Source organism: Eutrema salsugineum, unplaced genomic scaffold (genome assembly GCF_000478725.1).
Source record: "Eutrema salsugineum unplaced genomic scaffold, Eutsalg1_0 scaffold_4, whole genome shotgun sequence".
Taxonomy (NCBI): domain Eukaryota; kingdom Viridiplantae; phylum Streptophyta; class Magnoliopsida; order Brassicales; family Brassicaceae; genus Eutrema; species Eutrema salsugineum.
In genome coordinates this window covers 7,938,568-8,010,189 of record NW_006256686.1, presented here as the reverse complement: position 1 = coordinate 8,010,189, position 71,622 = coordinate 7,938,568, and the positions used below count along the sequence as shown (strand labels likewise).

The 71,622-nt window shown below is 37.1% G+C and overlaps 5 protein-coding genes, 1 long non-coding RNA gene and 1 pseudogene across 10 annotated transcripts in view; 5 read left to right on the top strand and 2 right to left on the bottom strand.

Annotated features, from left to right (window-relative positions):
• LOC18013988 (protein TOC75-3, chloroplastic) overlaps positions 1-1,199 on the bottom strand; it is a 3,483-nt gene extending 2,284 nt beyond the window's left edge. Inside the window, exon 1 of the mRNA XM_006418803.2 lies at positions 1-1,199. This exon is cut by the window's left edge and continues 34 nt beyond it. Coding sequence (XP_006418866.1) covers positions 1-1,157 — 1,157 coding nt within the window. The 5' untranslated portion in view covers positions 1,158-1,199.
• Positions 1,200-3,151: 1,952 nt separating this feature from the next.
• Positions 3,152-4,718, top strand: LOC18013987 (low-temperature-induced 65 kDa protein). 2 transcript variants are annotated; one of them, XM_024153933.1, is made up of 5 exons: positions 3,152-3,284; positions 3,387-3,716; positions 3,799-4,250; positions 4,361-4,571; positions 4,667-4,718. In XM_024153933.1, the coding sequence occupies exons 1-5, from the start codon at positions 3,182-3,184 to the stop codon at positions 4,708-4,710; spliced, it is 1,140 nt and encodes a 379-aa protein (XP_024009701.1). In that variant the 5' UTR covers positions 3,152-3,181; the 3' UTR covers positions 4,711-4,718. The 2 variants fall into 2 exon arrangements, with proteins under 2 accessions (XP_024009701.1, XP_006418865.1); XM_006418802.2 differs by having other exon boundaries at positions 4,355-4,571.
• Positions 4,719-5,283: 565 nt separating this feature from the next.
• On the top strand, positions 5,284-6,488 carry LOC18013852 (receptor like protein kinase S.3). Its single transcript, XM_006418801.2, has one exon. It carries the CDS (start codon positions 5,284-5,286, stop codon positions 6,271-6,273), a length of 990 nt encoding a protein of 329 aa, XP_006418864.1. The 3' UTR covers positions 6,274-6,488.
• A 10,059-nt stretch (positions 6,489-16,547) lies between these two features.
• Positions 16,548-17,405, bottom strand: LOC112084440. Its single transcript, XM_024153572.1, has one exon. The coding sequence runs from the start codon at positions 17,403-17,405 to the stop codon at positions 16,548-16,550; it is 858 nt and encodes a 285-aa protein (XP_024009340.1).
• An 18,031-nt stretch (positions 17,406-35,436) lies between these two features.
• On the top strand, positions 35,437-36,552 carry LOC112084439 (annotated as a pseudogene).
• A 16,696-nt stretch (positions 36,553-53,248) lies between these two features.
• Positions 53,249-61,181, top strand: LOC18013923 (DEAD-box ATP-dependent RNA helicase FANCM). The gene is made up of 23 exons (XM_024153756.1): positions 53,249-53,877; positions 53,974-54,283; positions 54,370-54,513; positions 54,599-54,681; positions 54,799-54,913; positions 54,999-55,090; positions 55,219-55,273; positions 55,353-55,474; positions 55,558-55,671; positions 55,763-55,956; positions 56,075-56,205; positions 56,303-56,363; positions 56,450-56,520; positions 56,603-56,652; positions 56,738-56,903; positions 57,019-57,146; positions 57,257-57,589; positions 57,680-57,746; positions 58,357-58,914; positions 59,395-59,844; positions 60,078-60,135; positions 60,276-60,422; positions 60,513-61,181. Exons 1-23 carry the CDS (start codon positions 53,836-53,838, stop codon positions 61,081-61,083), a joined length of 4,062 nt encoding a protein of 1,353 aa, XP_024009524.1. The 5' UTR covers positions 53,249-53,835; the 3' UTR covers positions 61,084-61,181.
• Positions 61,182-68,609: 7,428 nt separating this feature from the next.
• LOC18013922 lies at positions 68,610-70,776 on the top strand. Of its 4 annotated transcripts, none has more exons than XR_002898224.1 (6): positions 68,610-68,785; positions 68,867-68,999; positions 69,352-69,488; positions 69,595-69,728; positions 69,810-69,990; positions 70,438-70,776. It is a non-coding gene; the product is annotated as an uncharacterized LOC18013922 (long non-coding RNA). The 4 variants fall into 4 exon arrangements; XR_002898223.1 differs by having other exon boundaries at positions 70,313-70,768; XR_002898225.1 differs by having other exon boundaries at positions 68,640-68,785; positions 69,262-69,488; positions 70,313-70,768.
• Positions 70,777-71,622: the final 846 nt, after the last annotated feature.

The following is a 71,622-nucleotide window of genomic DNA, read 5'->3' as shown; positions in this document are numbered from 1 at the left end:
TGAGTGTTACCTTCAACCACATTACCAAGCTTATCTTGGAACTGAATAACAAGCTGCGTGATGTCTCCTTCAACAACTTCACAAACAACTTCCTTGGTGTTCAAATTCCCAAAATTCACAACCTGAGCACAAGCATACCCTTCGTCATGGTACCATTTCTGAACACGGTCCCTAATCTTCTGCAACAGCCTCGCACTGACTTTCCCTTGATCCCTAAGCATCTGCATCACTTCACCGTACACAGGCGCTGGCAACAAACACGGCCTTGCCCTATCGATCCTCCGCTTGTAATCCTTCTCAAGGCTCCTGTAATACTCGAGCTTCTCTTTATCCGTCATGTCTGCGTCCATCTCTACCGGCTTCGACTGCACCATTAGCCCCACGTTGATGCACCGGAACCTGTCGGCGGATTGCCACGTGCTCTCGGCGAAGGAGATCGTGACACCTAGGGTTCCGTCAGGCTTCGTTTTCCCTTCCAAGTCGACTTTCTCGAACATCCCGCAAGTAGCTAGGGTTTCAAGCTCCTTCTGCAATTGAGCTTTGGTGTAGACTCCTCCTGGCCGGATCGATACCATCTCGAAGAAGGAGTCCTCGGTGCCGATGGTGCTTTGTCTCCTCCGGTCAAAGAACATAATGTCGGAGACCTTATACTTCTTGAAGCCACTGAGCTTGTTCAATTGCACAACGATGTTCGCAGGTAGCCCGTGAGAATCCCAATCCGGTGACTGTTCCTCATCAGCAACCGCAAGCGCCGGAGAAAACAATTCCCTCCAAAATCCACCATCGTTTCCGTCTCCGCCGCCGCCTCCACCACCGAATCCACCGAAATTCCCGTCGCCTCCTCCGCCGCCGCCGCACAGAAAGGATGGAAGATTCGAGATTCGGAATAGAAAGAAGGACGCAGCGGACGAGACGGAAGCTACGGCCAGAGGTTTCGCCAGGCTCTTAAGGAGATTATCCTTGGAAGACGGTTCTTTATCTCTGGTAGGTAAGCTACTGCTGCATTTTATGGATGCGACGCGAGGAGACGGTGTGGAGATACGGGGAAGGCGAGACGAGGAAGGAGATAGAAATTTCCGACGGGAGGAGATAGAAGTAAGAGTGGTAGAGCTTGTCGCCGCCGGGATAAGCTGCCCGTTGACGGAGAAGGCGGCCATGGCGGAGGAAGAGAGAGCAAAGATAAGGTTTTAGAGAGAAGAAGCGGAGATTTTGGCTTTCGGCAAAAGCATGTATCTTGGGTTTTATGCAAATTGAGAGATTTTATTTAAGACTACATGACGTTTTCTGTGTTTACAATAAGAAAGCATGACGTTTTCTTTAGTTTAAAACTGCACGCGCCTTCAGTGAGATGAGGTAAAACTACTGAAAGCTAAATCATACACAAATAAGCTTAGTGTGGGTTCATTGGAGAGTAATATCAATAGATTTTAACAAAAATCTAGATAATGTTATAATTAGTTATCTCTCATCATCACTATTCATCACTACTGTTTATTATCAAAAAATCTATTTTACCCTTATGTATTCAAAGTAATTACATTTTTTATTTTTCTCACTCATCAAATAAACAACAGTGAAGAAGAAAGAAGGAGGAGGAAGAAGAAAAAAGAAGAAGAAGAAAGGAGAAGAAAGGTGGTGAAAATAGATGTGGAAGCTGATGATAGTGTTTGTGATGATACGAACGATGGTGAAAATTGTAACGTTATGATAACTGAATTAACATGATAAATATGTCATTAAGCATGTAACATGTTAATTTAATTGATATTTCATATATCATATGATGTGATAACTAAATTATAAATATGTTATTAGCACGTAATATGTAAACTTATCAATATATCATAATAATTATCATGATAACCAAATAGTTAACAATCAGGTAAACAATATTGTTGGATAATGTTAACGACACAATATAACATGTTATCATTGTTAGCACGTTAACGTTCTATATAAATAAAATGTTAATAAAATAATATTTATCATGTCAATTATTATTAGCACGTTAATAATATGTTTTTTGTGATGAACAGTGAACATCGACTTTCGATGAACAGTAACATCAATCTTGTAATGAATAGTACTACTGTCACATGTTCTATTAGAAGATGAGTTTTTTTGACTTTTTTAGTAATTATTCATAATAAAAAAAAAGATATATTTGGTTTAATTATTTTTTCTCTTTCATACTTATCTAATTTATAAATTATCATTTCTACTTAGCTAATTTATGAGTCAACCATTAATATTAACCAAATTACTCTTCATTGGAGCTAACAAAACTTTTACTATTTGCAAGTTCGAGTTTAAAGTCTGGCTACTTAATTTTCTTTATCTATCAATTTATCAACATAAGTTGACTACGACTGCGTTTTTGCAGTCAAATCGAGTCAAAAGAAAATGACTACAAAAATACATTTTCCACAAATTATATTTACTAAAGCATTTATTTAGACAATTTTCTCTTTAAAAAATTGTCAACAAAATATGTTTTTGTAGTTTGTTGAAAACAAAATTGCCAACAAAACATATTTTTTAGTTATTTTATTATTAGTTGCATCTATATGCTAATACAAAGTTACATCTAGACATGGAATCGAAATGAGAAACGAACAACATCCAATGTTGCATCCAAATCCATAAATGATTAGAGACTAAGTATTGTTGAGATTTTATAGCCTGTGATGATTCTGCTACTTTATGCATTGTTGTCTCTGTATTTCACATTGAAGTTGTATGTGCTTTGGACTGACTTAGAGCTAATTAAGTTGAATTTCAACTAAATTGAATTTCAATTAAATATCAGGTGTGTTCATTTTCTTTCTCACATAATGGCAAAATATTTTTGTTCATACAAGTTCAAAAAGTCTTGGTTGAGTTTTTTTTAAGGAGTGCTGGTTCCATTTTTCATTAGTAAATTCTATAAATCTGAGTCCTATTATTCAGCTCAAAACGTCAATATCTAAGGCAAAGACTTTGTCTTCTTTATCAATGTTTCTTCAAATAGAGGCCATGGCTATTTTAAAGCAATTTTCTTATGGTATGTCCAAGAACCTCGGAGAAACAAGACTCATGGACATGCACACCTTTTATTCTCTTTATATTTATTTTATGTTATTGTCTACGAATCAAAGTTCCAAAACAGAAAAGCTACAAGACTTTTGTTTTTGTTTTTCAAATGTCGTCTCAACTTGATCCGGTCGCTGAGCTCGAAAGCTTAAAAACACATGTTGATCATTCAGGAAGCCCTAGCTTCTCAAAACTTGGCCAGCGTCACCAATGTAAGTCTCTTCAAGAAGTGATCCGATTAATCTGATTTGGTGCTCTTGAATACATAATCTTGGTTTTTGAGATCCATTTTCTTTGTAACTTATTTTTTGCAGCTGGTGAAGCTTCAAAGTCGTCACCTACTGTTTCACCAAGAAAGGAAAATGAGCTTCAAGGAGAACATTCCCACCACAAGAAATCATTGTTCTCCAAAATGAAAGACAAGGCAAAGAAGCTGCAGCACAGTCTCAGCGCTAAGAAGAGACATGATGAAGAAGGTGATGCAACCATGTCGCCATATGGCAGATCTGAAGACCATGAAGTTAGGGAAGCAGGAGGTTACACGACACTTTCACCGCGTGACAAGTCTAAAGACCGTAAAGTCAGAGAAGAAGGAGAAGGAGAAGAAAAAGAAGAAGAAGATCCTGAATATCTTGGAGCCCCAAGTAAATCAAGCTGCATAAACAAACCAACTTTTTGTTTTGAAATTGTTTTATGCTGATGGTTCCTCTTGTGTGATATTTCTAGTGTATGAATCAAAGAAGGCACCTGAAGAGTTGAAACAGACAGCAAGGCAGCATCCCCGGGAAAACCTTGTGATCACTGAGACGAATCTCTTGTCCGTTCTCCCAGCCAAACACGACGCTAAGCAAGAACGTAAAGATTGTACTGTGATCTCTGAGAAGAACGTTTTGTCTGATGTCAAGCAAGAGAAGCCTGCTGATTCTGACAAAACAACAGTGACAGATTCAACAGGAAAGGAGTGCACAAACCAAGAACCTGTTAGTCCAAGCAAGACGGTAACAGAAACTGTGACAGAGAAGCTAGCACCTGCTTATGCTAAAGTCTCTGATGCAACACAGGCTATAACCAAGAAGATTCAAGATATAGCTTTCTCGGAATCAACAGAGCCAGAGTTAAATGATGTTTCGGAAATCAACACAGCAGGAACTAACCAGCCCTCTGGCTTCAACACTAAGGTACTATATAAACTCTTTATAAATGTTACCTCTCCATCTGTGTCTACACTTTGAATAAAATGCATCAGTCAATCATCTTCTGCTTGCATAAATGTGGCAATCAGAATCAGGTATGGGACAAAGGCGTATCAATGAAAGAATACATAATCCAGAAGTTTGAGCCTGGTGAAGACGATAGAGCGCTCTCTCGAGTGATATCTAAAGCTATCAGTCCTCGAAAAGCTTCTTCTGAGGCTGCTAGTTTTAGTGGAGCCACAAACATGGTTCCTGCTCCAAATTCAGCAGACAACAAAGCTCCCCTTTTAGCCAACACAAATGAAAGTGAGTTCCTCTTTTTAGTCTTGAACTAAAAGAATTTGATTTAACCATATTTGACAAACCTGTAATTGTATTCTGATGCATTTGCTGTTCTGCAGTTGTTGAGGAAGAAAATCATGGGAAGATACTTCAACCAAACTAAATAACAGAGATGGTTTTTCTTTAATATGTGTATCTTTTACAAAGCCTCTCTGTAACAAAGAGACTTTTCTATTTAATCCACAGTTTCCTCTATTAGTTATTTTACCAAAACCAAGATTCATATTGTATGAAGTCTGTTGTATACATAAGAGATTGAAGATTTTGTTTCCTTTCTTCTTGTAGTTGACTTTTGTAATAAGAAGAAAATATTTCATTTTTTCAGGAAAAAGTTTATTATAATATTTGAATTCATCCAGGTGATCAAACAGATGAACCTGTTCAATGTGCAATATAAATTGCATTAAATGGTTAAGGAAATCTTCATTCAAAATTATGAATGCCACTAGTATGATTAAATACCATTTTTAAGAAATTAATTACAATTAAAGAATAAGAATGGACGGTCTAGTATAACAGTTGACCTTCCCTGAAAGAAAGTGGTATGCAACTCATTGCCCACAACACTACACAAATCACCAAAAGAAGAGAAAGCTTGACAAAGTTGCAACAGACACTGTCATTCACAAAAAAGCTGTCTTGAGAACCTGCAAGAAAAGAAAAAAAAAATCTAAAAATGGGAGCAGCATTAAGATCAATGTATGTGAATAGCAAGTACGAAGAAGTCCGAGAAGAATGGGAGGAAGATTACAGCCCTCAGAGGTTTTCTTACAAAGCTCTATACAAAGCCACCAAAGGTTTCAAAGAGAGCGAGTTGGTCGGAACAGAGGCGAACGGAGCAGTATACAGAGGAAAGCTATCGTCCAACGCGCAGATCGCCGTCAAGAGAGTTTCTTTGGATGCAGAACAAGACACAAAGCACCTCGTTTCTCAGATTGTTGGTATTGGGAAGCTAAGGCACAAGAACCTTGTGCAGCTCTTAGGATACTGCAGAAGAAAAGGTGAGTTACTCTTGGTCTATGATTACATGCCTTATGGAAACCTAGACGATTTCTTGTTTAACGAAGAGAAGCCTAAGCTTAGCTGGTCACAAAGGTTTCACATCATTAAAGGAGTGGCCTCGGCTCTTCTCTATCTCCACGAGCAAAACGTTCTCCACAGAGATGTAAAAGCAGCAAACGTGCTCTTGGACGAGGATTTAAACGGGAGGCTAGACTTTGGCTTGGCTATATTCGGCACAAACAAGAACCCAATGCTTGGAAGCGTAGGTTATGTAGCTCCAGAGCTTATCATCACAGGAATGCCGACAACAAAAGCTGATGTTTATTCGTTTGGGGCATTGCTACTTGAGTTTGCCTGTGGGAGAATGTTCATAGAGTATCCAGGGAAGCCTGAAGAGTTTAATCTGATCAGCTGGGTGTGTCAATGCTCGAAAAGAGGGAACTTGGTTGGTGCCCGAGATGCTAGACTGGAAGGTGATTATGTATGCAAAGAGATTGAGATGGTACTGAAGCTTGGGCTACTCTGTGCACAGTACAATCCAGAGGACCGGCCTAGCATGACACAAGTGGTGAACTATCTTGAAGGAAATGATGTTTTGCCTGAGATGCCTCCAGACACTCCTGGGATCAGTATTCCTACACCGTACCATGAAGTTCTTGCGTAACAAGCAGCACTTTCTCTTCTCAAGAACCTACAAAAAAAAACTGCACAACAAATCAAGTCACCAAAGAGATATCATTGGAAGAAGGCAACATTTCTTCACAGTTTTTCCTCATTTCTGTAAGTTACTATGTATCCATTAACAACCCATATGGTCAGGACGTACACATGTAATGTTATAATGGCATGAAAAAGAAAAAAAAAAGTGTTACAAACTTACAATCATGTCACAACAAATTAGAGTTTTCCTACAACTCTCCTTAGCAGTTTTATCTCAGCAGTTTTATCTCACAACTTTAAACTATCTTCCTCTCTGCTTCACCAGTATATTATTTTATTTACCTTCTACATCTAATTAACCATTTCATTGTTATCTGCTTTTGATGTAGCCTATGTCCTTTAAATGTCTACTTATTGGTTCCATTTTCATTCTTATATTATCTTCTTTTGTTGTAAAATATGAAATACTGTTAATAATCTTCATTTGTTTCCTTCATATTCATGAGCACTGTAAACACATGTAAAAAATGAAACCTGCCTGATTCAACTAATCATAAAACAGTAGTGCCAAAATATTGTTTTGGACTTCTTTCTGAAGGATAACTTTTTGAGGGACCAACAAACAATGCTGTGATAAAGACAAGAGATATTTATACTCAAAGACACTTTTTACAACTCATATTACAGCAAAATGTACTTCTTGCTATTAAGTGACTTTTCTTTGTTTTCAAATTTTTTAAGACTTTTTTGCCCCTCAGTAAAACAAACACGCTAAAAATAATCCAAAATTGTCCACCGTGTTCACGATAACTGTGGATGCAAACGAGTAGATACCCGATTAAACCAAGATTTTTAAAAACATTAAATTTTTTCCTATCTGTTTTGTTTTGTATTTTTCTATATTGTGAAAGATTGAAATAATTTTTTTATTAGAATGAATCATAATTTTATTTTCTCATTATTTTAAGATCAATTATACTATAGTTTATTTATCAAAAAAGAAATTTTTCAAAAAGCATTTATAAAAAAATTCAAAAAAACACAAGTGTAGTTAGATATCCATTCACAAAATAAGATATAGATGATACAAGATGGACATAAAACATGGACATGATAGCGTGAATTAGTTTTAATTGATATATCCGACGTGGATATACATTTTACATTGTCTACTGTGTGAGCCAAAACTCGCACAACCAAAGATTTGTAAGGAAAACTAAGGGATCGGAAACTTCTAGGGTTTATCGCCAAAAGCAGTAAGATCAAAAGAAAGCTTTTCTTGCTGTAAAAGTGTTTAGCTCTTATTGCTTAGGGTTGCCAAAGTTGGGAATGAATTACATACATCATATATTTATACTGACTTTCTAAACCGCCTAGCCGAAAATCTCGGACGAGATTTTCGGAATATTTCCTTATCGCCTCGTGCGGCTGACCGCCTTTGCATCTCGCCTAGGGTTTTCCGTGGGCTTCACCTCTCAAGGCTTTGGTTCGGCCCATCATGCTTCTTTACGGCTCGGCCCATATTGCCTTCGTTACGGCTCGGCCCGCCTAATTTCTCCACGGCTCGGCCCGCTTGACATGATTCGCTCCACCTCACCGCGGCACGGCTCGGCCCAAGTGTTTAAGACATGGGCTCGGTCCATTTTATGTTATACGGCTCGGCCCATCTCCTTCTTCTCGGCTCTCCCACTTGGCGATCGCGGCTCTCCCGCCTTTCTTGGTGGAAACGGCTCTCCTTCTTGCCTTGGTGAGAACGGCTCTCCCATTTGATGGCCACGGCTCTCCCATTTTCTATACTTAGTTATATTGGGATGGTTTTATCTGTGTGGGGTGGAAACCGACCCCAACAGTTAGCCCCCCAGCTCGTCAATCTCGGAGTCGAGAATGACGAGGTACATTACTCCTGATCACGAGATAAACCATCGAGCCGAGCTGTTACGACATGAGCCCAGATTCATGTTTTAGGAGTGTAAGTGCCGAGGTGTTTCCAAGGAATGCCGAGGATGCCGAGGCGAATCAGGGACGAAGCGATTTGATGATGGTTATGCCGAGCCGAATATATGGCTAGGCGTTTCGAGTGAAAGTTCGTGCTGAGCCGTATTGTTAACGACGAAGCGTTTCTAGAGGGATAGATAACGCCGAGCCGTTTCGTTTAACGACGAGGCGTTTCAAGAGCAAGAGTTTATGCCGAGCCGTTTCGTTTAACGGCGAGGCGTTTCAAGAAGTATAGATAATGCCGAGCGGTTTTGTTTAACGACGAGGCGTTTCGAGAGAGATAGATAATGCCGAGCCGTTTCGTTTAACGACGAGGCGTTTCGAGAGAGATAGATAATGCCGAGCCGTTTCGTTTAACGACGAGGCGTTTCGAGAGAGATAGATAATGCCGAGCCGTTTCGTTTAACGACGAGGCGTTTCGAGAGAGATAGATAATGCCGAGCCGTTTCGTTTAACGATGAGGCGTTTCGAGAGAGATAGATAATGCCGAGCCGTTTCGTTTAACGACGAGGCATTTCGAGAGAGATAGATAATGCCGAGCCGTTTCGTTTAACGACGAGGCGTTTCGAGAGAGATAGAGTTAGTACCAAGCCGTTTTGTTAACCTGGGTACCCTGACTGTTGGTCTTCCGAGAGGGAATTCCTGATCTTTCGGCGCGTGCCAACTACGCAGCCCGGTATAGTCAATTCACCGCGGATCCCACGCGCTGTTGGGCGGTTGCCCGAGGTTCACGCAGAATTCACGCGCTTCGTTTTTCTATAAATAGGTGAGCTCCTTCACTTTTCCTCATTATTTCCCGACTCACTCATTTTCACTAAAGGTAGCTCTCCCTTCTCTCTTCTTTCTCTCTCTAGTTTATTTATTTTCCGGCTAGGGTTTCCGAGGTCTCCGCTGTTCCAGATCTTTTTCCGGCAGAGGCTCGCCGAGTTGTGCTGTAACTTTTGTAAAACTCGTAAATTATGTCGAGCTGTTCCGGCGATTCATTGGATCCACTTTTTCACTACGAGCCGAGCCGTGCGAACGCCGAGGCGAGAGGCATGGTGGAATCCTCCGAGGCGTCTGCTTCGCCGAGCCCCTCCAATCACTCATCTGACGAAGCGCCAAACCACGAAAGCCCATCAGATGTCGGCTCTCCAGATGACGAGCCGTCGGTTTCGACGAGCCGTCCCCAGGATCCCGTTCCTAATGAGGATGTTAACCGCGCCGCGCTCAAGATCGAGGAGGAGGCATTTCCCTTTGATCTTTTCGAGGCGAAGCTTGAATTGGAACGCCTCATGGCATCCCGAGGCGCTTCCACATCTGGGCGAGGACCGAGAGTCAAGAGACAAAAACCTGACCCGCCTGGATCGACGCTCTGCTCCCTTGAGTCGCTCGAGGCGTTGAGGCATCGCTTCGGAATATCCGAGGCGGTGGAGTTTGTCGTCCCAGAGAAGAGCGACTGAGCCGACAACCCTCCAGAGAATCATTTTACTCTGTACGAGGCGTTCTTCGAGCTCTGCTTCCTCTGGTTCCCGATCCCCGGAGTGATCCTCGAATACCTATGGAAACACGGGATCTCGATTGGGCAGATTATGCCGAGGGGACTACGGCACATGATTGGCATTTTAGTCTGAAGCTTCGAATGCGGTCTCGACATCGAGCTGAATCACCTGCTGAATTTGCTGGAAATCAGAAAAGCCCCGAAAGGAAATAGGTTCTATATTTCCAACAAGGCGAAGCGACGGATCATTGGCGGATTTCCCAGCAAGGATCAGTTTTGGACTGAACGCTTCTTCTATGTCTTGGTGAACGAGGCGTCGGTCGGCGAAGATTACGTTCACCGAACCAAGACAGCTTGGGGATCACTTGGTAGCCGACCCGAAGCTTTGCCTCGGCTCGGAGATTCAGTTGATATTATCTTCCTTTTCTGAGATTTTTGCTTTTTGCTTTGTTTTGCAGTTCGGTGCTATCTTCCCTCGATTCCCGACGACCTTTTTACTGTTCGAGACTCTCTTTCGGCGCGGAAGGTCAATTGGAGGAAGAACTTCTCCCTCGAAAGAGTAGAGAAAGCGCAAGTCATCCTTGCCAGAGTCCCTGTTAGCTCTTCGTCTTCTAGCTCTTCAAGGGATACTCGAGAGAAGATGGTGGTAATTGCTCTTAGGGAGAGGAAGAGGCGCGAGGCGGAAGAGGCCGCGAGACGAGTTGCCGAGGCGGCTCAGGCGCAGGCCGAGGCGGTTCCGGTGCAAGCCGAGGCCATTCCTCAACCCGACACGCCGAGCCGGGATGAGACGACCCGAGCCGCAGAGGGTAGTACAGCCGAGGTGGTCGAGAGAGACGTAGCGCCCGAGGTGGAACCGGGCGAAATTCCTCCCGAGGCGTCCAGGGACGTTTTGGTGGTTCAGAGCAAAGACCCTTCGGACTCTGCTATCCTAGCCCTCCCGAAGTCGACGAGGCCTCCGACTTCCGTTGTTCAGAAACACGACCCGAGCCGAAAACGTTCGGCTGCTGATAAAGGGAAAGGGGTCGCTGTTAAGAGGGACGAGCCGTCCAAGAAGAGGCGGAAGCCGACGCCTGGGGATCCCCCCGCGCGCAAGTCGGTTGTTGATGACCCCGACGCCTCCGCCATCATGTTTTCGCGTGTCAATAACGCGAACACGCGTCTTCCTCCTCCAGGCCGAGGTCATACGGCGCGATGGCGCAGCGCGGGACCAAGGTAAGTTCTACTTTCCTTTCCTTATTTTTGTGAATTTTTGCTAAGTGTCTAACGCGAGTTTGCTCTTCGTAGTTTGTCGCGGCCATTAACGACCTAATGGCTGAGTATGAGGCGGATCTGTCTAAGGTCGAACGTCGTTTGGCCGAGGCCAGAACTGAGTCCGCAGCGTCAAAGACGAAGCTAGCCGAGGCTCAGACCGAAGCCGCGGCGGCAAAGGGGAAACTGGACGAGGTGATGGCCAGGGCTTCCAGGCTGGAAGAAGAGAAGATCGTTCTGCGCGCAAACGTAGATAAGGTCTCCGCCTCGGTCATTCGCCTTGAGGAGGCGAGGAGAGCCAAAAGCGCCAAGGTGGCGATGCTGAAGAGGCGTATCGAGGCCAAGGACGCCTTGTTTGATGCCAAGGTCAAGAGGGCGAAAAAGGAGGCGAGGCGAGAGCTCACGGCAAAGTTTCAAGAACGCCTCGCCAAGGTGGAGGAGGGTTTGGTTAGGCTTGAAAAAGCCAAGGTGATCAAGGGCAATCTGGCGATGATGAGAACGATCTGGGACAGATCAAGGGCAATCTAGCGATGATTGCCGACCTGAAGAAACCAGATGCCCCGACGCTTGACGACGAGGAGGCAAAGTTGAAAAGCTGGGAAAGCGAGTATGCCGACGATGGGGCGTACGAGCGCATTGCTTCCGATATTCGGGGCGAGCTGTACTATTCTCCCGTATCGCCGGACACGGTCGACACCACCCTCGGGAACGAGCCGCTCGAAGAGACAGCAGCCAACTTAGGCGTGGTGGATCCGAACGGATCAAACGCGGGCACGCCGGTCCTCTCGAACTTCCTCGGCGAACGTGAGACGCAGTCCGCGGCCTGATTCCCTCTGCTCTTCCCTGTTTCGTCTTCAATGCTTTTGTACTTAGGTTTTTTTTGTACGTTTTTGAACTCTCTTTTTGTAACCGATGCCTGGACGGCTTTATCCACCTGACATTAACTTTTGCTTATGAATAAATTCTCTTTCCCTTAGCCGTTTTAGGATTTGATGCACTTATTTTCAACGATCTGTGCGAATATCTGTAAAAAACCGTTGGCCTAGAGAAAATTGTCGAGGATGAAAACTGCTGTAATGATTTTGATTGCTTCCTTAGCCGAATCCTTCGAAAACAATAGAAGTACGGGCTAAGGGTCGAGTTCGTTTAAGGACATCGTTTGGATTCTTAATCCCGAGCTGGGAGTTAGTTTTGTGGAACATCTTTTAGGTGATGCTGGAAAGTTTTTAAGTGATAATGCCGTTAGCAAATTTTCGTAGCAATACCGAGCCGTTTTTAACGACGAGGCGTTTTACTCTTTGCATGGTGCCGAGCCGTGTAAACGACGAGGCGGTTTCTCTTTTCGTGATGCCAAGCCGTGCGAACGACTAGGCGTTTTCTCTTTGGGTGATGTCGGGCCGTGTGAACGACGAGGCGTTTTCTCTTTGGGTGATGCCGGGCCGTGTGAACGACGAGGCGTTTTCTCTTTGCATGGTGCCGAGCCGTGTAAACGACGAGGCGTTTTGTTTTTGTTTAGCCAAGGATGAAGTGTCATTGAACCGGTGTTTCCGAGAGGATGAGTATGTTTGTCCGGGTTTTAAGAGTTTACTTCGGTTTTAGAGAAAGCGATGTAGTCTCGACTTATATTCTCGTGTGCGATAGTAAACCGTGGCGACCAGATACGTATTTGGTCTGATATTTGTATAGCGCGCTTAATTTTTATCCGTAGAGGATGTAACTTGCACCCTCGCCCTAGGAAAGGTGGTAAAAGTCCGTTTAGAGAACTTTGTACTTGTTGCCCCGTTGTGGCCAGCAACGAGACGAGGCGTTCGGAGGCTTAGTTTGCCGAACTGAAACTGAGGACCGATTAAGGTCCGAGGTAATCAGGTCATGATATCATGCCGAAGTGGTATGATTACTTGCCGAAGTGATGAGTGATAAAATTTAAAGATCCGAGCTTGTTACAATGTGAAGCTAGCCGAAGCGATAATAATTTAACCAGAAATCAAGGGCAAAAGTGAAATAAGTAGACGATTAAAAACGAACTGAGAATATGCCGAAGTGGCGACGTTCCTAAATGGGTAAGTCAAAATAATAGAGTTAAAGGGGGTATGTGTACACGTACCCACTCCCCCCTTTTTTAAGAGGGGGGACAGCTGAACCCGTCCGAAGACGGGCTGCCTACGTACCCTTTGCAGGGATCAAGCCGTCCCGTAGTTCATGCTGGTCGTGCTGTATCCTTAGTCATAGTATTTCTTCAGATGCATTGCGTTCCATGATCTTGGAATCGCCTCGTCAGCTAGTGTCGCGAGTTCGTAGACTCCCGGACGAACCACTTTGGTGATCTTGTAAGGACCTTCCCAATTTTCTCCGAGCTTTCCTGCGTTCTTCTCGGCAGTGTTTTGGAAGACCTTTCGGAGGACGAGCTCCCCTTCTTTGAATCTTCGGCTCCGAACGTTTTTGTTGTAGTATCGCGCCGTTGCTTGTTGGTAGTTCTGGATTCGAACTAGGGCTTGGTCGCGCTTTTCGTTGATTAGGTCGAGCTCATCTAGCATCATTAAGTGGTTTAAGCCCTCCTGTCCTGGTAGAAGTCTTCGTCGAATACCTGGGAAATCCACCTCGGGGGGAATTACGCACTCCGATCCGTAGACCAAAGCGAATGAAGTTTCCCCGGTGGCTCGGCGCGGAGTTGTCCGATGAGACCAAAGGACTCCTTCGAGTTCGTCTGCCCACCGTCCCTTCTTGGCGTCGAGCCTCTTTTTCAGACCGTCGAGGATCGTCTTGTTGGCTGCTTCGGCTTGTCCGTTCCCTTGAGGGTATCTTGGCGTAGATTTGCTGAGGCGGATTTTCCACTTCTCGCAGAAGGCTTCGAAGCGTGTTGAGATGAACTGGGATCCGTTGTCGGTGACTATCTCGTAGGGGACCCCGTGTCGGCAGATTATATTTTTCCAGACGAAGTGTTCGACCTGAACATCTTTTATGCTTGCGTAAGAATCTGCCTCGACCCACTTGGAGAAGTAATCCGTGAGGACGAGCAGAAAACGCTTATGCTTTGAGCAATATAGAGGTCCGACGATGTCCATCGACCATCTCATGAACGGATAAGGCGACGTAATTGACGAGAGCAACTCGGTAGGTTGGTGAATTGTTGGAGCGTGCCGCTGACACTTCTCGCATTTTGCCGTGAATTTCTCGCAGTCTTTGACCATCGTAGGCCAAAAGTAGCCGTGCCGTTTTATCTTGATAGCGAGCGACCTTCCGCTGGAGTGGTTACCGCACGCGCCGCTGTGCACCTCGTGCATGATCTTTCTTGCTTCCGGTCCTTCGACGCATGTCATGAGAGGCCCCGAAAATCTCCATTTAAACACCTCGCCATCGACGAGGACATAACGTGCTGCCTGAGCTTTCAGCTTGCGGGCTTCCCATTTGTCGGTTGGCGCCTCTCCATCGGCGATGTACATTCGGATGGCTCCGAGCCATTCTTTGTCGCAGCCGTATTCCGGCTTGGCTGGTGAGGCGTCTTCTTCCATTAAAATGGCTTCGTCGTCCTCTGGTTCTTGTTCAGGAGGATTTATCAGTCGAAATCCTTCCACCTCTTCGATGCTAGGGCGTTCGATGAATTCAACTGGGATCGTTCGTCGGAGGTCTGGGTCCGAGGTCGAAGCGAGTGCTGCTAAGGTATCGGCCGAGGTGTTTTCTCCTCGGGGAATGCGAGTGAGTTCGAACTCATCAAACTTTTGCACCAACTCCCGGACCACTTTGAGGTAAGCTCCCATACGTCCATCTTTCGCCTCGTATTCTCCGTTGAACTGACATGCTACGAGCTGTGAGTCGCAGAAGGTTCTTATCTTTCGAACTCCGATTCCCTGTGCTAGCCGTATGCCGGCGATCAGTGCTTCGTATTCCGCTTTGTTGTTCGAGGCGTGGAAGTTCAGGCGAAAAGACTGCTCAAGTGTTTCTCCGGTGGGAGAGGTGAGACGGATTCCTATTCCCGAGCCATGTTTAGATGACGAGCCGTCGACGTGCAATGTCCATACTTCGTCTAGGGTTGGCTCGTTTGTTGCTTCGGTCGGGAGTTCAATGAGGAAATCAGCGAGCACTTGTGATTTTGCAGACGACCTATTTCGATACTCTATGTCGTATTCGCTCAGCTCTATGGCCCACTTGGCGAGCCGACCGGATTGGCTTGGGCTGTGCAGGATCGAGCGCAGCGGAAGTGTGGCGAGCACAACAATCGAATGCGACTGAAAGTATGGGCGCAGCTTGCGAGCCGAGACTACGACGGCTAGGACGACCTTCTCGATCTGTGGGTAGCGGGTCTCAGCGTCGGTCAGTGTCTGGCTGATGTAGAAAATGGGTTTTTGCTCGGATCGTTCTTCTCTGATTAACACCCCACTTACAGCTGTAGCAGACACCGCGATGTAGAGGAAGAGCGGCTCTCCTTCGACCGATTTTGCTAAGATTGGTGGGCTTGCCAAATAAGTCTTCAATTCCTGGAAAGCCGTCTCGCATCGTTCGTCCCATTCAAATTTCTTGTTCCCTCTGAGGGTGTCGTAGAAGGGCAGGCATTTGTCTGTGGAACGGGAGATAAACCTGTTTAGCGCGGCGACTCTTCCTGTTAGCCTTTGCACTTCGCGCTTCGTCCTTGGAGAAGGCATTTCAATTAACGCCTTAATCTGCTTGGGGTTCGCTTCTATGCCTTGGTGGGTTACCAGATAGCCGAGGAATTCTCCCGAGGTGACCGCGAACCTGCACTTTGCCGGATTTAGCTTCATGTTGTGCTTGTTCAGCTGTTCGAAACATTCTTGTAGGTGCGCGACGTGGTCTTCCTCCTCGAGTGACTTGACTAACATGTCGTCGATGTATACCTCCATAGTTTTTCCGAGTTGAGCCGCAAACATTTTGTTGACGAGCCGTTGATACGTCGCTGCTGCGTTCTTGAGCCCGAACGGCATGACTTTGTAGCAATATATCCCGCGGTCGGTTATGAATGCCGTTTTTTCCCGATCATCAGGATGCATCAGGATCTGATTGTAGCCGGAGAACGTGTCCATAAATGTTAACAGTCTATTCCCTGCAGTGGCTTCGACGAGCCGGTCGATGTGTGGCAGGGGAAAGCTGTCTTTTGGGCACGCCTTGTTGAGATCGGTGAAGTCCACACAGACTCGCCACTTGCCGTTCTTCTTCTTTACAACCACCGGGTTTGCGAGTCAGTCCGGATATTTGGCCTCGGCGATTGATCCTACTTTGAGTAATCTTTCGACTTCGTCGTTGACTGCTTTAGCTCGTTCTGGACCAAGCTTTCTTCTTTTCTGCTTGACTGGTTTAAAGGTGGGATCCACGTTCAGCTCGTGACAGGTTACATCGATGCTGATGCCTGGCATATCTTCCGCCGTCCAGGCAAAGGTATCGATGTTTTCCTTGAGGAGGGAAAGGAGCTTGCTTCTCAGGGGCTCTCCTAGTTGTGTTCCAATTTCGACGCAACGTTCCGGATGCGCCTCGTCTATGCACACCGAGTCCACTGCGTCACATATCAGCTCGGTGCGTGTTTCGTGGCTCTCCGCGATCTGTAATTGCTATAAGAGTTTGGAGAGCTCGTTCACGGGCTCTCTGTCTGTCTTCATCTTTTTGCGGTCTATGTCAGCTCGTGCGTCAGTGACGGGGTTCCTCAGTTTGTGCTCGGTTAGGCAGCAATTTCTCGATTCCTTCTGATTTCCCCATATCGTTTTGACACCCGATGGAGTTGGGAATTTGAGACAGAGATGATAGGTGGAGGGTACCGCCCTCATCCCATTGATCCATGGGGTTCCCAGGATTACGTTATAGATTGCTGGGTGATCAGTGACGCAAAATTCGACGATCTTGGTGACTCCGCCAGCTACCACGGGAAGCCTGATCGTTCCCATAGTCATCGTCGTTTCTCCTGAAAATCCGGTTAGAGGTTTGGGGATTGCCTCCACCTCGGAGAGGTTGATTCCCATTCTCCTGAGCGTTTCCCTGAAGACGACATTCACCGAGCTTCCAGTATCGATGAGCACCCTCGCTACGTCATGATCCCTGATCGTTAGCTCAATCACCAACGGATCGTTGTGAGGTCGATCGATTCCTGCCGTTTCCTCCTCGGCGAAAGAGATCACTATGTTTGGGATGTCTGTTGGCTCTATCCAATTCTCCTTTGCTTCGGCTCGACGCTGATAGGCTTTGATGGAGGAGACGGTATCTTGGTAGTACTGGGATCCACCCATGATTATATTGATCCTTTGCCTCGGCTCGGGTCGCTCTTCAGGTTCGCCTCGCCTGTCGCGCTTGGGGTTATCGCCTCGTCGGGGAGGATTCGCTGGTTCCGCTGCGCCGTTCGGCTCGGCTTTTTCTTGTTGTTTGTTAGGGACGAGGTCTTTGAGGCTGACCGCGTTTTGGAGCTCTCCTGCTGCCATTTTTGCTGCGAGCTTTGCTCCCAGAGTTTGGCATTGAGTCGTTGAGTGTCCGTAGGTCTGGTGATATTCGCAGAAATCCTTCTCGTCGTAGTTGGCGGACTTTCTCACCCAAGTGTTGTTGCGCGGCTATCCTCTTCCGCGTCCGGAGCTGACCTGGTAGTTATGGGCACCTCCGCTCCTAGGTTCTTCCGAACTCTGCGTTGTTGCATTGCTCGATGGATTGCCCTTCTTCGTGGGCCGCGGCAGAACTGAGCTTCGAATCGCTGCTTTCGTGGCTTCGTACTGCTCGTCCAAGTTTTTCATTTCCTCCTCGTTTACAACGAAGTCTGATGATCGGTGCAACGCGTCTTGAATCGTTTGCGGCGTATTGAGAGCCATCTCCCTGCGGAATCGGATTTGTACCACAAAGATCGTTTCAGAGCCTCGAGTGCAGCCTTGTCGCTTATCCCTTCTATTTTGGATACGACTGCCTTGAATCGTGCCATATAATCCGAAGCGGTTCGTTCGGTCCTTGAGTTAGTGTCCACAGATCGGCATCAGATGTTCCTCTGTCCATAAACATCGAGTATTGTTTGAGGAACAAGGCGGAGAGCTGTTGGAAATTGCCGATCGAATTTCGTTCCTGCCTTGAGAACCACTCGAGTGCGGCTCCCTAGAGATGCTCCACAAAAAGCAGGCAGTATCCGGCGTCTACTTCGCGCTCGGTGAGTTTAGCGGCGTTCTTTGTGAAGGCTCGTCCCATTGCTATCCGAAACGCTGTGATGTGTGCTTTGGGGTCGATTGTTCCTTCGTAGAACGGGATTCGCACCTTCCCCGGCTCGGGAATTCTGGCTTCCGTGATTCTTGCAGTGAATGGGGTTCTTTGAGTTTCTTCAAGCATTCGGTCGATTTCAGGTGCGGCACTTGTCGCGTTGTGCACTTGAGATTTCATGGCTCATATTTCAGCCACTGTCCGAGCCATAGAGGCTCGCAGCTCTTTGAGCTCGAGATTTTGTGCGTGAGTCATTCCTTTTGATTTGGGGGGTCGCTCCCGCTCCCCTCGCCTCGGCTCGTCTTCGCGTTCTTCCTGCTCGTTCCATTGGGGATTTTCTTCCACCTCGGTTGGGTTATCGACGCGGGTCGGATCGGAGACTTCATCAGTCCGGATGCCGTTTAGTGCCGAGGTGAGTTCTTCTTGACTAATTCGGCGAGCCGAGCCAGTTTGTTGCGGATTTATGGTCTCGTCGTCTTGCTGGGCGTCTGCGTCGATTCCATCGTCCCCTTCCTCACCGGCTCGTTGCCTGGAGTTCCGGCGTAGTGGAGGCGGCTCGGTCATGTTGATTCGGGTTGCTGCGGGAGTGCGTTCGTCAAGGGGACGAAGAAACGAGGAATTTCTTGCACCACTCCCCGAGGCTTCTGTGGGTGTCGAGAAATCGAAGCGTCTCCGAATTCCATCCATCGGGTCGGGAATTCCGGCTCTCCAAGTCGAGTGTTGTCGCTCAGCCGCCATCGCGTCGAGCCTCGCCGTAATCGCCTCGTTTCTTTTGTCTTGGTCATCAATTTTTTTCATCAACGCAGCTATCATGTATCGCATCTCCTCATGGGTTTCGATCGCCGCCGTCGTTGTGCCTGATGCTGGAGCGTCCTTCTCCGCGCCGTTACCGGTGTTGTTGTTGTTGTCGTCGGGGGTGTTGCTCGCCATGTTCTTCGGATCTTAAAGTCTCGTCGATTTAGAGTAAGAAAGTTTCGATTTCCCCACAGTCAGCGCCAAATTGTGTGAGCCAAAACTCGCACAACTAAAGATTTGTAAGGAAAACTAAGGGATCGGAAACTTCTAGGGTTTATCGCCAAAAACAGTAAGATCAAAAGAAAGCTTTTCTTGCTGTAAAAGTGTTTAGCTCTTATTGCTTAGGGTTGCCAAAGTTGGCGGAATGAATTACATACATCATATATTTATACTGACTTTCTAAACCGCCTAGCCGAAAATCTCGGGCGAGATTTTCGGAATATTTCCTTATCGCCTCGTGCGGCTGACCGCCTTTGCATCTCGCCTAGGGTTTTCCGTGGGCTTCACCTCTCAAGGCTTTGGTTCGGCCCATCATGCTTCTTTACGGCTCGGCCCATATTGCCTTCGTTACGGCTCGGCCCGCCTAATTTCTCCACGGCTCGGCCCGCTTGACATGATTCGCTCCACCTCACCGCGGCACGGCTCGGCCCAAGTGTTTAAGACAGGGGCTCGGTCCATTTTATGTTATACGGCTCGGCCCATCTCCTTCTTCTCGGCTCTCCCACTTGGCGATCGCGGCTCTCCCGCCTTTCTTGGTGGAAACGGCTCTCCTTCTTGCCTTGGTGAGAACGGCTCTCCCATTTGATGGCCACGGCTCTCCCATTTTCCATACTTAGTTATATTGGGATGGTTTTATCTGTGTGGGGTGGAAACCGACCCCAACATCTACAATATGGACATGATTGTGTGGATATGTTTTCATTGATATATTCGACATGGATATACATTTTACATCGTCTATAATCTATTCACATGATGCATGATGAACATATAACATGGACATGACTGCGTGGATATGATTGCATTCATATATTCGACGTGGATATACATTTTACATTGTCAATAACATGAACATGATAATGTGGATATATTATGGACAATGTAAAATGCATATTCATGTCAAATATATGAATGAAAACATATCCACGCAATCGTGTCCATGTTATATGTCCATCATAAACATCATATTTTGTGAATGGATATCTAAGTAGATTTCTGTTTTTTTTTTAATTTTCTTATAAAGGTTATTTGAAAAGTTTCTTGTTTGATAAATAAAGTATAGCATAATGGCTCTTAAAACAATGACAAAATAAAATTAGAATTCATTTTAACAAAAAAATTATTTTATATATTTCACAATACTGAAAAATACAAAACAAAACAGAAGGGAAAAAAATATTATTTTTAAAATCTGGATTTAAACCAGTATCCAGGAACTCGTATCCACCGTTATCGTGAATACGAGGGGCAATTTTGTATTATTTTGGTGTGAAATTAAAAAAAAAAAAGAAAAAAAGTCTCCTAATAGTTAAAAGTGCATTTTTGTAAGAAAAACTGGAAAAAGTGCCTTTTAAGTGTAAATCACTCTAAGGACAAAATGGTAAGATTATATACTTTTACGTTGACTTTGACTCGCTGAGTTCTTTAATCTTCTCACTGAATCTTCACAATGGGCGACGGTAACAACAATGTCGACGCTTCTTTTAGAACCCACCGTCTCAAGCTCTTATCTCGTTCCATAGATTCTTCATCTCGTTCAATCTCTCGGAAGGGAATCTACACTTTTCCTCCAATTTCTTCTATCGGATTTTCTCGAAAATTCCCGGTGAAATCAAACTTGTTTCGGCTCTAAATTTGATTTTATAGGGCAAACTTGTTTATAAAATTCAAACACAGATTATAGAGAGATCAACAATATGAGTCTAGCGGAGATCTGTGTTTTGCCGATTGCTGCATTGTTCTGGGGTTTGGTAAACTATTTTAGCAGCCCTAAAAAAAAGGTTGATCTCAGACCAAGCGGTTTAGGAGATTCTGCAAGATGGATTTTCGTCATCTTCTTAGCCTATGTGAGTTTGATCCTCTTACACAATCAAAAAGATCTACAAACTGACGAGTTTTGGATCATGTTAATCATCTTTTGCCTTCTCTTTGTGATTTCTTGTTACACATACTTTTTTTGATGTCTCCTCTTCCTTTTTTATATTTATATTTATATGTATGTTAGCTAGCGTTCTAACCGATGACCATATCCCAAGCGGTTGGATCAGAGGCTTACACGCCCAAACCCTGTAATGATCGTTACACAGAAGAAATCAACACAGTGTTTAGAATGTTCTAAGAAAACCAAATGCGAATAAAAGATTCATACCTTCATAATGAGTATAATGAATAAGATCACAAACCATGAAGCTCCATAAACCTACAAACACCGGTTACTAAGAGTCATTATCATTACAATAACAAACATGGAAGATGAACTGTTGGTGTTGCTAATTGGCATTACACTGTAACTAACTCAACAAAACATTTGGTGAACACTGAAATATAGCTAAAGCTTGCTCGCAGAACAACGTAATCTGTTCAATGAAAGGCAACTAAAGCTTGCTCGCAAAAATTCAACAATTAGACCCATTCAATTCAACATTGAAAGACATAAGCTGCGTCGAGTGAAGGTAATTTCCCCAGAAATAATATCACAGATCGAAATAAGCTGCATCGACATAAGCTGCGTCAAGTGAAGGTAATTCCCAAAGAAGTGTTTCTCTCTGATTGCGTCTCACACAGAACGAGATTAGGGTTTTACACACAATCTTCGATAAAGGTATACACAGAACGCGATAACCCCGGATTACCAAACAAAAATATAACCGATAAAGAGAGGAGATTAGGGTTTAAGAGCTTATCTCTTTCGCCTTCTCTTTCGCAGACAAATATTCGAACCCTGATGCCCCCGTCTGAGAACCCCGATCCGACGGAGAAGCTGCCAGAAACAAATCAATTTCGCATCGAGTTCGTCGGAGAAATGAGAGAAGAGTGTAGAAATGAAAACAATCCGGGGAAAATGAAATGCTTTAGAAAAAAAAAATTCTCTCCAACTTTGAAAACAAATGAACATATGACACGTGTGGCAAGAAACGCGTAAAAACGTCCCCAATTAGAAAACGTCTTTGCCAAATAAGAAACGAAGCATCATTAAAAAATTAATAAGTTTCTGTTAAATACCCTCTAAATACCGCGTTAAAGATACTCTTAGAGCTTCAGGCCTTTTTTTCATTAGAATTTATTTGATGCAAATCGAAACAGCAACAATGGATTTATATATTATCATATGATTACAGAAAGTTAACTTGCAAAAGGAAAATTAAGTAGACGGTCTCCTTAAACAATCCTCCCAACACTTTCCTCACCTCTTTCTCTAGCTTCTTCAGACGCTCTTCCTTCTGTTTGGACGCAAACGCAGCAGCAAAGAGTATGTATTCATTTGAAATTCGAGAGTAAGTATAGTTTTACTGCGAGAGTACTCTTTACATAATTCCCAATGCAATGTCTCCAACTAAGACTTATTATATCTGATAATTAGACAAAGACTCATCCTAAGTACCACTCGTATGTGACTTTTTATTAGTAACGGAAACATATATAACGTTTCACACGTTTTTTTTTTCGAGATATATTTTTTTTTAAATGTATAAAGAGTATCTTAACGACCAAGAATAAGAACACATCACCCAGTGGTGCAGCGGAAAATTGGCTTTTTTTTACTTGAACTTTTCCAAAATGTTAAATTTATACCCGAACTTGTATACTTGCCAAAACATTCTTCATCTTCTTAATAATTTGAATTTCATACCTAATCTAGTTTTTTTGTGCTTAAACCTACTTTTCTTCAAACGGTGTTAAGTTACCGTGAAATGTAGTCTATGTGGCATCCATGTAAGCGATAACTTTATTTACGTTTTTTAATTATAAATAAAAAGAAGAAAATAGAAAACTAAGTTGTGTTACTATCGGCCAAACGACGTCGTTTGATTTCAGCCTAAACTGAAAAAAGAAAAAAAAAAGGACTACGTTTCATCAGCAAGATTTATGTCAATTGAGCTTGGAGTCATCGACAGCGAGCTCGACATGGCACTGAGTACAAGAGAAGCGTGTGAGTCCGTGTGGCACATTGAGGATTGCCTGACAGTTACCGCAAGGCAATTGCATCTTCGTCGGATCGATTCCATGTGCCGGCACCGGATCCTAGGCTGCTGCAAATTCATAGGACTTGCAGTTGAAGCGGCGGTGGAAGCATCTGAATCGGCGGCGATTGTCAAATCATACCAAGAAACGGCGCATTTCACATGGGAAGCAAGATCAACATTTTGAAAGTAAATTTGCTTGGAAAGACGTGAAGAGAGAAATCCAGATGGGTTATTAGAATGGATTCAAAAACAAATACATAATAAATCCAGAACTCAACAAACAAAAAGAGAACAGAAGAATCCCTGAAATTAGCTAAAGATTAGATGAAGTCCTAAAAGTCTTAATTGAAAGTTAATTTTAAATTCGAAGTCGAAGGCCAGAGAGTATAAGCAAATTGGGAGATTTGAATGATGATAACAAATGATTTAAGAAGATCGAAATTCAGGAAGAAAATAAATAAGAACTAATCGAGAAAACCAAAAGAAAGAGAAAAACGACCTGAGTGTTAAGTGTTTCTACTTTTGTGCCTTCCCTTCTCGTTTTTGGTTTCAGATTTTTCATTATTAGTATTAATCTCACTAATGAAATGCTGTCATTATTTTTTTTCTCAGTTTTGGCCAAGACCAACGACGTCGTTTTTGTCGACATTAAAACAACATTGTTTTGTTTTGTTTTTCAAAATTAAAAAATTATAAACGACGTTGACGTAGCATGCCACGTTGACTACATTTAGCAGCAACTTAACACCGTTTGGACAGAAGTAGTTTTAAGCACGAAAATATAAATTTAAGTATGACATTCAAATTATTAAGAAGATGAAAAATGTTTTAACAAGTATAGAAGTTCGGATATAAGTTTAACATTTTAGAAAAGTTTAAGTAGAAAAAAGCCAATTTTCCGTGGTGCAGCGCACATCGTAAATTATAACTTTATAAGTAGCATATATAGGCTCAAAAGTTTACAATATGATTCCACCTTTGCAAGCAGGAGATATTAGCAAATCATGACAGAGAGAACTAAGAACATATTCTGCATGAGGTTTGATTCTTAAGCATTGGTTGATAATAAGGGGATTAAATTTAGGGGTTTTTGCTAAAAATAACCCAAAACTTGATTTTGAATACAAAAGTAGACTCCTGAAAAAACATTTGACAGAAATAACCTAAAAGGGTAGTGAAAAGACCATTTAATCCTGTTTGAGTAAACAAAAAACGGATGTCTTAATTACCGTTTACACCCTGACGAAGTCTACTAAAGTGAAAATGAAGTCTACTAGTAGACTTCGTTTATCAAAATGAAGTCTACTAAGTAATTAAATCTGGAAATTTAATTTTAAAATTTAGAAAAAATTATTTTGGTATCAAAATTACATTCAGAAATTCCGTAATTATAACCCAAATGTACATAAATTATTTTTTCATACTGATAAATGGAAATTTATGTTTTTAAATTAAGAAGAAGAAATTTATTATTTAGGATTTAAACTTAGTAGACTTCAATATGGAAGTTTGCTAAACCGAAAAAAATAATTTAACCAAAAATTGAACCGAAAAAAAAGAATTTAACCGAATTTTTTATGCCATTATATAAAGAAAATAACCTTAATTTTGTAAAAAAAAATGAAACCTTCCTCTTTTTATAACGGCGCTGTGCTCCACTCTCTCTGGCCTTTCTCCACTGCCTTTTCTGTTCGTCTCTGCTGCTACGTCTACTTATCTGCAAGCTCATCCTCAAAAAGTGGTATCTTTCTCTCTATTTCTCCCTTTCACCTGAAATCTCGATTTTTTTTTTCTTTTTTATGCGTAGCATTTCATTCTGCTTTAGATCTGATTATTATTCCTAGTTTTCTTTCTATCATCTCAGTCTGTAATCTATAGATCTGCATCTCATTATGTTTTAGATCTGATCTCATTCTGCTTTAGATCTGATTATTCTATCGTTCGGGTGTGTGGATGCAGATCGGCGGCTGTGTGAGGCGGTGAGGAGGAGTTTTGGTGTGCTTGAACTGTCGGTGACCTTCGAGTAAGCCTGCTGCTTGAGGGCGGTGGTGGGTCGTGAAAGGGGTCTCGGCGGCGGCTGACTACGGCGACGGATGGCTTTTTAGGTCGGTGGCTCTCTTCTCGGTGGCAGGTGGCTCCGGCGGCTAGGGTTTCCTTTCACTCAGTTTGTTTTTCGTTTTGGGTTTTCTTCCTTTTGGCTCATTGCCTGGCCCATTAGTGGTTCTCGGGTTGGGCTTTTTTTTTTCCTTTTATTGTTTTTTTGTCTTTTTTTCTTATTGCATCTTTTGTATAGGTACAAAAAAATAAAAAATCTTAAAAATTTCGATATGAAAACCTTAAAAAAAAAAAAGACAATTTTGGGACCAAATTTTTTCAAGCTGTTTCTATTTAACTTTTATACAAAACATAGAATTTTGCTGTTATCAGACTGTTCTTCTGGTTTAGCTGAATAACATAGAATTATGCTTTTATCAGATTGTTCTTCTGGAAAATTTTGTAAGTTATAATTATAATACATAAACGTATTAAACTCATAAGTAATTTTGTAAAAAAACATAAAAATCACATTAGCAAACGTAATTACAAAGCACAACATAGCAAACACATAAATATAAAAAACCTTTACACAGGAAATTTCGTTTCAAGACTTCGTAGACTCCAAATGAAGTCTACTTTTATAAGCTAACTAGTTTATAAATCAAAATATTCGATTCCACAATTGATATCGACTTAAATCAAATGAAAATCATTGAGTAGTTCAACCACTTGCTAACACGCATGTCAAAACCTAAAAATTAAAAAAAAAACATTATAAATATTTAAGATATGTGTTTTTAAAATAAATACAAAAAATAGACTTCGTAATTAGACTTCCTTAGTAGACTTCAGAAGAAGTCTACTGAAGTCTACTTTGATAAGCTAAGTAGCTTAAAAATCGAAACTTCTGATTCAACAATAAATATCGAATGAAACGAAATAAAATTCATTGGGTAGTTCATCACTTACTAAGAAGCAATTCTAATCCAAAAAATTAAAAAACTACTTTATAAATTTGCCGAAAACGCGTTTTTTAAAAAATTGCAATAAGTAGACTTCTAAAGAAGACTTCAAACGTAGACTGGAGGAGAAGTCTACTTTTTCATAGTGAAGTCTACTAAAGAAGTCTACTAAAAAACAGGTTATTTTTGCAATTGACCAATTCGTTGATTTTTCCTTCAGTAGACTTCAGAAGTAGACTTCCGCCCAAAAAGGTTACTTTAGCATTTGACCAAGCCATTGACTAACAAAGCAGACTTCTATTGTAGACTTCATGTAAGAGTAGACTTCTCTGACAGTCTACTTTTGAAGTCTACTTTTTCAATAGAAGTCTACAGAAAAAATAGGTTATTTTTGCAATTGACTATCTTTAGTAGACTTCACTGTGAAGTCTACTAAAAAAAGATTCCTTCTAAATTTGACCGAAAAATATAAGTAGACTTTTTACAGTTTTTAGACTTCTTTCTGAAGTCTAGTGCATCTTTCCGGAGTTTTCTGAATTTTTTATTTTTTAAAAAACTTTAGTCAAACACTAAAATGACCTATACGTTTTTGGTCAAACTACAAAAGTAACTTAAAAGTAGACTTCTTGTGCAGACATAAACAGTAGACTTTAGAAAGAAGTCTACATTAAAAAGTCAAAATACGGTCAACTACAAAAATAACCTCTTTTGTTTCGTAGACTTCTTAAGCCTTCAAATGAAGTCTACTATGCTTTTTTTTGTTTTCAAAGGATATCGAGTAGACTTCTCGTGGGGTTTAATGAAGTCTACTTTTAAAAAGTCAATTGCAAAAATAACCTTATGTTGACTAGTAGACTTCAGTATACTTCACGAGAAGTCTACTTTCGCGATATGAAAACTGAAATATGGAGAAATTGAAGTGCGACGATTACCTTTTACAAAATTGAGCTCGGCTACAGTTTTTTTAAGCACCCAAAACTCAGGATTTCACCAAAAATAAGCAACCTAGATGTCAAGTAACCAAAAATCACCGAAAATGCATGAATTTTGGCATTGTAACTTAGCCCAGATGTTTTGGAGAAGAAATTATGAAAGAATGAGGAAGGTTATGAGTGAATGAGCTCAAATATTTACTTATTACAGCTTTAAAATTGGTTGAGAAGCATTTATTCCATTTTCATGGTTGTTCATGGTGGTTGAAGAAATTGAAGAAGATGGCATTCTCGTAATTAAAGGGTCTTTAGAAGGTCCAAGGAGACTTTAGCCAAATTAAAGAAAAATCGAAATAATAGATATATAATGGCATTTTTATTAATAGTTTAAGTGGGAAGGATAAAATTGTGAGAAAATGGCAAAAGTTGGAGAGAGAAAAAAAAGAGGTTAGTTTGGTGTTTGACTTTGAAATATGGGTTAAATCTGAAACTCTCCCTTAAATTTAACCCACAAAAAAAAAAGAGCCAGATTTTTAAGTTCACATATAATGGCAAGTTACATGGTTGTCCTAAATTAAACTGTCTCTATAAGTTATAAATATGTTCTGAGTTATTCTCCAAAGCTGACAAGATCAACTGCGCTACATGCCTTTTCTCATTTATGATTTATCTGATAAAAATTAGATACGTTTGATCCTGGTAGTATGAATTTGAATAGCAAGCTCTCTATTAGTTAAGCTTAGGCAAATTTTCTCATACACCTCTCATATTGTTCGTGTGACAAGGTAAATTCGTCATAGTACACAAGCATTTGATATGATCTTTGGGTTTAGGCGTTTTTAATTAAAAACTTATGGTGCCTTTTCTTTTTACAATTGGTTTTGGAATTTTTCCTTTTCGAACTAGATTTATGATTGCTTGTTGTGGCCTATATAAGGGCCTTTCATTTTAGAGAACATATTGCAGTCTTTCTTGTTTAATTGGAGAAAAAACAATCTACCAACAATTAACCTTATTCTCTAAACAAAAATAGGGGTTAAAGGAAACTTTACTGTTTTTTTTGTTTTTTCTCTCTTTCTCACCTCAACAACAGTCGCGGTTACGATTGCAGAATCAAAGTTCCCAGGTCGTATCAGCACTAAATAAACTATTTAGTCAGGTATCTAACGTATGGAAAACCTCTAAATCAATTGTCATTCTCTTTGATAGTTACATTCCAAAAATAGAAAATAGATAACCGAGGAATGGTAATGTGTCTACCTTATAATGAACGTAGATTTTTGCTAAGTAACTGTGGAAAAACGTAGAACTGTCTACTCATAAGAAAAAGCAATGGGTACACCAAGAGAAAGATGCAAGTCATAGTTGCTGAAATCAGTGAGGTGATGGTCACAGTAAATATGAATCAAAATATCAAATTACTGTACTGAATATGTCATTAAAAGGAAAAGAGTATATCAGACATTAATATAGTTTTTGGGACTATAGTTCCGATTCTACCTTGGAGCATATAGTTTAATTGAGGTAGTTTCGTTTCTACTTTGGAACGTATATTTTATTAAGCGCTAACATTGTAGAAGCATATGAACACACAAGGAAAGGCTGTCGAGGTATGAATATCTTAGGTACTAAAATAATCATATAAAAAAATTTGATGGGTTATTGAATGTAAACAATTATTAAAGTTGTTTGAGTTACTTCTATTAACTTTTAGAAACATTTCTTAGTAAGATGCTATTTTTACAGCTGATATCAGGATTTTTCATATGTAGACCAAATTTAGTAGAGATGATGGATGTCAATTTATTTTAATATGAATTATCCATAATTAAAAAGTAATAGTTTTGTGAATAATATATATCATTTGATGATGATAATTTACTAACGAGAAGAAATCACAAAAAGAAAGGAAATAGGCACAAAAACAGCTGAAGAAGAAAGGATAATCATTTATCATTATACCATGAGAATGATTGCATAAAAAGTTGAATAATACGAAAGAACGTGTAATGTGTTAGTGAGAGACGTAACATACATGCCATAGTGCGAAGCCTTTTTAGCTGAAATTGAGTCTATAATACTTAAAACAGTTCAAGAGGCTACAACATATAGAGTGCAACAATTTGAGAAGAGGGTCAAGCCTTCTATTAGTCTCATATTTGCCGATCTATATACACGCTAAACATATGGTTCCCAAACAAGATAGAAATACAAACTAAAACACAAACAATGATGAATTACTTTCTCATATCTTATTATTTTTGTTAGTCACTAAAGATATATCTATTTTTTAAGATTAGGTGGAAAGTTTGATTTAATTCACCGCGACTCTTTATTTGTTTTCTAATGAATGTGACATTTCTCTATCTCTCTCCACATATATAAAATAGATTTCATTCACCATTATAAATATCTCAAGCGGTTTCAATTACTTTTGATCAAATCTAAACTAAAAGTACTTAATTTATAATTTGTAGATCTTATATTAATAAATTTCATAGATATTTAATATATAGTTATATTTCAGATAATTTGAATATCCAATCAGATATTATCTCTGTTAGAAAAATTGGTAAATCGGCCGTTTAGCCGTCTAGACGACAGACTAGTCACTATATAGTGGTTGGTCGCACTGATTTGTGATTAGGCAGTAAAAAAAACCGGCCTACCAATTTTTGATTAAATTCAACATTTTTTTTCTGGAAGTCAACAATATAAAAGAAAATTGGTGAACATGTTCAAAAATTAGTCTAAATATATTTTACTTAAATAAAACAATTAAAAAAATTATGGTCCAATACTTGATAAAAACTCAAGACAATAAATGTGATTTTGATCTTTTTTCATACCTCTTTCTAGAATGAAAATCAAACCTATTTCTTTCATAAATTTTTAAAAAAATTATTTATAACAAATTAATGATAAGAATACATAAATATTAAAATAAATAAATTAAATAGTTAAAACTAATTACTGACTAATCACTGATTTTTAGCCTGGACACTAAGCGACACCCGACCACCTGAATAGCGCCTAGCGCAGTTTTGAACATAAAAAAGCTCATTATGCATTATTTTTTTTATTATGTATAATTAATACCAATGAATTTTACATCATTGAAAAAATGATTTTTACATAATCAGTTAGAATAATCGATGTCAAAATGTCCTAATTGCAAAAAAAAAACAATGTTAACTTTTACATCAATTTTTTGAAGTAATATTCTAGTATTTGTGAGTTGTGACAGTTATTATAATGGATTTTTAAATTCATATCAATTTCACAAATGATTCTAATAATTAAATTTAAAAACAATTGTTCCATTAATGACAAAATTATTGTTTTAAATAATTTTCATATTTATTTTCATTATTTATTATTTTCTCTATAACAGATTTTTTCAATATATAATAAGATCTTTGATAAGAGAACTATATTTGAAATTATATATACATTATGATTAAAATTGTCATTTTCAGAAATGAGAAAAAATAAACCAAATCTAACTAGATAAAATTTTATCATCATTTTTATAACAAAAAAAATAGTGATAAAAACTAATCTCACAATCGAACACTAACTTTTTATTTGTTTTCGTTCAATTGACTCATGTACATTATTTTTCATCTTTTAAATCTCAATTCTTCTTGAATTTTTAAAAACACATTTCAATTTAATTATTAAAAATAATTGAATTAACTTTAAAATATAATTAAAATTAATAATGAAAATACAGATTAAGAATAATGCAAACATTTTAATATATTATTTGAATATATATATTGATTGATTGTTATTTAAAATAATAGAATGTATTTTAATATTTTAAATATATATATATATATATATATATATACACTCAAAGGCACTTTCACAAATTATTCTTACAAAAAATGCACTTTCAATTATTAGGGTACTTTTCTGTACTTTCAACACTATTCACCCAAAATAAATCCAAAATTACCCATGTGTTCACGATAATGGTGAATGCAAACTCGTGGATACCAGATTAACCCCATATTTAGAACAATAATTATGTTTCTCCATCTATTTTTTTTTGTATTTATCTATACTGTGAAAGATATAAAACAATTTTTTGTTAGAATGAATTATGATATTGGCTCTAATTGGTGACCAAGAAATGGGAAGGAATAATGAAATTCCTCTTCATTACTTAAAAATACACCATTTTTATGGAATTTATTTTCACACAGTCTCTTCATTCCTAAAAAATACATTATTTATGAGGAATATTTTTTTACATATTATTCCTTGTCATTCTTTCATTTATAAAGAATTATAGAACAAAATTATTCCTCATCAAACAATAAGAAAAATACATTCCTATTATTTAATTCCTCTTCATTAATTTCCTATACATTGCTATTATTTCTTTAATGGTATCCACAAGTTTGCATCCACCATTATCGTGAACAGGGGGAAATTTCGGATTTAATCAAGATAGAAATCACCTAATAGTTAAGGCATTTCCAACCTTACTCTATTTCTTCCTCTAAATGCCATTTTGGAGGAAATTCTTCTCCAATCCTACTCCATTTTCACCTCCAAAATGAGGGAAGGCCATTTTTTCCTTCAAATATGGAGTAACCCCATTTTCAACTCCATTTCGCAGGTGAACTTTTTTATTTACAAAATAGTCTTTCACTTTTCATTAATTCTTAAAACTATATTTTTTTATTTATAAATTAATCTTTCATATTATATATATTTAATCTAATATATAAAGAGAAGGGAGGTTTTCTAGCGTCGACACATCAGCGCCATTTTATTGGTTAATATTTTTGTAACAAGTTATCTATTATATAAAAGGAGAAGGGAAACTCTCCAACGGCGACACATCAGCGCTCCCTTATTGGTCCATTTCTTTTATTTTTGCACATCAACATTTATTAATATAAATTAAATCTAAATTAAATTTACTAAACAACATAAATATATATACATTATTTAATTTATATTTAACTATGTTAAATTTTAAAAAAATTAAAACATAAATTTAGAATAAATAAAATTCAAATTTTTTAAAGTTCAATGATTGTTTTCTCATTTTATTTTTCTTATGATTTAATTATCATCTTCAAACTAACAAAGATAATACAACTAATAAAAAAAAAGAAAAAAAAGTTTGAGACCAAAGATAAAAACAACAGTTAAAAATATTTACAATAAACTGAAGAACTATAAACAAGAACTATAAAATCATAACACACAAAAGTAATTATAAATAATCGAAAAGAAAAGAGAATATCAAAATTACAGATAAAAATGATAAAAAAACAAAAAAAGAAAAAAAATATGGTAACAAATAAATATACAAAATTTTAAAAGGTACAGGTTGGAAAGATGGATTCAATGAAATATATATATGTAATAACAAAATATGGAAATGATAAATTGAAAAGATTCAAAATAATCGTTATGTGACGATTCAAATAAAAAAGTTTGGAAAAATGGATGAAAAAGGTTACTAAGATCCTTAAAAACAATTAATAAAAAAAGAAAAAAAAATTTGAGACCAAAGATAAAAACAATAGTTAATAATATTTACAGTAAACTGAAGAACTATAAACAAGAACTATAAAATCATGAACACACAAAAGTAATAATAAATAATCGAAAAGATAAGAGAATATCAAAATTATAGATAAAAATGATAAAAAATGGTAACAAATAAATATACAAAATTTTTAAAGGTACATGTTGGAAAGATGGATTCAATGAAATATATATATGTAATAACAAAATATGAAAATGATAAATTGAAAAGATTCAAAATAATTGTTATGTGACGATTCAAATGAAAAAGTTCGAAAAACTGGATGAAAGAAGTTACTAAGATCATAAGAAAATGTAAAATAGTAGAAAACAAGTTATACGGCTAAAACTGAAAGCAATATTATTATTGAAAAAACAACTGAAGAATAACTAATAAGAACAATAAAACTAAAGAAAATCCATTAAACAACATAAATATTTATAAACTATTTAATTTCTATTTAACTATGTTAACTTAAAAATATTACAGCATAAACTTAGAATAAATAAAATTTTAAATTTGTTAAAGTATAGTGATTGTCTTCTTATTTTATTTTTCGTGTGCTTTAATCTTCATCTTTGAACTATAAAGATAACTAAATCAACAAAAATGAAAGAAAAAAAAAAACAAGATCTGAGACCAAAAAAAAATAACAAAAGTTTCCAATATTTTCAAGCAACTAAAAAAATAAAACAAGAGCTATAAAACTTCAATACACAAAAAAAAATTCAATAAATAATCGAGAAGATACGAGAATATCAAAACTAGAGAGAAAAATGATAGAATAGAAAAAAAAAAAAAGAACATGACACCAAATAAATATACAAAATTAAAAGTACTGGTTGGAAAGATTGATTCAATGAAAATATATATTATAATAAAATACAAAAATGATAAATTGAGAAAGTTCAAATTAATTGTTATGTGAGGATTTAAATGAAAAAATTTAAAAATTGATGAAAGAGACTACTAAGATCATAAAAACACAATAGTAAAAAGAAAGTTATGAGGCTAAAACTAAATTTAAAAAAAAAACAACTAAATAATAACAAATAAGAACAATAAAACTATAACACAAAAAAACCAATAAAAAATCCAGAAAATATAAAAATATCAAAAATAATGAGAAAATGAAAAGAAGAAGCGAAATAAAAGAAGAATATGTATGTAACAATTTTGAAGGTATCAGTTTGAAAGATGGCTTGAATGAAATTTGTGTTATAAGAAAACATAAAAAATGATAAATTGAGAAAGTTCAAATTGTTGTTAGTTAGAATTTTGATGAAAAACCTCAAAAAAAAATAACAGATAAAAGAGGTAACTAAAATAATAAAAAATGAAAAATGTATATTGAATAAGTTAAAAATTATCTTTAAATCAAAATTTAGATTAAGGAACTCGAAATCTGGATAAAGGAACTAGAAAAATAAATGAATAGAAGAGACTACAAGAGTTATTAAAAATAGAAAAATATATGCAAAAAAATGAAAAAAAAATAAAATTGATAGTTTAATTAAAAATCTATAACATATTTATTTAAAAAATAAAAGAAAACAAGATCCGTGCGTAGCACGGATTCTCTCCTAATTTATTAAAAGATTTATTAAATTTTAATTAATATCATTAAACAGCATAAATAAATATAAACTATTTAATTTATATTACTATGTTAAATAAAAAATATTAAAACATAAATTTATAATAAAGAAAAATTAAAATAAAGTATTGTGATTGCCTTATTATTTTATTTTTTGTGATTTAATCATCATCTTTGAATAAAAAAATAATTTAATTAATAAAAAAATGCAGACCAAAAATAAAAAACAAAAGTTAAAAATATTTTCAAACTACTGAAAAACAAAAAATAATAACTATCAAAATACAACAAACAAAAAAAATATAATAGTCAAGAAAATTTCAAAATTACAGAGAAAAATGATAGAAAAATTATGATAACAAATAAATATACAAATTTTTAAAGGTACTGTTTGGAAAAATGGATTTAGTGACATTTATCTAATAACAAAATATAAAAATTTTATATATAAAAGTTGCTCAACTTTCTCCAGATGCTTGACACATCAGCATTGGAGAGGTTGACACCTGTCACTTAAATTTTAATTCATAAATTTTAATATTAAATTTTAAAGCACTTAAAGAATATAAAAAATTTATTTTATTAATTGACTCATAATTAACATTTATATTAATGTTAAACAAACATTTATGTTATAACTGATTAAAAATATTAATAGATATGTATTTAATTTTTATATAACTGTAGATTACTTAATAATATTCCAGATGTGTTTTAAATTAATTTTTAAAATTATTTATAATAAAATACTAACAAGTAACGAATGAAATGATGATTATATTTATTTTAATTTTTTATTAATTTTTTATTAATTAATATTTGTGTAAATATTAAACAAAAATTTATGTTATAACTAATTAAATATATTGAATGATACTTATTAATTTTAATATAACTTTAAATTATTAAATAATATTCAATAAGTATTTTAAATTAATATTTTTAAATTTTTAGAATAAAATATTAACAAGTAAGTAAGTAACAAGTGATGATTATATTAATTTTTGACTGTTTTCTAGTGGATCATTGAGAGGACCATCTCTACCAAAAAGAAACTAGGTTAACAAATTTCTTGTGTCTTACTTGAATCAACAACAAACAAAGGTATCAAGCTCAATTGATCGAAGTAGTTCAGGTTTAAGAGTTAAGATTAGAGGTTGAATTCAATATTAAAACATCACATGGATTAAAAGAAAAGGCGTTTTTGGTTACAGTAATGTGTTCAAGCGTGTCTTCAACAACCCTGAAGAGCTGGAGAGAACGTCCTCCATCTTCATATTCACTAAAGATCCAAAACTTCTCCTAACTCCAGAAATCAACAATCTTCTCTAATGGGAAATATCAATCCCGTTGTTTTTCTTCTGGTGGATACAACTGGTACGTACCACAGATTCATTTAGTGCCACTAGTCCCTAAATAGTCTAATTTTATCTTTTATTGTCGTTAAGTTTTGAAAAAGAATGTTTCAGCCTCACTTACGCAATATTGTTTGTAAATAAGATCAGGAGAATGATCATATACCCAAAAAGGAACGACAAGGTCGATGGAAGTGGGTTTCTATCAATGTATGTGGAAATAGATAGCACAAGCCTCATGTCAACAACGAGGTGTTTGCAGATCTCCGCTTTTTCGTCTTTAACCAAAAAGAAAATAAGTTTTTTACTATCCGTACGTATGTACATGTCTTATAGTTCATACATATTTACTAATTCTACATGTTTTAATCTTTAATATTTTTGTATATAGATATAGAATCCAAACCGTTTAAGAGCATGTACATTGGTAAACCCTTCTTTAGGGTTCATAAAAATATAAAAATAATTTTTTTGGGATATATAAACAGAGAAGAATTTGTCTAAATTTTGTGTCTCCATTAGTGAACCTGGCTCACAGATTCTAAACAAAAATGCTGGGACTCGAATAATGGTTGAGAGAAAATTGTGGAAGAAGAGAGAAAAAGTAAAAAAAAAATTTTGAGAACAAACAAATTAGTAACCTATACGTGTTTTAAAAACCCTTAGAATGAGGTTCATAAAATCTTTCTCTAAGAAACAGATTCACAAGAAAATGACATTTTTTTTTCACTTTGCTTATGTTTTTGTGCCAAAAATCCCCTTTGAACCTTTGATGCACATGGTCTAATACATGAATAACAGTGTGGGGATTTTCGCAAGTACTTCGGCTAGATACATTCAAGGACCTTAAAAATGGATATGTCTTTGAAGGAGATGTTATCGTTGCTGCACCCCCTACAAATTGGGAAATTGATACGATGCGAAGAATATATGTGAGGAAAAAGAAATCGAATAAAACTGAGGAGAAGAAGGATTAGTCAACATTGCAAGTTGACCAGGAAAGACTCTTTGATGAAAAGAGGGTTTACGTTTACAGATAGTATAAATATAGACTTCTGTATGTTCTTCTTCCTTATACATTTTCTTGTTGTAACAAACTCAGACGCTATGAGTCTTGAATGGGATTCGATCGTGATGAGATCAATCCAGTGAATGTATCTGACTCTTCTTCAATTCAATCAGATATATACTTTTACAGAGAGTTCCAAGTTACAAACTTAACAAATTGGTGTGTTGTGACGTCTCGAAATGTCGCGATTCAAGGTGGGAAATGGAAGAACCTATAGCTCAATTACCGGAGAATAAAGAGCTCGACAGAGAAGCAAGCTGAGATTGAGTTTATCAAAAAAGGCTGGGAAAACAATGCGAAGAAGTCCGACGAACTGAGTCGGCGGATTATGTTTCTCGATCAACGATTGCAAACTCAAGAAGCAGAGATGCATGCTCAATCACAGATGTTGACGACGATAATGCCGAAGCTCGATAAGCTAGATCCGTCACATCGGAGGGAGCGTGAGTTGTCAAAGTCGGTTGTGACAACGTTAGGGCATGTGATAACACCGTATTTTGACTACTTTTATGGATCGTTTTGAAATACGTTTTCTATGTTTTTAATTGTTTTTAAGTACTTTTATCACGTTTTTCTAATATTTGTAGTTCCAAGACTCTTTCCAGGTAACTTAGAGAAAAGCTTAACAAAATGGATAGAAGACCATATTTCAGCTCAGAGTCAAACCGTCAGAAGTTCACCCCCGATTGAAAGCCTTCTCACTGTCTGATCCAGCTCAAATTTGGAGATCTTAAAGATGAAAGTATCAGCTTTCCAGCACACTTTACAGCTTGGAAATCCAACGGTTCAATCAAAAGATACGCGAAGAGCAAGATGTCCCGTAAACCAGCCGGCAAGCGTTTCCACCTGCGGCCAACAGGCCATTCCCCGCGGTCACAACCATCCCGACCGCGGCCAGCCATCCATTCCCCGCGGTCACGCACATCCCGACCGTGGCCAGATAACTCTGAGTTTGAAGGCCCATTTCTGAAGTCCGTATCATTTTTCCAGCCTCAATTCCGAAACCCTAGACACCAGAGAGTATTGGAGACTATAAATACATATCATTTAGGTCGTTTTTAGAGAGAAGAGGAGAGATGAAATACTTTACAGAAATTTTACTTTAAGCTTTGTTTTTAGGTTTTAGGGAGAGAGAGATCTATCTCTTGAACCCTTGTTCTTTCTTTTTCAATTTCGGTTTCTGTACTACTTTTTAATACTATGTTTTTGATTTCGTTTATCATGTCTGAGTAGTTTTATTGTTGGGTCTAAGGGATTTTCGATGGGGATATATATGTTCGGTGAGGATTCCATTGGCTATTGAGCCGAATCTTAGAACTTTTTCTTCTGAATTCGTTTTTACTGCATGAGAGTAGCGTTATGAACTACAATCTGATCCAGATGCTTGGTGACACGAAAGTGTTCATCCGGTGTCAGATCTAGTTTGGGAGAGCAAAAAAAACATAGGAGTGGAAACCTACCTATGGGCGATTTGTGAATGTTGACGAGTCTTAAACATAATGCACCTCTTCTTTTCCAGGGCCAGAGTGGAAACTTACTGGTCAGGGTTAAGAGAGATAGTTGTCTATGATCACGACAGTGGCGTATTCATACGTCCGTGACTCCAGTTCGAAAAGGTTAAGCGAAGATCTTATCAAATTTACTCTCTAGAAATGTTTTGAATCGTTCATACCCCTGAGAAAACTTCCCTGAACCCCAGCGCTTTCTTTTCCATAAATTAACACCGATTTTTATTCAAGATTTAGTCTAGTATCTTTACTCTTTCAATCGATTTTTATTAAAGCAATTAGGTTTAGTCGTTTTTCTCATTTTTACCTGTTTTCGTTAAGTTTAGTTATTATGTCATTTTAATTCCCGTATTTTCTCCTTAAGATTCGTTTATACATTTTAAACACACCACCAAAACCCTCACAAAACTTGCCTGGTTCTAGACTTCCTTGCTTTATATTTCTTTCGAAGGCTTTTGCAGGAAAGATCCTCTTTCCATGTGGATTCGATCTCTAAGTACTACAATCGATCAGCTGTGCACTTGCGGCTATTGATTTCATTTAGGGTAAAACTTGACACCCTCACACGACAACACATCAAGTTTTTGGCGCCGTTGCCGGGGAAGGCACGCGTTTTCTTTTCCTCAAAACCCTAAAAAAGGTTGGTAAATCGACTCTAGAACCCCTTTTTCTGCATATTTCCATTTTTTGGTTATTTTGTTTCCATTTCAGAAGCAATGGATCCTATAAATCGAAATCCCTACTATGAGGAAGGTTTTTACAACACTCCTCAAGCCACCAGACTCAGAGAGAAGCAGTACCTACGCGATCTCTACGAAGAAGTTCGAACCGAAGACTACAGAACGTTCCAGAACGACCCCACGTACCTCCAATGGAAAACCCTAGACATCCTGTTCGTTGTCCGCCTCACCAAGATGAAAACGTCCAGCTCAGTCACCGATTGAGTCGGCTAGAAACGGTGGTCATGCACTTAATGGCAGCTCAAGCCGCATCAAGGACCGCCCTTCACGAGAAAATTGACAACATGTCAACTCACTTTAACAAAAAGCTTGAAGATCTTTCTGCTCAAGTCAAAACCATTGAGACTCAAGCAAACAAGGATGCTGAGACTATCAAGGAGAGGATAGAAACAGTTGAAGGACAAGTCGGAGAGAACGAGATTAGCATTCGCAAGGCCAGTGGAAACATCCGCACCTTAGAGGTCAAGCTCGATGAAGCAGAAGAAACTATTAACGACCATAACAACCAAACCTACTCCTACGTGGAAGAGATTTGGGATGGAGTACACAAGGCTCAAGACAAAGCAGAAGAAATCGACTCAACCGTTGACAAAGTAGTCTATGCCCTTGATGAAATCAAAGAGAAGGTCGAAAAGCTTATGCAAGGACGTGAAACGAATGGTTCGACGCTTCCCATCAAAGATCTTGACCAAAAAGAAGAGGAAACAGAGTTGGAAGATCCAAAAATCAGTTTAGATGGCAAAGGAGAAGATGAAACAGCTGAACCATCTCGGAGTCTCTCTCCCGCGGTCGCAACTCCCGCGACAGCGGCCAACCACCCTCCAGCCGCGGTCGTGAGCCTCCTACCCGCAGCAAACCACTCTCCACCCGCGGTCGTGCATCCTCCATCCGCGGTCGTGCATCCTCCACCCGCGGTCGTGCATCCTCCACCCGCGGCAAATAGTCGGTCAGATTCGCTTCTGCCCCTTTCTATTCTTACAGGTCAATGTTCATTTGGTGCACCTGCTGGGACGGTCAAGACTCATTTTCTTGAGCAAACGATATATGCCATTAGCTCCAAAACATCTCAAGAAGAAGATGAGGTACTTCCTTGTAACATAGTCTTAGCATATGAAGATGAATATGAAGGGCAATACCTCGAAGACGAAGACTATCGTCTGTTCATAGAAGGAGGCAATCCAGACAAATTGGTGGAACTAGGAGCACCAATCTCCAGGGAAAGACTCATTGAATTCAACAAGTTTGTGAAATCGATCCCTTTGTATACAGGTTTCGATGATATATGGCATCTTGGTTGTTTGCAAGTTTTCTTTAGGTACAACAAAGAGACAAAAGTGGATATCTGAACCTATTTTGGGAGGGCCAGACGCCTAACTTTTCCCTGGACATCACCAGATGCTGCAATCTATTCAATGCACCTTCAAAGACCCGAAGACTGCAGCTACTATACCAACAAAATCAGCAAAGAGAAGCTCGATGAGTTCAATAATGTAGTTCGAAATTTACCTGAAGGAATCACCTTTGCCAGAGCTTGCAAAGATTTCATGATAGGTCATTACTTTTCTGAGAGCAAGGAATCAATCCCTGAGATAGAAGACTTGTTCAATCATGCCAGAAGAGGTAAACCTGTTCGAACACTTCACAAAATTGAAGGTGCAGGTCTGTTTCTCATCTCTTGTTCTATTAGAGGAGAAATGTTTAAAAACGTGCTTTGTGATTCTGGAGCTTGTCTTAACATGATGTCCAAGGCAATTGCTTTGAGACTTGGTATTAAACACCTGCGCAGGACTAGAGCAAGGATTAGCCTAGCTGATGATTCCAATGCAACACCTCAAGGAATAGCTCATGACATTCCTTTGAGAATAGGAGATTGCATCGTGCCTGTCAACTTCTACATTGTCCAAACAAGAGACGCAACACATCCAGTGATTCTCAGATGATCTTTTCTAGCAACTTCCGGAGCTATAATGGACTGGCCAAACCGGAGGATTACGTTTGCTAATATCGACAAAGATGTCTTCACAGAAGCTGTCCCATACAACAGCAAAGCAGGAAAACGTTCTGCAACAGAAGAGTTTGAAGAAGAACTTTGGAGTAACGAAGAACCTGCTAGGCAACGCAACGAAATGTCGAAAAAGACTTGTCTCAGGACAAGATCTTCTTCATTGGACTAAGCCACGTCCAACACCAAAAGTTGAGGTAAACGACTTAAAACAGAAGCGCTTAATGGGAGGCAACCCATTTAGGTATTGTTTTCTTTAGGATTATTCTTTCTTTTTCTCTTGATCTTTTTCCTTTTCTTAGTTTTAGGTGTTTTTTATAAAACAAAAAGCCAAAAAAATAAAAAAAAAACCGGAAAGACCAAAAAGAAGGATGGTCCCTGACTGCTCGGCCCAGCAGAAACCAAGGAGAAGAAGGAAACAGGCCGCATATAAGCTCCTGCGGTCGCAGGTGTTCTGACCGCGGGAAACATATGTTCAACCGCGGCCGCGTCTTACTGACAGCGGCCGAGCACCACTTCACCGCGGTCGCGTGGCCCCTGACCGCGGCAAATGGTCGTTGAGATTATACCCGACCCTAAATCACCCACTTCACCTCATTCCACCTCACTAATCCCCATTCCACCTCATTCATCACTTCCCACCACCTTCATCACCACCTATCACCTTCCCAAACCTCTTCGAATGAATCCGGTCCATCACCACCAGCATCCCAGATCCAGGTAAGTTCTCTTTGGTCTTACCAATTCGATTATCTATGTATATTATTTCATCCAATATCGACTTGTTTCACACTGAGGACAGTGTGATTTAAGTCTGGGGGAGGATTTCATTCCTTTCTAACCACTTTTCTTTCATGAGTCTTGCATTATCTACACTTTTTGCATTTTCCTTAAAGTTTTTTAAAACCGGTTTTCAAAACAAAATACGTTTTAAAGGGAATAGTGAACATGAATCAATGTTAGTTGACTGTGTGCTTTTAGACTGTTCCTAGTGACATGCTCATTCATGATTTAGGACTAAACTAGGCGGCAGCTAAGCACATTTGAAACGAAGTACCCTAGAGGAATTTGAATGATTTTGATATAGATGAAGGAACACACTAGCTCTGTTTTATTTGGACTTTACTTGGACTTAATTCTCATTGAAACATTAGACCAGGGAAACGAATCATACATTCAGGACTCCTTTACCCTTTTTACCACTCTCTGTTGATCCTGGATGGATAGTTCATCTTTAGCTAGTTCCCCACCTTAACCAATCCTCTTTCAAACCACATGCACTCTTGTTTTCTATTGTCTTATATGCAGATAAGTGCAAAAACGTTGGAGAGAAAGAGGAACGACGCAGTTTTCAGTCACCAAAGACAGAAACCTGCGATTTGCCAGAAAAGTTCCCGGAAGGATTCAACACAAGAGGAAGCTCAGTTTGCCTTATAAAAATCTCAAATTTTGGTACAATCTCATCCTCTAGTCTCTCTCTCTTTAAAAGGCATTTATTTTTTGTTAAATAAGAAAAGAAAGGACATAAAAGCCTTAGAGAGTCTAGAGAGGTCGAATTCTAAGTCCCAAGGCAACTAGAGTTTGATTTTATGGAGTTTTGGAGACCATTTTCTGATTCCCGGAAAAAAAACTGAGTCTGGGGGAATAACTGTTTAGAACAAAGGAGGAAAGATTATGCAACAACATTTGGCAAGAAGAAGTGACTGAAAATTGCGGTCCTCAACAGGTCCTTATCTCTCTTGCGATTTTGCATATTATCTTGCATCCTCCATATTCATCAGGTAACCCGAAACACTTTAACTCCACCACTTAAATAGCCCTTTAATGCCAAATGCCGTCTACCCTGGATGATGTCTTTAATGAGAATTCACTATTACACTTAATGAATGTAGAGTAGTTGACTGGAATCAAGATTTAGATTGTTTAAGTTTTGCATGACGAAAAATGTGGACTAGTATCTTTTGTGTATTGGTGAGAATTTTCTAGACTAAGTTGTGGATTGATGCACGATCTTTGGTCATAGTTTAGGAGTTCATGTCTCTGAGATTTGTGCATTCCCTATTTTGTTTTCACTTAACCAGTTTAGACTTTTGCTTTGTTTGAGGACAAACAAAGGTTTAAGTCTGGGGGAGTTGATAACACCGTAGTTTGACCACTTTTATAGATCGTTTTGAAATACTTTTTCTATGTTTTTAATTTCTTTTAAGTACTTTTATCACATTTTTCAAGTATTTGTAGTTCCAAGACTCTTTTCAGGTAACTTAGGGAAAAGCTTAACAAAATGGATAGAAGACCAGATTTCAGCTCAGAGTCAAACCGTCAGAAGTTCACCCCCGATTGAAAGCCTTCTCACCGTCTGATCCAGCTCAAATTTGAAGATCTTAAAGATGGAAGTATCAGCTTTCCAGCACACTTTACAGCTTGGCAATCCAACGGTTCAATCAAAAGATACGTGAAGAGCAAGATGTCCTGTAAACCAACCGGCAAGCGTTTCCACCCGCGGCCAACAGGCCATTCCCCGCGGTCACAACTATCCCGACCGCGGCCAGCCATCCATTCCCGCGGTCACGCACATCCCGACTGCGCCCAGCTAACTCCGAGTTTGAAGGCCCATTTCTGAAGCTTGTATAATTTTCCCAGCCTCAATTCCGGAACCCTAGACACCAGAGAGTATTGGAGACTATAAATAAATATCATTTAAGTCGTTTTTAGATAGAAGAGGAGAGACGAAATACTTTACAGAAATTTTTACTTTAAGCTTTGTTTTTAGGTTTTAGGGAGAGAGATATCTATCTCTTGAACCCTTGTTCTTTCTTTTTCAATTTCGGTTTCTGTACTACTTTTTAATACTATGTTTTTGATTTTGTTTATCATGTCTGAGTAGTTTTATTGTTGGGTCTAAGGGATTTTCGATGGGGATATATATATGTTCGGTGAGGATTCCATTGGCTATTGAGCCGAATCTTAGAACTTTTTCTTCTGAATTCATTTTTACTGCATGAGAGTAGCGTCATGAACTACAATCTGATCCAGATGCTTGGTGACATGAAAGTGTTCATCCGGTGTCAGATCTAGTTTGGGAGAGCAAAAAAAACATAGGAGTGGAAACCTACCTATGGGTGATTTGTGAATGCTGACGAGTCTTAAACATAATGCACCTCTTCTTTTCCAGGGCCAGAGTGGAAACCTACTGGTCAGGGTTAAGAGAGATAATTGTCTATGATCACGACAGTGGCGTATTCATACGTCCGTGACTCCAGTTCGAAAAGGTTAAGCGAAGATCTTATCAAATTTACTCTCTAGAAATGTTTTGAATCGTTCATACCCCTGAGAAAACTTCCCTGAACCCCAGCGCTTTCTTTTCCATAAATTCACACCGATTTTTATTCAAGATTTAGTCTAGTATCTTTACTCTTTCAATCGATTTTTATTAAAGCAATTAGGTTTAGTCGTTTTTCTCGTTTTTACCTGTTTTCGTTAAGTTTAGTTATTAGGTCATTTTAATTCCCGTATTTTCTCCTTAAGATTCGTTTATACATTTTAAACACACCACCAAAACCCTCACAAAACTTGCCTGGTTCTAGACTTCCTTGCTTTATATTTCTTTCGAAGGGTTTTGCAGGAAAGATCCTCCTTCTTTGTGGATTCGATCTCTAAGTACTATAATCGATCAGCTGTGCACTTGCGTCTATTGATTTCATTTAGGGTAAAACTTGACACCCTCACACGACAACACATCAGCATGTGCTGGTCACCCGTTTTGCTGGGGTCAGTTAATATTTCTTAATGACTCTTCTCACTAGATAATATGTAGCGCACTTTAATGCAACAACGTAGAAATCGTTTCTTCTGACAATTTCAAAAGGAAAAACTAATCCTTTTCTTTTGTTCTTATTTGTGTGTATGAGTTTACATATGCAGAAATAAGCTCACGTTAATAATATATCTCGGCTGTTTACAATCATTTTGACATATTTAGTTTTTGTGGATACAGGTGTATGCCATAACCGGTTTGTTGATCCTGCAAAATAAAGCAATGGTAAACGACATTCTTTGTATCTTTTGTAAACTATGGGCCAAATTTTTCATCTCTTATAAACTTTATATTTTGTGTATAGAACAACAGGATCAGAGATAAAGAGTGGCGGCTAATGGAACCACTACAAGAAACTCGCTGGTTAAGGTCATTAAATTAATGTTATTCTCTAAACTGATTTTATCTTTTTTAAAGAGACGGATTTTTACGTCATTTAACAAAACGACATTAACATGTGACGTTAATTGATCCTTGCACCGCCCATGTCTGTGTAAAACCTTTAAGAAGAATTAGGTCTAGGGGTTAATTTAGTTCCATATTCTAAGTTTTGTAACTGTAATTAACAATAAAATAATAGGGCCAAATTAATGTAACCCATATCTTGTAGATTTCCATTGTTCCCCACAGCCATAGACCATTCCACTTTATAGTTACCCTTGAACACTTTCATGAACATTAATTTCTCTTTTTTATATTTTGTCTGTCCACAATAAGCAAGAGAAACCCGAGTTAAGTTCCACCCATACAAAACAAAAGTATTGATTATTGTGAGGGATCGACGAATCAAATTGTTAACACGTCAGCAGAGGGCGATAGCAAAGGCGACAGCAAAGGCGAATTAGGGTTTTCGGTTTCCTGCCCAAGCTAGGGATCGGGCGGCATGGAAGCGCATGAACAGGAGGTTCCGGCATCACCAGAGATTGAACGGACAGAGGTAGGAGTGGCGGAGGGGAACAAATCTGTGGAGATAGCGTTGGAAAGCAGAGATGAGGCGGGCCAGTCTAAAGACCAAGATTTAGCAAGGGGAAACTCTCAGGTGGAGGAGGTGATTCCGGTCGAATCATCTGATCGTGTTACGGTGTTGTTAGGCAAAGATGGAGACATCTTAAAGCCAGCTGAAAATCCAGGCAAATCGTGGACTGATGTTGTTCGCAAAACAGAGGTTCTGCAGCGATTTGATTTGGAGGAGGAGGAAGTGGATGGTGTTAAGGCTTTCCGGGTTCCGGAATCCCTGTTGAATGAAGCCCCTTTGTGGACTGATTGTATTGTGGGAAATTTCTCAAAACTGCACCACATGTGGGATCAATCCACATGATCGTGAACAAAATCTGGTCCACGGGAGATAAACAGAGTAAGATCGATGTTTACGTCGTGAATGCTACTACTGTCAAGTTCAGGATCAAGGATCGAAGTATGAGGGAAAGAATTCTGCGACGAAGGATGTGGAATATCAAGGATATCCCAATGATAGTGTCTCGCTGGAGTCCAATTGCAGAGGAGGAACAACCGGTGTTAAAATCAATACCGTTATGGGTCGTCTTGAAAAAAATACCAAGGAAAATGTATCACTGGAAAGGTCTCAGTTTCTTGGCCAGTCCAGTGGGTACACCGAAGCAGTTGCACTCTGACACAATATGGGTGAAACAATTTGATGTTGCTCGCATACTGGTGGAAGTTGACCTAACGAAGCCATTGTCGAGCTCTCATTGCTTTAACTTGGAAGGAACGCAGGTGGAGGTTGAGTGAGTTTCCATGGTTGCCGCCGTTCTGCTCCTTGTGTGGAGGATGGGGTCATGTTGGAGATGAATGTAGGGCTAAGCATAGCCCTAAAAAAATATTGCCAAGGCCAGCAGATGCCTCGTCTGGGGAAGATGCAAGCCAACAATTGGGTGCAACTCACAAAAAAGCAGCACAAACAAAAGAAGCAGATACCGTAAGGGTAGAGATAGTGATGAAATCCCTGTTGTCGTCGGTGACTAAAACGAAGAGCAGTAGCAGGAAAGAGCATTCTGTTCTTATGGAAGTGGCCAGTAGTTTGCCTCTGATCACTAATACTGATGAGACACATGTGAAAGAAGAACCCACTAAAGAAAACGAATGGCAGTCACCCCAAAAAATGTATCGAAGTCCTAAAAGAGACACCTGCTATAACAGAGGTAGTATCTTCTGGATCGCGATACTCAGCTTTGATGGACGCGAATGAGGAGGAAGGTGAAATATGTTCTGAGAATGATATTGAAAATTCAGTGGATAACCCAATCCATGAACGTGGGGACACAGGAGGTGGGGTTCCGATGTTGAGTAAGGCATAGTTGACGCAAGCTGAAGTTCCTGCAGAGGGACATCGGCCACCGCTTACACGAGCAGCTAAATCTGCTCATAGATACCTTTCTGTTCCTGTTGATCCACGATCTATTTCAGGTCAGACTTCAGTGGGAAAGAGAGGAAAGAAGGCCAATAAATCTACATCTCAATAATAAGTGGATTTTTTTGGAATATACGAGGTTTTAACAAACGTTCAAACCATACGGTAGTAAGATATTGGGTGAAAGGAAATGGTTTCTGTTTTGGCTGTATTGGAGACTCGAGTGACAGAATACAAAAGCCAAAAGATCGTTTCTTATGTATTTCCGGGGTGGTCGTATGTTTCAAATTATGAGCATAATCGTCTAGGCCGGATTTGGTTTGTGTGGAATGAGGATGTGAAGGTGACTGTGATTCATAAGAGTGCGCAAATGATCTCTGTTCTGGTGGCGATGGAGGATCAGGATGAAGATATTGTTGGTAGTGCAGTTTATGCGTCGAATTTTGGGTCAGAAAGATTGATTTTGTGGAAAGATATACAGCTTTTGCACTCCACTGTTTGCAAAAACAAGCGATGGGTAATAGGTGGGGACTTTAATGAGGTATTGACTAGTGACGACCATTCTCTTGCTTCTGCTGTGGACTAGTCAGGTAGCAGGGATTTTCAGGAAACGGTTAGGCAATGTAACTTGATTGATATGGGTTACCATGGTCCTTGGTTCACATGGTGCAACAAGAGGCAAGAAGGACTGATACACAAAAAGTTGGATCGAGTTTTAGTGAATGAGGAATGGCTCCTTAATCATCCTTATTCCTATTCAGTTTTTGAAGCAGGAGGTGTCTCAGACCATCTTCGTGGAAGGTTTTACTTGTCTAACAATGATCACCGCACCAAAAAAGCCTTTCAAGTTTCTCAATGCTCTCGCCAAGATGCCAGAGTTTTTGCCAGCGATGGAGGAGCATTTTTTCATTCGACATCAGCTATGCAACGTCTCACCAAAAAGTTAAAGAGCTTGAAACTGATTCTAAGGTCTCTTTCGAAAAACAGATTTGATGATTTATCGAAAAAAACTAAAAAGGCATTTGAGGAACTGTGTGAGAAGCAAGAAGCAAATGAAACCAATCCCAGCCAGGAGGCTTTAGCAGCAGAATCAGCAGCATTAACTAAGTGGGAACATCTATATGAGCTGGAGGAAGCTTATCTCAAACAAAAATCCAAGTTACATTGGATGAATGTTGGAGATTAAAGCAATAAGATCTTCTTTAGGGCTGTATGTGTTCGGGAATCTCAAAACCTGATTAAGGAAATTGTCGACAAGAATGGGAATGTTCTAAAAGATCCAGTCGATACCAAAGCTGAGGCAGAGAAGCATTTTAGTGATTTTCTTACTGATACGCCAGAGGATTTCCAGGGGATTAGAGGACCTCGAAAATCTCCTGGACATAAAGTGCAATACATTTCAATGCGAGCAGGTGACTAGGGAGGTGACTGAAGACAAGATTAAGCAGGTGCTCTTTCATATGCCAAATAATAAGTCGCCTGGGCCAGACGGGTTTACCACAGAATTTTAAATTAGAAGGTGCTCTTTCATATGCCAAAGTTTTTCTTTGTCTTCTTATACCGGTTTTTATTATTCTAATTCTCTCCCTCTCTCTTCTTCTTCATGATCATCTTTGTTTTTCCCATCTTTTTATCCTTCCATGTTTTTATTCTTCCATTCGACAAATCAATTAGCTTTTATTCTTCTATTAGAAAAATCAATTAGCTTTTCCATCCAAACATCAACCATCTTTACAATTCCAAGCAAACTTAGAAGGTGTTTCTGAATAATGGAGACATATAAGCTTTGGGAAACACACGAATACACTCCAGCCAAGAAAAAAAATTGCTCGGTCGATTATGACTATCCAAATATATATGTATAGTTAGAAAATAAAACCAGCATTTAAGGAAGATGGTACAACAGAATATGAAAACCCTAAAAAGATGAAAGCAAATTAGCCGCATCAAAGAAAAGGAACCACATACCATTACACGTGTAACATTGAAACAACTAAATGGACTTTCACTATGTTCTTATTCTTCTTTAGCTTCATGGAAGATAAATGTAGCCGGAGAAGTGACACAAAGCAAGGACCATTTCATAGATACATGTGTTTAACATACTTACTAATACTTACATAATTCACTAAGTACCCCTCATAATATGATATCCATTTTTGTTTGCTGCTGAAAACATCAGATCTTTTCATAATTTTTAACAATAAAAAAAAAGTTAACTCCAAATGTGATTTACGTCACAAATATTCCAACTTTCGTTTTCCACAATAAGCCTATAGCTTCATATGAACAAAATGGAACTAAATTGTTTCATTTGAAGTTGAGCACTTTTAATATATTTTCATCAAGTTCTAGGAGTATTATGTTTGTGACGTAATAAAATGATATGCGGAGTTTAAACATCAATATCAACGTTAATTGATGTATCTCTTCTCTCCGATGAATTTGAGATTATGTCCCTATGTCATACAACTAGTATAGGAGTATAATGCCCACTGTATGTTCTTATAGTGAAATTTTGAATGAATGCGATAAAGATGATCTCTTTATGTTTATGTGATGTTGCTATAGTAGGATTGAGAAAATTTTGAAGCTCAAATGGGGAGTAAGATCCATTTTCAAGATTTTTTCTATGTTTTTTTCCTTAAAAATTTGAAAAACAAAATGTGATTACCTTCAATGTGCAATGGAACATCTGCTATAGATGAAAGACCATGTTCTTTTTGATAATTCAACTGTTGGATTAAATGCTCAACAATATCTTTTGTTCTTCTCTTTTGAAAACTCGGCTTTTCTGGAGTTCCAGGCTCAACTATAGTCTCTTCTTCACTGTCTTTTTCCTTGTTCCTCTTTTTCTTAGATATAGTTCTCAATCAGGTAGTAGTAGGTTTCTTCGTTTTTTCTCATCTTCCATAATCTGTGGTCTATGAAATCTCTCTTTTTTTTAATATATTTTTGAAAATTTTCCTTTTACCTTTCTCTTTCACTATCACATAAAACAACACACAGAAAAATAAATAACAACAAGATAAATAATGTTACACGTCTATTACAACATCCAAAAAAATAAACTAACCATAAATTATGTCATTTTAAGTATCTACGACTAACAACTTAACCATTTCTAATATATAAATATATAAAATTTGCATGTGTTAAATATAGTGGAAATAGTTCACATAAAAATTTATAAAATGAGTTAAGTACCTTTTACTGTGTAGATGTAGAACTTTTGCACCTGTAGTAAATTAAAAAAAAAGTTAATTCAAACTATGTGATTTGAATAATAATAAATTTGCAAATAAACTAAAATTGATAGAAATGTTTTTTGTTACAGTGATTTATCTTGATAATTTTTTTTGACTTAACATATTTTTCTTTTTTTGAATTTTTCTTCTCCTCTTTTCGATGAACACCTAGTGAATCATCTTTTCCACCAAATAAAAATAAAAATTAAGTACATAATTATTGACTATGCCATACATACATTAAAACTCGACAAAAATTCAAATTATTTGAACTGGTTTGTTATCTTTAAAAAGGTCAATTAAGTGAATAATCAATTTTCAATAATAAATGAAGAATATATCCATACATATCTGATAATTAAGCAAGTAACATTGTTGATGCTTTTTGAACGATTTTAACCTTAATAAAGAAAAAAATAGACCATCTATAATACTTATTCTGAAACCAACATTTTTACCCCGAAGATTTTATTTTTTTGCATAACTTACATACCATTGACTGCTTCAACCATATATTAGTACCAAAAAAATACTGATTTTATTTCAATTCTCATGACTTTAATTTCGAAAAACAAAGCCATATATTTTTTTCATATGTCAATAATGACACTAATAACATAGAAAGTCTATATTTAATCAATAATATAACATGTCTATTTATAAAAAAATACTAGAGAGTCAAAATATTGTTTTAACTGATTTTGGGGAGTCAAAATATTTTATCAAAAACTATTAACAATATCAGTTAATTTACTTATTTGTATTTTATATTAATTTTTTCCTATATCATCATCTTCAGTGGTCTAAAAGAGAGAAAATTATGTTGCAGGTAGAACATGCCTAAATTAATATAGACAACCTATATGTTTTATATATATACAGACTTTTTCAATACATTATATATTAGGATTTGAATTGAAAATTATAAATATTTACATTGATCAAAATACAAACAATTCTAAAATAGTATGAATTTGATAAGTATAATATACGGGGAGATGAGATGAGTACAGTAAGAAAAGAATTTTTTTAATAGATTACACCAATATTAAAAACTAGTCATACTATATCGTTTATTCTAGTGGCCTGAAGCCTTTTGATTCTGTAAAAAGCTTCGTTGACAGAAGAAATATAAGGAACATGATAACCACTGATTAGTAGTGATTCATCAATGGAAGAAGTATTGGGTGTTGTAATAGATCGGAGAGATTCGTGATGACGACAGATCCGGCCGATATCACAGTCAAAGAAAAGATGAACAAAAAAATAAGCTGCTTCTTCCATTGATTCAATGACATGATAACTTAACTAATCACGGGCAATGTTCTATACGCCAAAAATAAACTTTCTATGAATAAAAATAGAATTTCTATACAAAATATTTTTCAGTTGCTGCCTTAAAAGCTAATACTACTTGTCTGAATCTCAGATCCGCCTACAATTCAATTCAATTCAATCTCTACATCCATATTTGAAGGTTCAACAATTTAAGAATCACCAATTGCATAACAAAAGTTCTATAAGAGGGTTAATGTTTTTGTCAATGGAAGGAATCAAGTGAAAACAAAGCCGTGAACGAGTTGAGGATTATTAAAGGTGGAGAAAGTTGAGATAGATGATGGATTTTTGCTGGAGGAGGATCAATGAATTTAATAAATAAGAGAAAAAATAGTTTGAAGGTGGAATCCCACATATACAGAAGGAATTTGGCTTGATTGGGATTTTGGGTTTAGGGGATGAAGGAGCTGCCTGACAATAAACCTTGCACCGCCCATGTTTGTGTAAAGAGAGAAAAATATAACAGAAGAGATGAAAGAGAATAAGGGTATATGAATGGTTACGGTTAAACTTAGTATTAATACATAATATATAAAGAATATTTGTTTTAGTTTATTTTTTGGTTAGTTTGTTAATTATAATTTGTTTGATGGATATTTGATGCAATTTCCTTAAAATCTTATGATTCTTCACTCTTTTTACTAATACTAGGAGAGAACCTGCGCATATGCGCGAATCTTATTTTAATTCATATTTTAATAATTACTATTGAATTTTATGTTTACTATTAATATTTTTTGTTTAAAATATTTATATTTTCTTCGATTTCTTTTTGATGATATAATATTTGTAATTTCTTCTACACCAGTTGTGTCAAATAATCTAATTTTTCTCCCAATATAATAAATGACTAAAAATCTACTATTTTAATTTTTGTATGAAAACATAATACAGTTCACTTAAAAATATACGTTGAATATTAGAGAGAAATATTTATTTATTCTTCGATTTTCATATTCTTTTGATTCTTGTAAATCTTACTATTATAATCCTTGTTAATTTTGTTTATTTACTATTTTAAATTTTTTTGGATATATATAGTTTAATGATTTTATATTTTTTAAATTGACATTTTTATGTGGATATTTTCTTTTTACTATTATTTTTAATAATTTTATTTTATTTAATTGTTATTAAATATTTTTTTTCTTTTATAATATTATTAGTTGAAGTTTTATATATGATTATTTGAAACATTTTAACTTAATTAGACTCATAATTCTTTTTCATTTGCATTAAAATTTAATTATATTTTTATTTGAAAATAAAATTTAAAACATTTATAGACTTAGAAGACATATTGGTGTGTTGAAGACAAATTTAATTTATGCTTATTAATATCCATGAGAATTTTTGAAAAGTAGGTATTTTGGTTTGTCTCACATCGACAAACTTGGATAATTGAGAAGGGGAAGCCACTATAAATAAGAGTCTTCATCTTCATTAATATTTCCCATCCAAGTCGTGGCCCATATCCAATACTGAGTGCCAATTTTTTAATAGTAGGTCTTTTAGTTTGTCCCACATCGACAAACTTGGATAGTTGAGAAGGGGAAGGTGGACTATAAATAAGTGTCTTCATCTTCATTAATATTTCTCATTCCAATTGTGGCACATATCGAAATACTGAGCTCGATATCTTCCTGTTGGGCCCGATTTTGTACTTGAGTTTTTAAGAAATCGCTTTAAGGCGGTATAAAATTGGTTAGGCGGTCAATATTTTAAACTCTGGGACACGTGGACTCTGGGACACGTGGAGAGAGTTGAACAACTTTTTAGCAACATTTATAGTATAGATTGTCTATGTTGGAATAATTTGGCCGATTGGTTCACACCAACAACCGAACCAGAACCAAAAACCAAAAACGTCGGAATTACATACTAGAATAAATAAATTTATTGTAATATGAGGTTTTGAACTTGCGACCTTGAAGACAAGCTCCCACGTCCACGTACATTTGGTGACAAACAATCTCTCTTTTCCAAAATTTGCCCGCCATTCTCTCTATCGCTTCGGGGAGGGTTTTTTCCACAAAGAACAGTGACAAAACCAGTGACCCTAAAATCTGATTCCGAGAAACGTTATTTTCCATTCCTAGCGAAGTCGTGAAAGAGTGAGGATTTGAAAAAGCTAGGTCGAATCTAAACTATGGAAATCAAGTGATTCTCCGAAATGGGTTCCAAGGTTCCGATAGAAATCGTTGAAGAAGACGGAGTAAGTTGAAAATTTTAACATCTGAATCTCTTTCTGGGTCTTTTGAGATTTCATTTTGTTTTTTTTTTATTGTTTCGATTTTGTTTTCGCTTGAAGTTCGATTGGGAAGCAGCAGTAAGAGAAATCGACTTGGCTTGCTTGAACAGAGCATCAAACGCATCTTCTTCTTCGACCCATTTCGCTCCTTCTGCTCATCAACCAATTACGAAGGACAATGGCACTAAGCCTCCTGCTAAAAGACAATCTACTCTCGATAGTTTCATCGGAAGGACCGAGCACAAACCAGCCCCACAGGCAAACCATGCTGTTTCCGACCCGAATCTCGATGAATTCGAGTGTGGTAATAACGACAAGAGCCTCTGCGTTGGCATTGATCCTGAGACAGCTAAAACTTGGATATATCCAGGTTTGAGGAGTTTTTGATTGTGCCTTTTTTAAGGTCGCTAGAGATTGACATAACTTATGGTTGGTTTTTGTACTTTTTTGTTTTAGTGAATGTTCCTCTTAGAAATTATCAGTTTGCTATAACGAAGACTGCTTTGTTTTCAAACACATTGGTGGCTTTGCCAACGGGACTTGGTAAAACGCTTATAGCAGCAGTTGTAATGTATAATTACTTCAGATGGTTTCCAGAAGGTAAAACAATGCCTCTGATATTCTTCTGTCTCCATGAAATAGCTTGTGGAAATCTAGTTTAGAAGCTGTTCTTATTGTTTGCTAGGTAAAATTGTCTTTGCCGCACCTTCTCGACCTCTTGTGATGCAGCAGATTGAGGCGTGTCATAATATCGTAGGGATACCACAAGTATGTGATCTCTCTTCGAACTCTCCATAAGCAAACTGTTGTGTTTATCGCCTTCAGAGATTGAAAATTTGTTTACTGATCAGATTCTTATATATATTTTTTTATAATTGACTGTAGGAATGGACAATTGACTTGACGGGTCAGACTTGCCCTTCGAAAAGAGCCTTCTTGTGGAAAAGCAAGCGGGTTTTCTTTGTCACTCCGCAAGTGCTAGAGAAAGATATACAGTCAGGTGATGCTCGGGTTATTTCTATCAAAACTCTGAGCTGAAAACCTCTTAATGTATTAGTACTTATCACAAAAACCGTCTCTTTCAGGAACGTGTCTTACTAGTTATTTGGTTTGCTTGGTGATTGACGAGGCACATCGAGCTCTAGGGAATTACTCTTATTGTGTTGTTGTTCGTGAGGTTTGCTGTTCTTTTACATGCTCAGACTTTTTAGTAACTTGCCTATGCTTATATCTAGGAGCATCTCTATGTGTTTCTTTCTCATTCATACATGGTAAAGGTACCAACTAATGCCCTTTAACTTTTAGTTGATGGCGGTACCAGTACAATTGAGAATACTGGCTCTTACTGCAACTCCTGGATGTAAGTTATTTAAATATAAAATCTTCTGCATGTAAGCTATTATACTTCCTCACTCATTAACCTTACATGTTATTTTCAGCAAAAACACAGGCCATCCAGGGTATCATTGATAATTTGCAGATATCAACACTTGAATATCGAAACGAGAGTGACCATGATGTTTGCCCTTATGTCCACGACAGAAAAGTAGAACTTATCGAGGTTCGAGCTTGTTTCTTGCATTTTCCAAATTTTTTGCTCTCAGATTCACCTCTAATAATTGTAGCATCTTTATGGTAGAGCAGGTTCCCTTGGGTCAAGATGCAGATGAGGTATCTAAACGCCTGTTAGATGTTATATGTCCATATGCAACCAGGCTTAAAAAATTTGGGGTTAATCTAAGCAGGGACTATCAAACTGTATGTGTCTCGATCCTTATATCTATTTTTCACCACTAGCGTCAATGCTCACATTTTTTTATCCACGCACACGTCAACTCATGTTTGACAGTTAAGTCCGCATGAATTACTTATGGCAAGGGATAAGTTTCGTGAAGCACCTCTGCCAGGCATTCCACATATAAGTCATGGAGATGTAGAATCTTGCTTTTCAGCTCTTATCACTCTTTATCACATTCGTAAGCTCCTGTCTAGTCATGGAATAAGGCCAGCATATGAGATGCTAGAAGAAAAATTGCATTCAGGGTATACTCTTATTTTCTGCTGTTGAACTGATTTTATGTGGTGTCTGATAGCATTTCATAGCTTTCAATATCAAAGGGCATGTCAAATAAGTTTCTTTAAAACTATCACATTTTTGCAGGCCATTCGCTAGGTTGATGAGTAAGAATGAAGATATTAGGATGACGAAGCTTTTGATGCAGCAAAGGTTGTTGAATGGAGCACCAAGCCCAAAATTGTCGAAGATGTTAGAAATACTAGTTGATCATTACAGTATGTTTTCTTTTTAAATTTTGATGTAGGGTTGATGTTAGTTCTCTGCTGCTAATTGACAATTCAACATTGATGTGATCTTATTCTATGGCTGCAGAAATGAAAGATCCAAGGACATCACGGGTCATTATTTTCTCAAATTTCAGAGGAAGCGTAAGGTCTGTATAATTTTCGTTTGTGTTCCCTTGTTTACTCGCCCGTCACGTCTTTTGTTTTGCATTCATCTGACCTCATTCATCTTCAGAGACATTATGGACGCATTAAATAATGTTGGAGATGTGGTCAAAGCAACTGAGTTTATTGGTCAAAGTTCAGGTTTGTTGCTCTGATGTTTACATCTGAAATTCAGGTACAGAGAAGTATCATCTAAATTTATTACAATGTATGTTTCTTGCAGGTAAGACACTGAAAGGGCAGTCGCAAAAAGTTCAGCAGGCTGTTTTGGAGGTATGTCTGTTTCCCTTTTATGAAAAGTTTACCTTTCTTTGTTCTTTTTTTTTTAAACCATCTCTTGCATGATTTATTCCTACAGAAATTTCGATCTGGTGGGTTCAATGTTATTGTTGCAACATCTATTGGCGAAGAAGGCTTGGATATCATGGAAGTCGACCTAGTTATATGTTTTGATGCTAATGTGTCCCCTTTGAGGATGATTCAACGCATGGGAAGAACCGGAAGGAAAAATAATGGTCGAGTTGATATCCTTTAGCTCACTTGATATATGCAGTTCTCATTGGTCCTACCTTTACATATCATTGCGGTGCCACTTTTTTCATTGGAATTTAATTATGCCATTCCTTGACTAGCCTTTACTAGTTCTTGCTTGTGAAGGGTCAGAAAAAAATAGCTACATGCGGAAGCAAGCAAATGGCCGGGCCATTAATAAACACATGCGGAATGGAGGAATGAATAGTTTTAATTTTCATCCTAGTCCAAGGATGGTAAGATCTGTTCAAACTCTTTCTTGATTAAAATTCGTTTTCCTTTGTTGCTTGAGTTTCAACTTCTTTTTACATCATAATTCATATACCCCTGTCATGTGCTATTATAGGTTCCCCATGTTTATAAACCAGAAGTTCAGCATGTTACGTTTTCTATTGAGCAATTCATTCCACGTGGAAAGAAACTACAAGATGAACCTGCCACTGAGACTCCAACTTTCAAGAAAAAGCTTACAACTGCAGAAACAGATATGCTCGCCAAGTATTACAAGCCCAACGAGGAAAAGTGGCGAGTGTCCTTGATTGCGTTCCCTCACTTCCAGACATTGCCATCTAAAGTACACAAAGTAATGCATTCACGTCAAACAAGCATATTAATTGACGCTATGCAGCATTTGCAAGAGACAACCTTTTCAGAGCAAAATAAAAATCTCTTCACTGAGGTGTGGATCATAATCCTGATATATAATTTGGTATTTCCTTGCTATCTGTTAGTTCATTTTTCACTTACGTGGGATCACTTGCTCCAATAGGTTGGAGCTCCTTTGGGTGGAAGAGAGGATCTTGATATAGGTTTGAGGGTTGGTGATGATCCGAAAGGTAAAAATAGTCTCACTCATCTCGCCGAAGTAACAATTCTAACCTGCCACATGGATATAATTTAATCTTTAACCAGCTAGTAGGAGGTCTATAGCTTATAAGCTATTAGCTAGTACTAGTACTTATAAGGCTTATAAGCTATTAATCCATATACATGATAACAATGACCAAATGAGCCTACTTTGGGATCTGCTCTCTGCTTTGTATATAGTATGAACATATTTTCTTTAGATCCATGTCACTTCTCAGAGACCCAAATGAAACTGTCCCTATTGTTATAGGATTTAGATGTTTATAGACCTCAATAAAAAAACTAATGGTCGCCAGTGGGGGACTAATAACAGCACTCTGATGCATGCCCCTGCAGTATGAAATTATAAGAATTTTCAAACTTATTTCTTGATATCTATCTCATATCTATTGCATATATGTTTTACATAAGCTCTGTCTTGCCGTATTACTAACCTGTTATTTCTGTCTCCACTTAAGCATGCGTCAAAGAATAATCGAAGTGCTACTTTTAATGTATCTTTTGCATTTCATACTTCTGAACAATCAGGACTTTCAGTGTAGTGTTGAAATACATTCATTATATTGTATTAATGTGCAGATCTATACCCTCTCGGTGATTTGGATGTCAACACATCACAGATAAAGGCAAAACAAGTTATTGAGTCTCCTACAAGCACCTTAGAGACTACAGAGAAAGATTTTGAAGAATCTTCACCCACACACCATTATCTTTTCGGTTCAGACTGTGCATCTGTTGATACTCTGGGGAAGGTTTTTGTATTGCCTGTTCCTCTTTCATTCTCTTCTAATGTGCTAGGGTCAGACTATATGCTTGAAACAGAAAAACAACATTTTTGCCCAGAAAGATCCCCCATTGAATTTCCTCCGATAGGTACTTCCACAAAATATGAGAAAGATAACATATCATGCAAGTTAAAGCAAGGATTCTCGCTAGAGAATGCCGACGAGATACTAGAGACTCAAAGCCTTGTGACAAGACACTCAACTGGTTTAGGTAAAGGAGATGTAGCTAATTTTGTTGGAGAGATTATGTTATCATCGGATGAGGATGACTGTGAGGACTTGGAGCTTAGCCCAAGGCTCACTAACTTCATCAAGAGTGGTGTTGTTCCAGATTCACCTATCTATGACCAAGGTTAGTGTTATCTGATATCTCTTGAACATTTAGTATAGGTTAGAGCTGGAATTGTAACTAGATAAGAATAAATGAATAGCATATCTGGTTGAGTGTATTTGCATTCAGTACACATAGAATGCATCACATCATAGTGTTTGGGGTTGCGGTTGCTGTTGCAATTGGCTGTAACCACACAAAGTTGGTATTAGATAATAACAACATATACATTTTATTTATATGAAGAAGAGAAATATGGACTGTTGTTATTGAGTCATACTATATATTTTGTTATTTCAGGCGAGAATATGACTCGGAAAACAATGAAACATCTAGAGTTGGAACCTGTATTTTAAAAATTCAGAAACATATTTACTTTGACACATCTATAATGCTCTTGTAATCCTATTATCTTCGTGCTGATTATACGTTTGAATCCACCATTTTTGCAAACAAAGACTTGGAACTTATTATGTTCTGATAACGTCTTTAACGCTGCAGGAGTTGCAAAAGAAGCGAACAGAGAAGAAGACCTTGATCTTCCTAAGCTTTCTTCCTCTATGAGATTCAATAATGTGGCAGAAGAGCCTTATTGCCCTGAGACAAAGATTCAACATAAAGGCAGCGATGATCACATTACTTCAACAAACAATGAATTCAGAACTCCTCAGAAGGAGGAAGGTTTGGCCAACGGAACAGAAAGCTTGGCTGTTTCACCCATGCCTGAGCAGTGGAGAACTCCCTTGGCGAATCTCGCAAACACAAACAGCAGCGCTAGCAAAGATTGGCGGCTGAGTTCTGGAGAAAAGTCAGAAACTCTTCAACAACCTCGCAAATTGAAGAGACTACGTAAACTTGGAGATTGCTCGAGTGCTGTAAAGGAGAATACTCTTGATATTGCAAAGGCAGACCATAACAGATCTTGCTATCACAGTGATAAGCACATTAGAGGTAACTGGTTCTGTGTTTTTCTTGTACTAAAAATTTTAAGTACTAGAGATTTGACAGACCGAAATTTATGGATCCTGCTGCTGCTTTTACATTATTGAGAGAAAAAGTAGAATTTCAATGTAAGAATAACAATTTTTCCTATATTGTAAAAGTCTTGATGTCCTGAACAAGTTAAAATACTTGTCACATTGACCTGTTTGAGTGATTGCTGCTTGATTGCTCTGTGATTGAAGGTAAGAGGAAGATGAGTGTGGATAATGATGCCCGAATCTTCATTGACGCAGAAGCTGAGTAAGTTCTTATTTAATCTATAAATCAACATCTGATGATCTTTCTAGCTTTCGGAAAACAAGGAGAGACAATATAACAATTGTAGTTTTCCTAGATACAGAGTTGATGTTTAGTTGTTAAAACCTCTCTATTTTGTCCAGAGTCTCTTCGGAAGCAGAAATGTCTGCTGATGAGAACGAAGATGTGGCTGGTGATTCATTCGAAGATAGTTTCATAGATGACGGGACAATACCTACAGCAAATACTCAAGCCGAGTCTGGTAAAGTTGATATGATGGCTGTTTACAGGTAAATAGTATCAAAAGCATCTTTCTTCTATTGTGAGTAAAAATGGTCAGTCAATGAGCTTACTAAAAATCACAAGGTATCCTTCCACAGACGTTCTTTACTCAGCCAATCACCATTACCAGCAAGATTTCGTGATTTAGCCGCATCAAGTCCAAGTCCCTATTCTTCTGGTCCCTTGAAGACTATAATCGAGAGCAGAAGCGACTCAGAAAGATCATTGTCTTCTCTCAGAACACCACAGACAACAAACTCTGAGTCAAACAAGGAAACAATGGTCACAGGAGACTTTTCGGTAGTACAAATCTCAGCAGAGAGTCGGAAAAGGAAATTTGGCTTATGCAACTCGGGGGATGTCCCCGTGATTAACTTGGAAAATAAGTTCGCAGCTGATGCACAAGTCATGGAGAAGGAAAGCCGTGAAGTCGTGAGAAGCAATGCAAGTGCATTACAATACAATGATGATGGTGATGATGACGACGATGATGCATTCTACGCGACACTAGACTTTGATGCCATGGAAGCACAGGCCACATTGTTATTGTCGAAACAGAGTTCAGAGTCGAAAAAGAAAGAAGATGCACCGGTTAAACCTCATCCGGGCAATCAAAGGAGTAATGGTTTGGAGGAAGATGCACCATCTTTTGATCTTGGTTTGTGGTGATTCTTCTGCTACTAAGTTATGTGTATACATTGACATTTGGTTGAATGTTAGGTGTATTAAGTTTTTATAATATCTTCTCAAGTTAATAGCATCAATGATTAAACCAAAGCACATAGTGAATCAAAGATGATGCCTCTAATCGTTGAATTGTTAGTAATGAACAATCTGGTTATCGAATGAGCCTCAACTTCTAGCTAAAGGCCCAAGAACTGGCAATGTAATGGGATTAAAAATTGAAGCTCAAAGATCTTCAGCTCTTAAGTCTTTGGGATTTTTGAACTTCATTGTTATATTTGGATTAAAGAAGTTGGTCAATCATGAAGAGACTGTTCTACTTGCGTTTTCTCATTACAAATAGGCTCCAACACATTTTTCACTCGTTTGGTCTCAAGTCTGTGATCCCATGTTAGTTTTGTAGCCACCAGATCTACAAAAACAGAGTTTCTAAACTGCGAAAAAAACTTATGCGCAGCAAATTTTTGTTAATTTTTATATTTTGCAGATTTTGTTGTAAGAGACAATCTTAATCCCAGGTTAACAGTTGCTGTTCTGAACAATTGATGTTGAACTTTACTGATTGGGGGTTTATATGTTTGAATTTTGAATTTTTTTTTTTTGGCAAGTTTTTGTCAAAATCCTATGTCTCTTACCGATAATTCAAAAAATGATAAGTGCATTCCAAAGTTTTGTGGACTAATGTTATATGTAGCTGAATGCATCACCATGTATACTCTTTTAGATAATTATGTTGTGATCTGTTTGTGTTGCATTCAGCTACATATAACGTTGTCGTGTAGTTCGGAATACATTAACTATATATCATGTACTTCTAGGTACATTAATTATATAGCCAAAATACATCAATTGTTCCATGATTTTATACATGAATTTAATTGATACATGTAGTTATATAGATCATATAGTGGAAATTTGGCTTTTTCCGACCTAATCTTTCTGAAATGTTAAACTTATGCCTAAACAATTTTTTTGGCCTAAACAAACTTAATCGTTAAACAATTTGGAATTTCAGCTTTAATGTATATTTTTTGTGCCTAAACTTACTTTTGGAGAAATGCTGTTAATTTGTCGTCAACATTGTGTACGTGGACTCCACGTAAGCTACGACGTCGTATGGGTTGTGAATTAGATCATCATAAAAGAGACAAAACGAGGTCGTTTTCCTCCCTAAATCGTAGGGAATTTTTTTTTAACAAAATGACGACGTTTAGTTAAGTTTTTTTTTATGGTCATCGGTGTTCTCTAACTCTTGACTTTTCCTTTCACTGAGTCTCGATTTATGGGTTTGAAAAATCTAGTTCTTCAACCTCTCGATTCTTCGATGTCGATGTTTTCTTCGAGCAGTTCTGGTTAGTGGTTTTGGTTTTCCCTTTTTCTGTGTTCCTTAGTTTCTAATTACTGTCTTCTTACCCTGTATATTTCATGAAGGAATTACATTCAAGCGGCACGAGACTGAGCAACAGAGAGGGATACTATCGAAATATCGATGTGGTGCAGAATTGATAATCAGAATGTCGGTTGCTTTCAAGTTTCCCCGAAACAGTTTTTGTGATCTGATAAGACCCAGAAAAAAAAACGACATCGTTTTGTCATTATTTTTTACAGACTTTGACAGCCCAAAACGAAGTCATGGCTTATACGTGGAATCCACGTAGACAGTGCTTGATGGCGACTTAATACCCATTGGACGGAAGTAGATTTATGCACAAAACATACATTAAGACTGAAATTCAAATTTTTTTAACGATTAAGTATGTTTAGGCCAAAAAATTTGTTTAAGCATAAGTTTAATATTTTCGGAAAGATGAGGTCGGAAAAATCCAAATTTCCATCATATAGTTCATGTAGTTAGATGTATATTAATTTAGTTTGCATGTGTAGCCACATGATGAAGTATAGTTCTTGTTGTTGACTATCAATTTTTCTTCATTATTGAGCTATTCTCTTCGTATTTTTGTGTATTCTTCATATGTTTTGCTGCGTTTGAGCTATATTTTTTTTTGGGATATATGTGTGAGATTACTATTCTAGCGTTCTTTTTTTGACTCAATTTCCCGAAAAATGTTGATTACGTTGATTGTAAGCTATATGTTTTTGTAACTTCTATGCTTCTCCAAAATAGTCTCTCTTCTCCAAAATAGTCTCTCTGAAAGTTCTGTTTTCAAGTTTGTTGTTATGCAGAAGAGTTTCTACAAAAAGTTAACAAATGGTCACTAAAATCACAAAAAGTTAAATGAAAAACCTCTAAAAAGATGTAAGAAGTTACTAAAATCATAAAAATGTAAAATGGTTAAAACAAGTTATGAGCCTAAAACTTAAAACAATATGTTTGAAAAAACAATTGAAGAGTAACAAATAAGAACAATAAAACTAAAGAAAATCTATCAAACAACACACATATATATATATATATTATGTAATTCATTTAACTATGTTAGATTAAAAATATTAAAGCATAAATTTAGAATAAATATAATTCAAATTTATTAAAGTATAGTAATTGTCTTCTTATTTTTTCATGTGATTTAATTTTCATCTTTGAACTAATAAAAAACATTCAATCAATAACATGAAGGAGAAAAACAAATTGAGACCAACAATACAAAATATAGTTAAAAAGATTTTCAAACAACTGAAAAACAAAAAAACAAGAACTATAAAACTACAACACACACAAAAATTATCAAATAATAGAGAAGATAAGATAATATCAAAATTAGAGAGAAAAAAATGATAGAAAAGAAAAGAAAAAAAGAATATGACAACAAATAAATATACAAAATTTTAAAGGTATTCTTTGGAAAGATGGATTCAATATGTACTAACAAAATATGAAAATAATAAATTGAAAAGTTTAAAATAATTATTATGTGAGGATTTAAATAAATAAAAAAAATAGATAAAAGAGGTTACTAAGATCATAAAAAATGTTAAATTGTAGAAAATAAGTTATGAGACTAAATATGAGAACGAGATATTTTTTCTAAACAAAAAACAAACAACTGAAGAATAATAAATAAATAAAATAAATTTGAACACAAAAAGTCAAAAAATTATCAAGATATCAAAAATAGAGAGAGAAAAAAAAGAAGAAAAAAAAGAAAATGATATATATGGGAACAATTTTGAAGGTTTTGGTTTGAAAGATGAATTGAATGAAATATATGTAATAAGAAAATATGAAAATGATAAACTGAAAAAAGTTAAAATTGTTGTTAGCCAGGATTTTGATGAAAAACTCAAAATGATAATAGATGAAAGAGATTACTAAAATCATAAAAAATGTATATTAAGAAAGTTAAAATTTATCTCAACATCAAAATTTAGATCTAGGAACTTGAAATTTGGATGAATGAATTAAAAATAAAATTGATAGTTAAACTAAAAATCTAAATATATTCACCTATATATAAAAAAATAAGATCTGTGCATAGCACGGATTCTCTCTTAATAAATATAAATTATTAGATATTTTATACATAAATGGCATGTCTCATTCTAGATAATTAGACATTTACTCCATCTTTCTAATAGTTTTATTGTAAACAAATCAATGAAACTGAAAAATATAAAATTACACCATACTTGTCTTGAGTAACGCATAGTATCTTTTTTAATGGTAATGGATTTGCATACGAATTATTTAATAAATAGAAAGAATCATTTTTCACGTTATTTATAGAACATATGTAAATAATTCTATCTGTGAGCCGATAATAAACTTAATTTGTAACACAGTAAGTTGAACAGTGTAATCACATATTTTGTACTAATCATTACACTAAATTGGCGTGGTACACATGAAAACACCGTGAATTACAGTTGATTTGATGTTGTACGCAAGTTCGATTTAAGGTGATAAGCAAGTATGTAAATGTAGTCTTAGCTGGTAGGTCCAATTATACTAAGGGGTTTTCGAAAAAATTAATTACGAAATTTCCGTACAATTCTCTTTGGCGTTTTCGTTTAGCATATTACAAAGGGAAATTAGGTGGGATAGCATTCTCCAGAGTCTTATTTAGGTAGATTAAAACCCATTTTTTTAATCGTGAGCAAAGACATCGAACCCCCTCATCAAATTTAAACAACACTTGTTCTTTTAAACCACACCAATAAAACTTTTATAGATTCTGACAATTTCTATTTTCAACACCACCATAACTTTTGCTACAAAACATTTAGTTGAGCTCATTATCTATATTTTTTAAAAAAATTTTGAATTGATTCTCTTTCTTTCAAAACTTATCCAGAGAATCTCATTTCAAAAAATCTTTCAACTATTGGAAACTCAATTTCATTTTCAGACATCCACATAATTCTCTACTCTCTATTTCTACGGTGAGGTCCTGTCCGTCCATCTTATTGCTCCTTTCGTTTTCTACGACGAAGCTCTACCATCCCTCGTTTTCTCCGGTTCATCACCTTCCATAACATTGCTGATTTTTTCGCCTGCCAAGTACTTGTGCCAGGTACCGTTTTGATATCTGGTTTTCTTCTGCTTCTTTCTACTATTTCTGTTATGTTTATTGTTCTCGTTTTTCTTCAGTATTATGTCCTTGTTCGCTATTTTTTCACATCAGGGTTTCTTGATTTTGTAGATCTAGAATTTTCAAATCTTACTTATGTAGTTAACTATTTACACTATCTTTAGTAATCATCTACTCATGATTCCTGCCAATTTGTACTCTGTATTTTTCCAGTACAATTGTCTTTTTGTTTGTTATCCACATCTGGTTTACAACGTATTCAGATCTAGGATTTGTAGATCTTACCTTCAATATATAACTATTGTCATCGTCGTTAGTAAATGTCTACGCACGTATTCAGTTAGTCTACAGAACTACTATACATGAATAATCAACTATTCTTTTGAACAACAGTAGTTATTTACGTCACAGTAGTAGTTATTTAGTCAGTAGCTAACTATTTGACTGTTTTGTGTTAAAAGGGATATGTATACTCTTCAACAATCCGAACCCACACCGTTTGCAAACAATGTGCTCCCCAGATTCGTGATGCACTCATTGATATTTTTGAAAGAGTTGGTAGGGTATCGGCCAACGATGCTTGTCCATTTGCTTGTTCATGTAAGTTTTGACAGTTCCATCATCTTTTTCATTGTTATCGATATCTGGTTCTCTTGATTTTGTAGATCTAGAGTAGTTAACTATTTTTATATGCATACTGAGTAAGTAGTAACAACATTGAATATGGTCATTAGTAATCGTCTACTCTTATCATCTATAACAGATACAATAAATAGATACTCCATATTCAGTTAGTCTACATAACTACTATGCACATATATCCAACTACTAGTATAACTATCGGTAGTTAACTACGTTACGATAGTAATCAGTTTACAATAGTTAACTATTTGCCATTTTTCCTTTGTAGGGATATGTGTTCTCTTCGATGTGAACCCACACCGTTCAAATATAATGTGCTTCTCCAAATTCACGATGCACTCATTGATGTCTTTGTAAAGGTTGCTAGAGAATCTGCAGAAGATGCTTGTTCATTTGTTTGTTCATGTAAGGTTTTAAACCAAACATTCAAGGAACCATCTCTCATCAAGGCGCTCAACCTATCTGCCTTCATTAAACAGCTCAACTAATAAAGTGCTACCCTGAATTCTTTGAGTCATCGAAAATGGATAACTACCAATAATCGACTTTGAGTAGTAGCTATCTAATCGAAGTAGACAATTATTAATACTTACTTAAGTATTAGAATCAACTTTCAGTTTTATGGAGAAAATATACAACTACTAATAATCGACTTGGAGTACTAGCTATCTAATCGAAACATGTTACAAAGTAGTCATCATCTCCGTGTCATTCAAACGAAGTTTTATTTTAAACATAGTCACCTACTAGTAGTCTTCTACTAGAAATATATGAACACAAAAAACATAAGAATTAGAATTAAAAGGGACGTCTATACTGAAGTAATAGATGACTAATTGGTATATGTATGTTTACTTTTAACTTGGTGCAACTATAGAAAGTATCGTCCATAATATATCACACTTTCAGAGTGAGAGAATGTTTGTCTGAGGGGAATGCAACTTTTTATGAAAATAGTTGTCTACTACATATCTACATACTCCGAGCTAATGATTTTCTATGAAAATAGTCAACTATGACTATAAAGTTACCATTGTGACACCTCCCAAGACACCTGCTGCAAAGTTTTGTCGCATTCCACAAATTTCTCCGTGTCATTCAAACGAATTGGATCAACCACATTTCAACCACAAAGTAAGCAACTATAACACATTATATTAAAGCTGACTATGTTACAAACACTAAATAGTTGACTACGTTACCTTCATTTCTTCTCGGGATGGGATCTTTATTTTCTTTGGTCGACCATTTGGTCAACGCATTACTGGAGGAAGTAGTTCTGAGACACCATAACATACATGAGTTGGTACTAGGTGGAATGATTATTCATAAAGGGATCTCCAAAAACTAGTTGTGTACACTTCTCCCATAAGCTTCTCGTTTGCAATGTTGCTATAAGAAGAAGTTGCCGATAACTTGTTATGTACACCTCTCTCCTATTCTGTTGTAAACTTCATATTCATCGTGGCTGACAACAACCACCTACATTTTAAACATAGTCACCTATTAGTAGTTGTCTACTATAAATATACGAATACAACAAACAAAAGAATTAAAATTGAAAAGAATGGCTATACTGAAGTGATAGGTGACTACTTAGTATATGTCTATTTACTTTCAACTTGGTGCAATCATAGAAAATATCGTTCATAATGTCTCATAACTTTAGAATGAGAAGATGTTCATCTGAGGCGGATGCAACTTCTTTATGAAAAATAGTCGTTTACTACATAACCGCATACTCTGAAAAAATATTTTTTATGAAAATAGTTAATTATTTCATAAAGTTATCTCAGATTTTAAATGATTTGAGCAAAAAGACACCGTGTATAATTTCTTGAGAAAATACGAATTATAACGCTAAAAATCAGAAGCTTTGAATGTTTGGTTCATGGATGTTGTGTTAATGGCTATTTATCTAATCCACTAGGGTCCTCTCGAAATTAATCTAGTCGTACACGTAGTACTAAACGACAATAACGTTTAAAGCTTGCTAAAGTAACAATAAAGTTTACGTTGCTATTGTTCCAAAAAATAGTTAACGTCTGCGTCTTGGTGAGTTGGTGTGATCCAACCTTGGTCAGAAAAAGCAATGTCTAGATTTAGAGAATAAGAAATGTAATATCATTTCCACATACTTTTTGTTGTTGACTTCTGCTACACACTTATTAACTGTTTTTTTATAGTATCTATACTATAAAACGTGCTCAACTCTCTCTAATTTTGCGACACGTCAGCATCTGTGAAAATGACACTTGTCTCCTTTCATAGTTTGATGTTCACGCGCTTTAACTCATGCCTTCTTATCTTCCTCTCTTTAGTTTTAAATTTACTCTTGACATTAATTTTTTCCTGCGTTTGCTCTTCTACCCTTTCCACATTTATACGAAAATCAATTCGTTTTATTTTTCTCATCTGACCATTCGTACTTTAAATCTACCAAGAGAAATATTGATACAAATGAGTGGGAGATTGGGTCTTCTCAACTTTGCCTCTCTTCCATGGAAGCCACAAGCAAGGTCAGCGGCTTTAGACTCAAGAAAGAGACTGTGCTGGTAATTTTAAAATTCTTTGCCTCCGCCGTTCTGGATCTCGAGCCTTTCATTTTGATTTCCATTCGCTCTGCTTCGTCCTAGGGTTATTGTTGGCAAGATTGATCGTCGGAGCTTACGACCATGCCGCTTTTAGGCTCTTGAGGTTTAAAGGCGATTGTCAAAGGCGTTTGGGGGCCACCGTTTTCCCCCACAACATCGGACTCGGAGCGACTAGGTTTTTTAAATCCTGATTACCATTCTCTTTTACTTTCAGCAGAGCGAGATTTGCATGAACTGAACCTGGAAATTAAGGTCTGAGAACCTTTACAATCCGATAATTCAGTATTGTTTATAGTTTAAGCTCTCTAATTGTAATGGTTTAGGCTGAATTTTACTGTTTTTGTTTTTATGATGATCCTTGCCTTGTATAGGACATTCAAACGAACCTACTAACCTGATTTGGATCCACCTTGTAATCCTAACTTTGCTTCAATTAGCTTCTGATTACAGGGTCGTAGGAGTATTGAAGTTGCTTTGATTAGAATCTGTTTTGGTCTAAGATCGGTTCTTCTATTGGTGCCGTGCAGCGTGTAGATTGCTATTAATGTGATAACACTGTGGCTGTGATAACACTGTGTGTGGTTTGGTCAGAAGAATCGTAACCACAACTGAACTTGGAGTAAGGGCGAGTGGAGTTCACTGGGCAATTGCTTCCTATGAGGCTGTAAGTCACTTTTGTATACGTAATTCCCATAACGATATTGAAACATCATGACTTGTAATTATTGACTCAAACGTTTTGTTACTTTGTTCTTCCTAACGGTCTACAGAGATCCCAGATGGGAACGAAGCTATGACAGTTATGGTTAAGATGGTGGACTTGTCTGTGAGGTCAGCTCGCTTGTTTCGGGAGTAAAAGGCGTCCCACCCGAAGAACACCTAATCGGTTACCATTTTGTTGCAGGTGGGTATGTATATGGCTTCATATGTGTCTTTTAACAGCTATGATGTCATTTCTCATGGATTAGTTCACTACTTGTGATAGAAACAATGTGATCGCATGTGCAAAACACTTTGTTCGAAATGATGGTACCAAGAAGTAGACCTACCACCAGTAGAGTCAGCCGGAGAAGATAATGATGCTTTGAGGGGAAGATATATCACAAGATTTACTGCTGTTATCGTATATCATAGTTGTATGATTGTTGACCGTATCGACTTTCTCGGTAAGCTGTTTCTTATTCAATATTATTTTCTTCAACAAGCTTTTCCATTTTCATATTTACAGTTAGTAACCTTTTGTGATCCAGTTGATCATGGATATATTGAGATCATTTCCAAGAAACAATGAGATCTATCATCTATATACGTATATATATATATATATATAAATATATTGATCATGGATATATTGAAATCATTTTTAAGAAACAATGAGATATATCGTTAAACAGAACCAAGAGATAATAACACATTTTATTGGTCATTGTGGTGCTCTAGACTATAGAGGTTGATTTCTATTTGACACATTTTCTTTCCTACTTACAGCCTTCATTTTCTCCATCTCAAGTCTTAGAGCTGGATCCATCCGTCTTCGTCCAATTTTTAATATCTTTTGATTTTTGATCCTTGTGTATAAGTTTTTGTTTACAATCTTTATCTTCTCACGCTAGGTGCTTTTTCCACCAGCCGATTTGCGGTGTCCACTACTGCCACTCCTTGGTATGTATATGGTTTTCCCAATATTCATTAGGCTGAAAAAGTAAAGTTATGTACCTGGCAAGGCATCTGTGGTGATTGGAGAAACTATCAACGTTTTCTTGACTTGGATTCTTTGCTTTAGATTTGGAAATTAGATGTTTGGATGTTCTGACCTAGTTTACGATTGTGTGATACATATTTATCTTACTGTAAATCATATAAAACCTTAGCTGCCACTGTTGATGCTATTTGTGAGGAGATAGCAAATGATCGTTTCCAATCTTATTTCATAAATTACGTATGTTGCACCACATGAACTGACGCCATAACTTCTCGTCACTTTTTATTATGTGCTTCAATTACGCCATGATGTGCAGCTTGAGAATACACTGCTTACTGACACCTCTGCTCCGCTTTTAAAAACTTGTCATTTTGGTTACTCTAAATGATATATAAGATATGGCTAAATACCTTAGTTGATTTTACAAACCAAAAAAAGTACTTTAATTAACTTTAAAAAAAACGGACCAAAATTAATGATGATGTTATTAAAGGACAAGAGGCTTGAACACAAATATGAAATAACAGAAAACCGAGTACACATCAAAACACATGAATATTTGTTTATTTTTAATTATTAAAGAAAGCGATGATTTTAATAGAAAAACCAGAAGAAGTAAAAAAAAAAGCAGACATGATCATTAAAAAAACAAAATCAAAAAAAAAAGAAATTTATGAAATTCAATTAAAACAAAGAAAACTCTAATAACATCTTACTTAAATTTTTAACAAGTCCTATTGGCTCAAATAATATGTTAACAATTACAATTATTATTTCTGTTTCAAAAAACAATCTGTTATTTACGTTCTAAAATACAATCTCGAATTTCAGCTTTCAGTAATAAAAGGCTTTCAGTAATAAAAGGTTACTTTCAACAAAAAATACATAATTACATACAGAATTTAAATAATGTTCAATAAATTACAAAAACTATCCGCGTCTAGCGCGGACATTCACCTAGTTCACTTAATTTGTTCTTCTAGAAGTAATATTAATGCAAATCACCCTATTACAAAATGTTGTTATTTAATTTCATTTATATGCTCAAGAGTTTTGTTGAATACCAAGACCGACCGACACATTCCATTCTGACTTT

Bases quoted from the DNA above. Each gene is read 5' to 3' on its own strand.
- LOC18013987 (XM_006418802.2), top strand. From the start codon at position 3,182: ATGTCGTCTCAACTTGATCCGGTCGCTGAGCTCGAAAGCTTAAAAACA. The intron at 3,717-3,798 runs GTAAATCAAGCT...TGATATTTCTAG, and splicing joins TGAATATCTTGGAGCCCCAA to TGTATGAATCAAAGAAGGCA. The intron at 4,251-4,354 runs GTACTATATAAA...TGTGGCAATCAG, and splicing joins CCTCTGGCTTCAACACTAAG to AATCAGGTATGGGACAAAGG.
- LOC18013852 (XM_006418801.2), top strand. From the start codon at position 5,284: ATGGGAGCAGCATTAAGATCAATGTATGTGAATAGCAAGTACGAAGAA.
- LOC112084440 (XM_024153572.1), bottom strand. From the start codon at position 17,405: ATGGCAGCAGGAGAGCTCCAAAACGCGGTCAGCCTCAAAGACCTCGTC.
- LOC18013923 (XM_024153756.1), top strand. From the start codon at position 53,836: ATGGGTTCCAAGGTTCCGATAGAAATCGTTGAAGAAGACGGA. The intron at 54,914-54,998 runs GTGATGCTCGGG...CGTCTCTTTCAG, and splicing joins AGAGAAAGATATACAGTCAG to GAACGTGTCTTACTAGTTAT. The intron at 55,274-55,352 runs GTAAGTTATTTA...TGTTATTTTCAG, and splicing joins TCTTACTGCAACTCCTGGAT to CAAAAACACAGGCCATCCAG.